The following is a 72,089-nucleotide window of genomic DNA, read 5'->3' on the forward strand; positions in this document are numbered from 1 at the left end:
AAACCTTTATCTTCTATGCAATATTTTCAAAAATTCCCTTGTGACGGACGTACAATTTTTTGTGACGGACGTACATTTGTGAAATTATATAGTAACTGTACGTCCGTCACAAACAAAAGCACTACTTGATATGCCTAAAAGTTCAATTTGTGACAGGGCTTCACCCAGGGTTTCTATTGCTGACAGCTGTACACATTAATGCAGCATTTAACTGTGCCTAATGGAACAACTTAGGTAAAAGTAATAGTGAAACGAAGGTATATATACCCTCTCGCAAAATTCCATTCCATTGGAAATATATATTTCACTTTAAGTTGTATGCAAAACATCACATGAAATAATAAGCTCAATTAAAATTGTGTGTGCATCATTTCAATCAATACAGATGTTAGACCCCTATAAGGTGTTGAAGTTCTCTAGTGGGTCAGAAGCATGGGTCTTTATTAACATTAGGATGGCATGAACACCAAAACCATTTTTCTTTCACTTTTCTTCACACGTGACCTTGTTATTTTACCTGACAATTTTTGTTATTAAAATATATGTATTGCAAGCTTCTGTATGCATGATATAACAGCACTTTTCAGCAAACAAGAATTTCAGAACTTCAGATGTGTGATACAGTGTGTTGCATTACTTCAGGAGCTCTTAGGCTGTGTTCACATTGGATTCCGTTTTTGGTCCTGTGTTGACAATTTAACCACATATATGTTATACCAAATCTCTTATAGTGTTCACACTTGAAGTCCTGCTCCAGCTCTGATTGCCCACTCTGGATCAATGGACAGGAAGTTAGAATATTTGTAGGGTTACTCGCATAAAAGTGCGAATGCACATAAAGTGTATTGTAAATTTTCTAATACAGATGAGTGTCACTAACTTCTTCATGCATGGATATTCAAGATTTGATGTGAAAGTGGAGAAAGAATGCAGTGTTGACCATGGTGTACATACTATGGAGTGCGAAAAGTTATTTAGAGGAGACTGCAATAACTGGCAATAGTTCTTATCTAATGTTAAGATACAGAGATACAGAGGCACACCCTTGGTTAGTACAGCAACTATGTATTAAAGTAATATACACAAACACTCTGAAGTTAAGGATGAACTTTCTGGTACCTCTGTCTACCAACACATAAGCTATGAGCACATGTGGTTTCAAAATAAACTTTTCTCCCACATAATTATCAAGAAACCAACACAGAAGGTAACAAACCTGAAGCAAATGTAGAACAAATTACATAACAACAATAACATGCATACTACAGCAGTAACAAAATACTAACAATTGCAATAACAGTTCTCGATGACTCTTTGACAATCTTCCATCCAAAACTGATTTATTACTTTGCTCAAAACTGGTTGAACACGGTGTAATAAATATGTTGAAATATCAAAAGGAAACCTTATGGACAGAAGGAAGAATAAATGGCAGAATTACAAAGAAACAATGTTGTACACAAACAAAGAATTTGTCGCTAATAGTTCCATATATGTTCATGGTTAATTTGACTAATAGTGCATGAAACAGGCATGGTGTTATGGAGTTCTTTTGCCTTGATCTCGGGGCAACCTTGGTCCCCGAGTGTTCACACTCTGGGACTGATAACGTTGTTGCCATTGCTGTTGTTGATGCTGTGTTTGCTGTTGTTGTTGTTGTTGATGTTGATGAGGGACGTGCACGGAGTCAGGAAGAGGACAAGATGGGTAAGACAGTCGATTAGAATCGGTTACAGCAATAAGGGCAACACCAGAGATTAGAGTTACTGTCGATTTATTAACCAAGGAAAGACAGCCTCTGAAACATGTGAAATAAAATATAAACGAGAACAGGATTAGAAACATGTACAACAATGTATTATGATATTATTAGTGTTTGTAATAAAGATCTGAGCACAGATACATGGTTATGTCACACAGTCAGAAGAATTGGTCACGAAAATAACTTTAGTTATTTGTTCATGCACTCCAAAACACGGGAGTAAAATAAAGGGAATAACACATGGGCGGCGATCATGGGGGGGACGGGGGGGGGGGGGGGACATGTCCCCCCCAATATTTTAGGTGGGGGGATATAGTATCTAATATCCCCCCCAATATTTGGTGGCATAAATTTTTTAAGCATATGATTTGTATGTTTCTATGATATCGCTAGTAATTTCAAAATAGAAAATGCTTAGATGCAACTTACAAGGCCTGGGAAGTGCCATTTCCAGCGATCTGGGAGGCATTTTCGGCCAAAATTTTCTTTTGCGCCTCGCGCCAACTTATGGTGGCGCTACGCTTAGAAAGTCTGTGTACAAGCTTTGCCCCTCCCTTGGCAAATTCCTTGCAAGGCCCCTATCTAAAGGTGTCACAATTTGTTACTATATATGACCGAAAGTACCGTAGTTTTTACTTTTTTTCTCGAAATGAATAGCTAGACGGTACGCATCCGTAATGAAATTTGGTTTGCATCTTGTGTATGAGTGTAAGTACGTACAATCATATATATGATCCACATCGATATGGGTGCACTGGGTTTCCATTTGGCCTGTTTCCTACAATATTTCTAAAACCGCAGGTGCGTAGCCAAGGGAGGGGGAGGGTGAAGGGTGGAGACCGCCCTCCCCCTCGAGCATATTTTTTTGGGTATTTTCTATGATATCGAAGTTTCAAAGTAGCCGTTATAAGAGGTTTGAATATTTGTACACCAATAATTTAACTGTGTCTGAATTTTCAAAAATTCCTTGACCAACATTTTTCATCATACTTCCCTCTACTCGTGCAATTTTGACCTGTCTGTTAGGGGGTGAGGGGGGGGGGGTTCTATATTGGTTGTCCATAGATGAAATTTTGTGCAACATTATGGGTATGTTTTGAAGTGAATTTATTATTCAAATTCTGAACAAATAATGGGCTTAAAACCTTGAAAAGTGGGGCTGACGGGTATTGTGGGGCGTTACGTAGAATTACCTACAAAAGCAATGATCCACAGGAGATGCAATGAGGTTGAACATGATGTGTAACTGGTGACAATCTTGAAAAAAGGTTATGAATGAAAAAAAAAATTGGGGGGAAAAACTTGGTTCTCAGGCAAAAGTGTTCATCTGGTTGGTCATTTTCAAGCCCGAGAAGTGCAATTTCCGGTGATCTGGGGGGCTATCAAAACCAGAAATTTTCTTGTACGCTGCGCGCCAACCAATGGTGGCGCTCCGCTTTGATAGTAATTCGCCAGCATCCAAGCAAATGTCCCCCCCAATATTTGAACAGATCGCCGCCCCTGGAATAACAGGTCGTGTTTTGGAACTGCCATTTAATTCTAACTATATATCATTTTCTTGTTATAACTCATACGAAATCATCGTTTATACTCACCAATCATAATCTTCTATATACTACTCGTTATCACTCGAAACGTAATAGTTTAATTCTGTTCAGGTTTATCAACTCCTCAGCATGTCTGTTCGGACAACCACGTTAACACGTGTTGGCTAGGATGCACCGCTCTAGCGTGCCTTCCATTCGGCTCAATGATACGATTCACATCACTATGTGAAACTGACGAAAACCTAATTATGTAACATGTATAGGCCTATATACCTATCATAGACTTCGCATTAACCACGACAAGAGAAAATTGAGTTTCAGTAAATATTTCGACTACCGTCACTACAGTACATTAACTGCGGTGCAATACTAACGGACACGGTCTAGAGGGTGTCCAGCAATTGGTCAATAGTGATAGGCCCTATCCCTGAGCATGGCAAGAGCACTGGTCATCATAAAGAAGTATATACCAACGCTGCATATTCAAGAGTTCACCTCACTACAATGATGATGATGTTGTTGTCGTTCATGATGATGTTGTTCTTGCTGTTTTAGTTCCTTATTCGTAAAAGTCCGCCGACGGTATAATTTCCTTTCTAATTTAAATTTGCATGGATATATATGATAGTTACATTACGGAAAAACAGAGATTCCCTAAAGCTCATGGTTTTATGTTCTAACATTGCTGTTCCCTGCATGAATCCAGCTAATAAAAAATAAGAAGAATATGAGTTTACAGAACAGGGCGTTGAAATGTTTTCTTTTCCAAGCCACACACCGTGGTCGTATACACGTCACCGCATCGTTTAGCAAACAGTCGCATACCATCCATTTTATGAAAACTTGACAGATAAATTGTTTTAACTATACTTCTTATCTTTTCGCAAGCGTACCAATTTGAAAGGTATACAGTTGTCCAGATACAAAACGAAGATGAAAAAGATAACAAGTCTTAAAGGCCTACCTATACACACATTCACACAGTTTATTGAAATGCCAATACTTACATGATTATTACACAAAATAAGATTCGTTTATATAGATATAAAGATATCGAAATAATTATTGTAGACTAAAATTACGCTAAAAGTCGAAATGTCCAAAAAAAAAATGCTTTATGACATCGATATCGTTATAATTTGTCTCTTATCCAGCCACCGTTAAGTCCAAAACATGTTTCTGAAGCTATAAGGAAGATAATTCTGCAAGTTACTGGCCGTATAAAGAAAAGTAGACTGCCAATAACTTCATCTATAAATATGAGATGTAATAGAGAGTTCACTTCCTCTATAACTATGTAACGACCTAAACATTGTCAAGTATAGATAGGTGTAACAGAGTTGTTAATTATCTTAATCGTATTGGTCAACTCAAAAAAAAAAACAATTAACGTTGCCTTTCAATCATAAGGTCCCGAGTTCGAGTCACTCCAAGATTAATGTATGTCGTCCAATTACAGAGTTGTTGACAATTGACAATTCATAATCATGGACGTTAAATATGAATCTAAGAGACTGACTTCGGTCAGCTTGCGGCATTGATAAGCCAATGAACATGGCTTCTTCGCGAGTTCCTGCTTGCAGGAGTATCTAAAATACATAAATACATACATACATACAAATAGCTCTATACGTAACAGGAAGCCAATTTAAACTTGTCAAGTACTGAGGGAGTATAGTATCACGCACCTTTCAGACCTAAAGTAAACCTGATCAATTTAATTTGAAAAGTTTGAAGTCAATGTTTACATTTTTTAGTGAGACCATGGTGCCAAAAACAGCACACATAACCAATATGACACTGGTTACCGCATATTACAGCAAAGGGAAAGTATTGGACTTCATGGTGAAGCTTGACCAGTCAAGATAATGGCGGTCGTTGTTAGGGTACTTTAGGTTCGAACAAGCCTCGAAGAATTTATCAAAAAAAAAAAGCTTACATCTCCTGATAATAACGCTTGAATATATTTCCAAAACGATTGTCGCGAAACATTCTTTAGATTAATTTCTCATATTTTCATGAAAGGCTTAATTTTTATATAGGCCTACAATACAAGAACAATAGTCATGTATAATAGATGGTCGATCGCATCACCATTCTTTCAAAACATGTTTGGATGTTGATGTCAATTTTCTCAACCTACACCCAGGGTTGCTTCTCAAACGGAAAAGCAAATATATGTTGACTTTTCTTCCTTCTTTTCTTCATTTTTCCACCATGTTTCCCCTCATGAGCCGTTCTATTATTTTGGTCACGGATTGGATCAAATTGCACTATATAGTAAATGATCACATTTGCATAGAGGAAGACAACAAATCAAATAAAAAAAATTGGAACGTTTAAGAAAAAAAAAGTTAAATTTACTCGAACATTTTATGTACCTAAGTGTTTCTCGTTAAAGAAAATATGGGCCTAAGGAGAATATGAAGTCTTGTTATCATAAGAAGAATAAGGGGGGGGGGAGAAGAAGTTTGATAAAGTGAATCATTTTTAAAATCTTTCATACCAACCGTGGTAGGCTGACATATATATATAGCACACTCTTTAAAGTAAATGCATATGGGTTGGCCTTTGGACTCCACCATGTGCTACCATGGATCTAACACGCCGGATTAACCCGTTAGTGTACTAGTATACATGCTACAGTGTATCGTTCAGTTCAATAACAATTCTGGTTATTAAAAATTCGCTTTTTAACGTTTGATCAGTTTTTGACAACATTACTAGTTGGATTTTTTAATTTCTGACTACATTTTGGAGTAAGGGGATGATGTGATCCCAGTCGGACAATTACTCATTACGTAATATGTCGTTTTGATTTGCATAATTAACAATATTGATCGGACTATTGCCATATATAATTGTTACATTATCTTATATAGGCTATATACTGTTGTTACGAAGGCGATGGCATGCTGAACTGTGCATAACATTGACAAGTGGTCGAGAAAATTTGAGGTAGGAAATCTGCCTGAAATATTTAGTGTTAATGAAATATTTTAAGTGGCGAACTATTCATACATGACGTCGCCGAACTTTAATTATTCATAACGTAGCGACTTTCTTTTTTGGCATCAGACGTTCTCATAGTTTTTTTTCCGCTGGTAGCTAGCCGTAACATCACAGGTAAGATTAAAACTTCCTATTTTTGATTTGTGTCGGTAATAATGGCTCATCTGAAAAACAAAGTTTGAATTTTTATTTTATTGAGCTAAGCCTACTCATTGCTCATGAATATGCATACGAAGGCAAATGACATGTAGCCTATAGTAATTATTCATTTATGTGACAAACACTTAAGTTTTAATGGCAACTCTGTCTTGATATATATGATAAAGTATAAAAGTGAACCTGCTTACAATTTAAAACAAGAAACAGAAACTTCTTGTTGAATTTTCCACATAGACCGTACAAACTTAATGTAGGATATTTTGAATGTCAAAAGTTTGGTCAATTTCGGAATTCCGGAGATTATCATTTAGATTCCTGGCACTGTTTTTGCTAATATACAAAGTATCCAGCTCAATGGTGTATCACGCCATGGAGTGTGTATCCCTTTTTCAAAACAAGGTTGTGCAAAATGGGGGTAGCTACCCATCTCACACCCCCCCCCCCCTGCAATGGAGTAAACAAATTTGACATCCCCTGGATGTTCCCATGTCAAGGCATTTCGTATATTATTATCACGTGGGTAATGGTCCGATTTTCTAAGTTGCGCCTCCACTTCGCGAATTCTTAACACGGGACCTATATAGTACTTGTAGTAACACAGTCATGATAAGATAGTCACAGTTTCAATATAACGGGACAGCATGGGGTTTGGGAATGGATCACAGTTTTCTTGGTTTTACATACCCTGGTTTTTCGCGCCCAGATATTTCGTGCCAACGGTAATATAATGCTTTATCTTATATGTTTTCAGAAGAACAGGTAATTCAGTAAACTAATCTGTAAAATCTATTCCTAGATTCGTCAGTATAGTTCTAATCGATTGAATTTTTAATAAATAAGACTAAATATTAAAATCGATCAAATTGAGAGAGAATGAGTTTGTTGGCATCAGTTTCTATTCAAGTCAGCTGTCAAAACGTATCTTTTCACCAAAGCATATATGTTATAGTTGTTATTATTATGTTAAGCGCTACGAGAATTATTTCATAGTTTGTTTGGCGCTATATAAAAATTATGTATTATTATTATTATTATTCTATATGCTCTGTCTCAGATGGCCCAGTAAACGATCATTCTTCATAAAAGCCAGACATGCACACACTTATACACACACACATAAAGGGTTACAAAATATTGTCATACTTTAACTCATCTCGAAGGAATCGCATTCTAGATTTATTTATAAACAGTAATTCCCTGAAGGGAAAAAAAATTCAATCAATTGACGAAGATAGGCAGCCGTTTAAGTTAAACCAACCGGATCATAACATCGATAATAGGCCGACATGCACCGTCCACGTAATAAGGCGAAATTGCGCGGAAGCCTCTCGCACCTTACGGCTGTCTAATCATATCAATATACGCACCGGTTTTCTTTGACTCAAAGGAATTTAAATATTAACTTGGACACAAATATGATATCTCTGCATCTCATTTTAGTGAGTATTCTTCTTTCTTGTCCTTTAATTATTCATTGTTTCAGTTTGAAAAAGACCTTTATTAATTAACTGCTATATATATATGCATTCATCTCTGATTAAAATATTAAGATCGTTATCACATCATCTTGTCATCTTCAATGAGCTATTAATAAATTAAAAACTTAGCTTCATTTTCCCTAGTCCATTTTAGTCCATTTTAATCCATTTAGTCCATTTTCCTTGATTAAATGGCAAAAATAATACCAAGGTTTTCTCACTTGGCATTAAAAAATATAATAACAGCAAACAATCAACAAAGATATAAATAATTCGACATTTGCAAAGTAACATTTTCAAACTTTATAGTCGAGCTCAATTTTATCACGTTTGCTCGCGACATCAAACAAGTTTTGGTTAATTTTAAAATGAAATTATGACTTTAATGTTATCAGAAACAATATCGTATCATAACCATACTTACGGTACAACATCAGTATAACAGCTGCACTCATTCTACGTTATACATGAATGGGAGAAAAGTTATCGGAAATTCTTGGAAATCTAGAAATGCTCATTTTTTTTTTTTTTTTAGATATATAAAAATGTCGAAATAATTGTAGATTAAAATGAGACTAAATGTAGTTTCTAGCCCATATATCGTATAGACAGGATGGTTTCCATTTTCAAGAAACATTTGATCTTTCTTTTACCGGTTCGATATCGTTATTTTGCCTCTTATCCAATCAGAGAATGGCGTCATACATCACACGGCGGACGGCATAACGGTTTTGCATAATGATATTTAAGAGGCCCAGCATTTCAACGTCATTTATACCACCAAGTCACTTTTTTTTCTACCACATTAAAACGTTTACACATAGCTTATAACACGTTTAACTTGCGGTCAACGTCATTTGGGGAATTCTTGTTTAACAGTTACATCTAAGTGATTGTAAAATTGGTGGGCAATAGACCCCCAATCAGGGAAACCCAGTTAAAAGGTACTCAGCATTTATTAGTTTGGAAAGGAGGTATAATCGAATTGACCCTGTTGTATCAAATTTTATTTGAAGGCATCTTCAACGGTATATATTCGATCGGGCAATACGAAACTCGTCGGTTATGTTGAACGAGGTTACAATGACCACTCGAGAGTCCGATAAGAAGCAGAAAACGGGTACAAGGTTATACTGAAATAGAGATGGTACCGCCAGAAAGTATTTTATTTGAGGAAACATTTCGTAAACTTTCTATTACCTGTCAACCCGTTTCAGAACACGAGGGCGCGTGACAGACCTGTTTAGTAAACGTTTCTACTCGTATATACTTGTTAGAACCTATAGCATACATCTATACTTCAGTATAATCGTACTCGTTCTTGTGGTGTTTTACTGGACTCGGAACATTTACAATATAGTTGTACAGGAACTAATGCAAAATTACATACTCCTACTCCTGCTAACAGCCTTGTACTCGTGTACTAGTACTCACACCAAGGGGATTGCTACTTGTTTTCGTACTTTTTTATTTTATTTAATAATAATGAAACACAGGGCCCCTGGCCGGGGTGGGGCAAGGAGGGGGTTAGGTTCAGCTATTTTACATTGGTCCATAAGAGGGAATATACCACTACAATGTGTCATAAGTTTCTTTTCGCTCAATTATAGCTACACTTAGACAGAAGTTATATGCCATACAAACTTGCATGCTCTATCTGTGCCACGGGGTCTAACGGCAGCCTGCTTCAAGTCTAGAACATATCTGTAGCAGAGATAACAATAGCCTTATAGACTGCTCGAAATATAAAATCATCGTAAGCTGACGCCCTTTTGCAACATTAAACATTTAGGCTATAACTAACTAATCGTTACAATGATTCTATATATTACTGTTAGAACGCAGACCGCTCAGAGAACACATTGCTCCAGTTTCAGCAGGAAATCTCCGTTTTCAAACTTCTTTCTCTGAGATGCAGTATGCCCTGACATGGTTAGGGGAGCCCCACGGGTTGAGATGTCTGTAACCTACAGCGACGTCTAGTCTTCCTGGCTTTAACCAGGGAGTTGTTATTCCATAACAACTCCCTGCTTTAACGGGCGTCTTTGATTCTATATAATAGAGGTTGGCACTAGAGAGTGTGTCGTAGATTCCTAACCATTGGTAACGTCAGAGGACCATGATTAATAATGAAAGTTGATCACGGTGTCCTATGGGAGGTTTTACTTAAATGCCCCACATACTTTTCCCGCCATAAACTGATGCGGTTGAGAACACATGCCCGATTCGTCAGGACCACAATCACATTAAAATATATTTATTTGTTTCGCCTTCAAGTAAATCAATTATACTCACTCTGTTTATTCAAATTCGTTATTCATCATGTTTGCGTCTATTGTGTTATTTTTTGTGTATGGAAACTTCAGCCACATTTAAATACGATTTCAGAAGATAATTTCGTAACGTTTGATACTGTCATACATGAGAAGCATTTCTACTACGCTTGACGCGTTTTACAACATAATATGGAAATTGATATCTATATATAGTACGCTGTGACGAACAAACGTTACGACGTAGTTATACTACGTAAGACAACAACGTCGCCTTGACGTGTATGCTTTCATTGTCTTTGTCAGAACCATGCTTGGAGTTACAATGACGAAAAACTGTTAATACTCAATTGGCAGGAGCAAGGACTACGCAGAAATGATTTCTTATTTTTTACATAAAAAATAAAAAACTACAAACCATACGTATTTTACATATACATACGTATTTCTAACATGATCGTGTATGGACTGTATAAGACACCGTACGAAAACTACAGAAAGTGACGGTAATTTTACAGCAGTTGCGGGACCAAAATTCCAACGTTAAGGACCTAATGTTATGTGTTACTGTGTGAGTAGAAAATTGACCTAACACCTTATATATATACAAATTAAAGCATTAAATTTCTCTTCACATAATGGTCAACGAAACGTGTTGTTGACAATATATCATGTTGAAATATCTCTCTTGAGATGTCAATCAATATATTCATCATAAATTTTTATTAAAATAGTACAATCATGTTAATTAAAATAGAATAGATACGGATGCTCATTAGCTCCATGTTACACAGATTCTGTTGTAATTTGTATAAAATGCAGGATTTTCAGAAGACAAATTAATTACCATTGGCATGGATTTGGCTTAGGTACGTTTAAGTGCGTGGGTACGAGGATTGGGGCGGTGGGCGGGTCTAAGGGAGGAGGGGTGGTTGAGGGGTATACGTATACGTAACACTGGATGACAGATGGGTTGGGGGTATACGTAACACTGGAGGACAGATGTGTTAGGGGTATACGTAACACTGGATGACAGATGGGTTGGGGATATATATAACTGGGGCACATATGGGTTGGGGTATATGTAACTGGGCATGTATGGGTTAGGGGTATACATAACACTTGAAGACAAACGGGGATGCGCCTAGTTAACACAGAGGGATGGATGGAGAGTATGGGTCCGTACAACGGAATGATATATATTCTGGGCAAGCGAGTACGCAACGCTTGGATGGATGGGTGGGGCCCGAAGGATTAACAATCCATTTCCCCCTTCCCCACCACTGTACTATTATCTAAGGACTCTCTCGACCGTTTTGCTAAGATGTAATTGTGACAACAAATTCGAAAATTTCAAGAAAAAAACCCAACAAATTTCTATTCATTTCTGTCTGGTTTCATAAACCATATTTTCTTTGGTGTCAAAGGAATAACCCTAGGACATGCAGGTGAAAGCCAGTCGGTGGTGACTTATTTGACTAGAAATGACCCGTGAATGATAAACAAAGAGGAATTTTCATCTCTCGTCACGCAAATACACATGAGCGGCGAAAAGTCTTTAGATCATTCGTGCCATGATCGATGTTAACAGACATTGTTCAAATACTGACGAAATTCAGGTGTGTTAGATTTCAAAATAAACATTTCCCTAAAAATAGATACTTGAAGATATAGCTATATAGGCCTATATGCCTGTCCTACTTTTGCTATAAGAATATAAGCCATCCAAGACAGTTATAATGGTTATTAACGGTTACTATAATAATACGCATGCGTGGATCCAGAGGGTGGGGTGCAGGGTGTACACCCATATACCCTTTACAACAAAAACTGTTAAGTAGTAATAAATTCAAGCTTGCGTATCAACCGATTTGTAAGCAATTATAAATTAACCTATATGCCTCAGAATGCGGCAACATTTCAAATCTCAAATTTTAATTCTCTCAGGGGAGGGGTGGGGGGGGAGGCGGAGTTAGCTTGAACGACCCCGGAGCCACGCCTCTTCCTTTTCAAATGATTGGATCCGCTTCTGATAAGTACCCATTAATGGCACCTTTTGGTAATGAAGATGTATAGGAATTAACTTTGAAATAAATGAACTTAGAAAACCATTACAGGTGCGTATCCAGGGGGGGGCGTTGGGGGCGCGCGCCCCCCGGGTAAGAAAAAGAGAAGAGAAAAAAAGAGAAGAAAAAAGGAAAAAAAGAGGGGAAAAAAGAGGAGGAGGAGAGGAAGGAAGGGAAAAGAAAAAGAAGAAAGAGAGAATAAGGAGAAAAAGAAGGAGTAAAAGCAAAACGCGAAGACACCGGGAAGAGAAAGAAGAACAGTGACATCATTACAGAGCTGAAGGGTAGCCAGTGACGGATCAATGATTTCGTAAAAGTGTGACTCACCCTACCCCTTACACCGACAACTCCATATTTTGACGTTTCCATTTTCCTCTCTCACTAATGATCTATATATATATACTATATATGGTCTATCATAACGCGTGTGTAGAATTGTGCTATGAAACCAACTGTGGCTGGTCTCGAACTCGACCGTATCGTCGGGGAACATGACGCATTTTGGGATGGGGGCGACCGCCCGCCCCCCCCCATTCAGCATTTTTTTTAAATGATATCGCAAAGTGATTTCAAAATAGAAAGTGATTAGAGGCAACTTACAAGGCCTGGGAAGTGTCATTTCCAGCGATCTGGGAGACATTTTCGGCCAAAATTTGCTTGTACGCTTCGCGCCAACCTATGGTGGTGCTACGCTTAGATAATTTGCCTACAGGCTTCGCCCCTCCCTTGGCAAATTCCTCGCTACGCGCCTGTTCGAATTTGTTACGCAAACAGCAGATATCACATCATATCAGTGAGCATGAAAATGGCGTTCCAGGATGAAAAGCCTCAAAACTGTCCGACTTGCCTGAAAAAAATAACCAAAAATTTTCGCGCGCGAAGCGCGCGTTCAACGTTTTCATGTCAATATCATATAAGCAAGCATCGGTTATTACATCGCATGCCATCATGTACCGTACGGTCCGTTCAAATTGCGCAGTATACCGCGGGATGCTAATGTAAACAACGACATGTCTCATGTAGATGTATAAAAAGCATGGAGGTCCAATTATGTCAAAACTCTCTTCTACATTAGTAATGGCGAATTAGGGCCTGCACCCCCGCCGCGCAGTGGCGGAGCGTCCATATGGTCAGGGGGCGGATGCCCCCCCTGACGGACTCAAATGGACTGCTGGCGCCTTTTTCAGCTCTTTACCACTTTTTACTTATTCTAGATTATTGACTTTTTTATTGCGCTCTCATCTACTTATTGACATTTGTCACATTTTGTTCGTGTAATTTGGCGATGACACCTTATTCTTCGTTTATCTGCAAAATTAGCCAGGCCCGGAAAGGGTCATTTCCGGCGATCTAGGGAGTATCTTTACTCAAAAATTTTCTGTACGCTACGCGCCAACCAGTGGTGGCGCTCCGCTTAGATAGTGTCGAAAGCGCCCCTTCAGACCATTCTCACCACTCCTGACCAATACCCCTAGCTCCGCCACTGCCGCCGCGCCTCCTACGCTATGTGTGTAGTGTTCGGTTTCGGAAATATCTGCTATTTTTTCATTTCCTTCAACCAAGTTTTATAATAGCCGTTAAAACAGGTTTTAATATTTGTACACCAATGTGTCTGAATTTTCGAAAATTTCTGACCAACATTCTACATCACACTTCCCTCTACTCGTGCAATTTTGACCGGTCTGTTAGGGGTTGAAGGAAGTTTTTTCTATATTGGTTGTCCATAGATGAAATTTTGTACAACATTATGGGTATGTTTTGAAGTGAGTTTATTCACGAGAAATGTGAATTTTCAAATTCTGAACAAATATGGGGCTTAAAACCTTGAAAAGTGGGGCTGACGGGTATTGTGGGCCGCGAAGTAGAATCACCTACAAAAGCAAAGACCCACAGGAGATGCGATCAGGTCGAACATGATGTGTGCCGGGTTGACAATCTTCAAAAAGGTTATGGATGGAAAAAAAAACTATTAGGAAATACTTGGTTCTCAGGCAAAAAGTGTACATCTGGTTGGTCATTTCAACCCCGAGAAGTGCCGTTTCCGGTGATCTGGGGGGTTTCAAAACAAGAAATTTTCTTGTACGCTGCGCGCCAACCGATGGTGGCGCTCCGCTTAGATAGTAATCAGAGCCGTATATAGAGAGAGTTTGGCCAACCATGTAACCGATTTGGATTGGTCGAGAGGGAAAACGCCCACACAGGGTGGTAAAATAGGTCCACTTGAAAACTTTATAGCAGACGACACGCATACCCACAGTGTATAGACTATCGTTTGTGTACACGAAAAAGTACGAAATTATGAAAGAAATGGTGCTTGGGATGCTGCAATCGGTCAGAACATGGATATTGTTGTTTGATTTTCCGACTGACCATAAAAGAAGAGGAATTTTTTGGAAGTAGAAAGAACAAGATGGAGATCTAATGAAAAAAAGTCTGTATAGCCTAGGCCCATACTAGCCATAGGCCCTAGTGTAATACGAGTAATGTACAAGCAATGCGAGAATTTTACGTTCAGACTGGTTTCTGTAACTACATTCATGGCTATTCTATCTCGTTTTACGATTCACAAATTCGATTTCATTATGCCAGCTCTCCTAATCATAGGCATGACAGTTTCAGTCGCACATAGTTATCCTAATTCCTAGTTATTGTATGCCTAGCCTAAAAAAGTATCACTTTTAGTTTAATGTAAAAGGGTGGGCTAGCCTCTAGGCATCACGTAAAGCCCTAATCCTTAGTTAAGCCCGAATCATAAGTTAAGCCTGGGCTTAGTTAGACCTGGACCATTCTTGCTATTACTACAACTGTTATAGCACATTACATAATATGCCACAGTATAAGGCCCAATTAAACTAGGCCTAAGGAAAACAAAGTAGCCTAGGCCTAAACTAGTTAGGCAAGGTCTATACTCATTGGCAACTTGTGGGTTGTGTACACATACAGGCCTAATTATATAGACCCTTTTAGTATGCCATAAACAAGTGCCCAAATGGTTAAATGATCTTGGTTTGTGTTAATTGTCAGCATTGGCCTAGCCTTTTTAGGCTAACATGAATTCAGCCTAATTTTTTCTTCTTCAAAAGTATAGCCTAGGCCTTGGTTTGATTTGGATGCAGTCAACTATCATTTTTCAAAGTAGCAGGGGCCTAGGCTACATTTCTAAGACCACTAGGCCAAGGCTAATTATGGTATGGTTTTGTGTCGCTAGAAAATGCAGACAGTAATGAAACCTGATACCTTGTTATCTTTTATCTAGACCTGAGACGTCCACGCTGCTATGTGCACTGTGTTGTGGGTATTGACCGTGATGTTTGTATTGACTGTACACTAATGTCTATTTACAGATGGTAGCAAGCTGTGTGTGTATTTTCTGGGATCAATGGTGGTGTCTAACACTTCTGTTACACCGCATTCCAAACTAGGTCAGATAACCGGCATGAGACGTTTCTTTGTGCGGGAGTCTTCACACCCTTTAAGGAGAAGTATTTATATCCCATTAATAGAGAAAGAATTATGTTTCAATTGGTAGCATGCAACTTAAAATTTTGGAAACATTAGATACAATCAAACAGTAACAAGGTTCATTTACAAGGTAATCTACTGCCCTTTATTTCACATTAGTCTGTCACATCAGAAGGTCACAGCTTTCAATAATTATACAAACAAATTCCCTTGATGGGTGCTTCGTTAGATTCCTGCAATTTTCAAGTTTATCAATGTAATAAGTTCTGAATGTGGCAATGTGGAGAAGCTTTGGGATAATCTGTGGATAAGACTGCCAGACTATCAACAAGATTCCACATCCATGCAACTCCAACTGCTTCCTTCACCTCCTTGCAGATGTACCACATGTCCAAAAAAAAGTCAGCATTGGTTAATGTAATTAAAATCTGGCTTCCTCCTGAGCTGGCAAATACACATGAATTGTCAAGTACAGAGGTCAGTGTGAAACCACTGAAAGATCTTCTCAGCTTTCAAGAAAACAAAGACTTGAAGCCAAATTGATAGAGGCCACACTGATACCATTGCACTCTCATAAGATGAAGGTATCACACACACTTCATTTTGCTTCTGCGGTGCAGTGCCTGGTAGACTGTGAGGGTCACCCAATGGATGTTTTAACAACTGCCTGGTTTATAGAGCTCTTGAACAGATAATTCATCCTGATGTCTAGTCGTCATCCTGTCATGGCCTTGAGCAAGTTGAACCCACTTCAACACAAAGCAGCTATTGAATTCTTGTCTAGGTACTGTCAAATCCACATCACCATCATTGCTGGTTCCAGTTACGCCGACCATAATAAAAGAGTACAATGAGGGTTTTTTAATTCACCCAACAGAGCTTGCATTCCAGTACCTTTGGGCAGCTGAAAAGATATTCAGAAATTGTTATATGAGTGTGTTTGTATGCATGCATATGTGTGATTTTCTTGCTTTACAGAACAGCTCCATTTTGATAAGCTATGTAACGTGGAAACCTGCCAATCATATGTTTGAAATAGGACAGGCTGAAATGATTCTTAAATGAAAAGCTTAACGACTTCTTGCGTTTTTATACATCACTGTTCAGGTAAGGCCAGTAAGGGCAGTATGAAGAATAAGTAACAATTAATAATTATCATTATGGCCATTTGCTGTCTGCATAATAACAAACTGAATGATGTCATCAGCCCTGTGCTCAGTTGACAACACTGATAAGTAGGCACACTATGTCAGTGTGATCCATGAAACCTTATTAAGGACATGACCGTATAGTATATATGTTAATGGAAAATACATAAGCTACAACATACACCAGTATTCAGTTGTTGCAGGTTTTTTTTTTCTCGACAGACCCATTCAATCTGTTGCACCTACTATAGCCTAGTACTACATTCCTGAGAAATTAACACCTTAATATCATTCTTAGGTTTGCCCACAGACTCCCAACTATTGCTAACTCCTACACTCAAGTATATAGCTTAGTTTAGTAGAAAAAAAGACCAGGACACTCAAGTCCCCATTAAGGACCCTAAGACTATATGAGAGGAATAAAACCGGGGACATCAAATGTCATACCCAATTACAATGCTTAATGTACTCATCCAAAGTATTCTTAAACCCATTCACACTACTTGCAATTCAACCTTCTCAGGCAAACCATTCCATCCATTCACAACCCTTGTATAAGTTGTATTAGACTTTAGAGAAAAAGTTATGCCGAATATTAATCCTACTATGTAACTTATGGAGTTTAATACAATGACCTCTGGTACAACTACTTTTGGCAAACCTGAAAAGATCAGTGAAGCATAAATTGTCATTTTATGTGTAGGCCTACTTTATTTAATTGAAGGATCTATTAATGTAGGCCTGATGCTATAGTTGTGCGTCTGTAATCTAGCCTAGCCAGGACTGTGATGTGTGCTTTTCGTTTGTATGACTAAAGTAGGACTAGTAGTATGAGGCGTAAAATAAAACAAGTGTAATGACAGGTTTTCAGCTAGTTTTCTATGCATTTCAGGTGTGAAGATAAACGTAAATGTCATTAACTAACGCATACTCTAATTCATTACCTGATATCCATTTTGTTCCTCGTATGCCTGTCAAAATCTGACATTCTGAGTCGCTTCGTTTGTTCGCAACGAGCACAGTGTGCAAAGCTGCTATATATTGTGTGTGGTGTTTTTCGTGTTTCGCGCAACTGGTAACGACAACTGGACCTATTTTGATGCCCATGGTTTGCGTGTGACGTCACAAATCGCCAGTTGGCCAAACTCTCTCTATATACGGCTCTGATAGTAATTCGCGCCCCCCGGGTTTGAAAATCCTGGATACGCGCCTGCATTAATAGTTGAAGTATTCTTGCTTTTTTAGACTTGCTCAAGTCTGCTGCCTAGTGAGTAAAGGAACCGTTGACATGTGATATCCCTCCAATGGAATAAGTCTTTTCTTAACTGTGTTAAGACGTTGTTCATGACATGATGCTGTCACATTTAGACTTACTCAAGTATGCGGCCTAGCGTGGGAAGGTACATTTAACTGACAATATCTCCCAAATACCCCCCCCCCCCAAAAAAAAAAAAAAAAAAATTCTCAGTTGTTGGGGGAAATTTTGATGACAATTACCTCTAGTATCACAGAGACCAATTGTAATGATTGGATTTCGCGTCTCCTCTAAGTCATTTCGATGTAATATTGTTGTTAACAGTGCCGTAGGATAATCTCAACATACATAGGCCTACCGCTGGACGCAGGGCAGTATATCTATGTTATAACTGACAACGGTATAGCCTACACCTGTTTATTCGGAAATGTGTGTAAACTATACGCTTATATGTGTTATGATGGTTATTAAATAGGTGAATGAACTCCGGTTTGCTGTTAATAAACACACAGTGGACAATAATGGCTCCAACGAGCCGTCCGACTTAGTTAAGAAAACGACCTTCGTGACATGTTGATACGGGGTTTATGCAACACGAAACCTATCGGCTTATCTTTAAATTAAGTTGGTACTGGATATATTGTTGGAGGTATATAGACCTACGTATATTGGAGTATCAGAAGTATACCACTTCAGATCCTAAGGAGCACTGGACTGTCCATTCACAGCTCCATATCAAATTACTTTCTCTCGAAATACAGGTAAGTCCTGATAAATAAACTTTGTACACACTTTTAAAAACCTATATTTTACACCTGCTGCTATGGACCTATTTTAATAAAAACAAATTAACTTACTTTTTTTTATTACTATAGTAATTAAAATTGATTATAAATTGATTATAAATGCCCATTTACTTATTTATTTCCCCTTCTTATTTTGTATTTACGGTGTATGCGTCATTGCAACTTAACTCCATTGTTACCTAGTGTTCATATAAAGTTTGAATAAAATTGATGAAAGTTATATACAATTTTATATATTGATACAACGTTTCACTGCTTAGATACTTAATTTTCATATTTTCATTTTTCATACCGGACAGACCGTTTTTGTCAAGATGCGTATATATTTAGTCGTTGCCTTAGAGTTAAGCACTCATAGATGTGTTTGTTATAGTATAACGGAAAATTCCAAAAATGTTAATATATCTTTAAAATAACCAGTTATATTTGGTATAACTTGCACACACATGAAAAGCAGTTTCTGGCATACTGTATAAGTTGAATTTTGAAAACAAAGGAAAATCTGATTGAGTTTGAGGTTTGAGTTTATTTTTTTGTCTTTTTATCCTCGTCTGAGGTACAAGGAAACTGACAGAAAGGAACAATACCATAAAATAACAATTTAATTAAGACAAACAGGTAAAGAAATCCATATTAAAGGCACAAAAGAACACGTCCTTGGTGATACTTCGCACATTACAAGTGTATTAAAATGTGTCTACCAAATTTACTGAGATTCTTTAGCACTCTACTATAACTGCTTTGGAAAAGTTGTTCCATTTTCAAAAAGGTGGGTCGTATCATCCTGAAATAAGGTTTGATATAATTTCTTTCCTGATTTAAAGTTAAGGACATTGACAAATATATATATAATGGAATATAATGAAATAATGAATAAGTTAGCGAATGGAAACAAGCGAGAATTATAATAAATATTATCGAACTTTCAAAATTGTTGAAAGTTGGAACAGAGAAGAAGAAAAGAGTCGTTGTCATGTGAAAACAATAAATGTGAAGAAATTAATGACGTATGTAACCGAGTACTCAACGTATAAGACATGTACATACAGATGCTAAGATTTACAACATCGCTTGGAAAACAGCGCCGAGGAGAAGATTTGAGAAGAAGGGGGGAGGGGTATTTCAAGACACATAACTGGGACACAGTCTGCATGGGGTGCACAAGGTTGTGTCAAGCGGGGGTAGAAAATGTGCGAAATCATGTGTTTCATTTAATAAACGCTCTCAAATAAGTGATATGAATACACGAAAAGTTTGTTAACGATATAAAGCAATATCCAATTTTGGTTGAATAAAAATTCGAAATAAACACCAGTTAATCTGTTATTGTAAGGTTAATGCTCTAATTAACCTTTGTTCACAGTTTTTCAAGATTATTAATTTAAATTGCATGATATAGACTGAACTAAAGGCGAACTAAAGAGGTTAATGAGGCTCTTGAGCCTATAAGACTAAAGCGATAAGAGAGTAAACGTATCCCACGAAGGGCTCTTATATCCAGGAATTATACGGGCATATGCCATCACCTCGATCTACGTCATTAAGTGATCCTCACCAATTCCATTTAAAAAAAAATACTAAGAATTATTTCTTTTAAGAATTACGTGTGGTTTCTATTCTCTGACCTTTATTCATATACAGCCTATTGAAGGTTTGAGTAATTCTAAAATGGTATCACTAAATGGTATCACGAAGAATCTATATTGCTAGAGGCATGCATTACCAATGTTTTTTTCAAAAAAACTTCTGACAAACATTTCGGGACAAATTTCCATTGAATTGCAAGCTTACTCTGTTGTGAGCAGAGTTCCTTTAGGAACTCTAGTTTCGAGATATGCATACTGCCCTCTATTTTCTAAAAGTTTTGCCGTTTAACCTTCAAAAGAAAGGTAATTTCTGGCATTGAAGATAATAATGTGGAATTACATAAAACAGCCGTAGGCGGACGGAGCCATCTGTTTTGTATAGCAAACAGGGGAATATAGATTCTGTGATACATTCGGTTCCCCCCCCCCCTCCCTCTCTCTCTCGTTCACACACACATATCATATAAGATTTCGAGTAAAAAGGGGAATAAGTTTATAGTTTTTTTTTTCACTTCCTGACTTGAAGTTGTTATTAATTTTTTACAGTACCTGGGTTTTTCAAATATTGTCTTTTCGATCCAGCTATTTTTCCAATTTTTATTTCTCCAGTCTTTAAAACTAGCACGAGGTAGAAAGGCCACTCATCAGATCATAAAATGTGTTTTTATTGATAGTTATTCCTTCTATGTTTACCGTTTACATCAAATGCTCAAATACTCAACCTCGACGGGCGTTCATGCTTCGAATTTTGTCCCAAGTGTACAATTCTGTTCAGGAAATTTTTTATGTGCAGAGTAACAAGTATATATCAATTCGCGAAACTGGTCCCCTGAGAATGTACACATTGGCTTGATGTTATATAAATTCATCTACTCTTAACTATGTCATTGTTCCATTTGTTTGCATATTTTTAGCATTTGGAGAAAGTAAATCAAATGTTGTTTATTTCTTCTGCCCTTTACAGCCTTTATTTTGCAGTTTTTCATTTTTAGATAATATAAAGGAATTAGTTAAAAAAATAAAATGACATTACCATATCGCCCCAGTTTGCTGTGGTCTGTTTGCTAACACATATATAGCTCATCATGTCGTCAACACGTGCGTTCTGATTATCATCTTGGGGTCATCAGGGTCATCAGTATTTGACCTTAAATATGCTAGAATGTTAACAAAGAATGGTCACATGTGGTCCAAACCCATTTACTGTCGTCCGTTGTGTTCCTCGCAGAAAAATATAAAGCTGCCTTTAGCGTCAGTGAATTTACTTGTAATGTAATATTTGTACATATTATTTAAGTCAGAATATACTACTTATTTCTAGATTATAACATTTTCTCAGTTTTGTTTACTCAATATCTTTCATCAGCCCTCCATATAGAAATTTAAAATTAAAATTTCACTCAGAAAAGTATAATCTTTCTAAAAAGGAGTTTGTTTGTGGCCTAATTCTGTACGATTAATATCTGTCGTCAAGTTACCAACTGTTCATTCAGACTCTTTTATTTATTTTTAGTTATATATTTATTTGATTTTACATTTCCTGACTGTGCACGAACTTATTACATGCAATGTTGGCGGGTTGTTGAACTGTGTAGCTTTCCGATTGAGTGATACCCCTTAAGGTTTCGACAGTTGGCATATAGTTAGAAACATGTAACAATATATGTCTCGTCTTAGTTCTAAGAACAAGAATCATTGGAAGAATTTGTTTTATTTACTACTTTTCTCTTTGTATTAAAATACATTATTCACATTAACACTGGAAGGCGAAATCTCAGATTTGAAACCGTAGCCTCTATTTAGCTTATGCTAAATCCCATAGCAATGACCTTTACCTTTTACAAATCCATATTTCAATGTATTTTGAATTTTTGGAAGGTTTACTCTAGGTTACAAACTTAAATATGGTTGATAATCTAGGAAAACTCCTGAGGGGTAAACAAGAGGGTTAGGGTTATGGGGTCTTAGAAATGTAACATATAATATATATATATTTCAGTGAGTTGTTACATTTTGACGTAAGTGTAACAGTTTCTGGTAATACGTTGGTAAAATGCAACTGGTCACAATAATGAACATGGCGGATCACAATGGTGAATATCAGTAATAATATTGCGAAAGAAGGCTAGAAATGACCCAAGGCAATTGATGTGCGATACGGAGCGGTTGTGGCAAAAATAGGATTCAGCAATTATGAGGATTGTGACAAGCTTGTTGATAAGTATGTGGTTTACAACAAATTTTCATTGCTCATAATTAGTAAATTTTTAATCAAACATTTACTAAAAGAGCTGCATTGATTCAATCTTAATTTAAAAAAATCACTGGATAAATATATATATATATATATATATATATATTGTATATATATATATATATATATATATATATATGTGTGTGTGTGTGTGTATATATGCATATATATATATAATTGAAAATCGTAATGAGTTGGAAAATCAAGAACAGTGAAAAAACTTCCAGGCTCCACCGGGATTCGAACTCGGGCCTCCCACTCTGTACGCGGACACCTTATAGCCAACTATGCTATGGACGCTGATTGTATGTCCAGAGGTTCGAAACCGGTAAGGAAGGTCGTAATTCCACTGTAGGCGTTTGTCACCTGTATCGAACAATACTAGTTTTGTGTTTGGTGACATATTTTGCCTTACTCTAGAGATCAAACATGATGCTAACCAACTCGAAAGTCATTTGTGATTCCTAAAGCCGGATCTCGAAAGAGATACTTTGAACAGACTTTATGTATACATGTATTTACCTTAAATTGTTAAATCATATATATCTAGTCTTACATTCAACATGTTTTCCCATTATTTCCTATCAGACTATCCAAATGGTCCTCGTTTCCTATCGGTCTAATTCCGTTTCCCATTGGCTCAATTAGTTGACCTCATTTATTTAAAACCGTTCATGAAAATACGTTCCCCGGCAGACATGGAATAGATAAATTTACTGATTCGGAAGCAATTATTGAAAAAAAACAAGGGCATGAAAAAAGAATTACATCCTTATTTCACATTAGATTCCCAAGATTTTAGAAAATAATTGGCAGAGATTTGAAAGGTTGAGGGTACTCGGTAATATGGGCCAGGTCCACTATCTTGCACAGGCCTGACGACGGTATAGGATGGGGACCGGGGGGAGGGGTCAGTTAGGGGACCAGAAAATATGGTGCGGCCCGGGAAAATGTGGTATAACCAATGGCGTATTCTCATTTTCTCAATATACTTTAATGAAAAATAAAGAGTGTAGAAAAGGGGCTTGGGCTATTCATTTTTCCGGGGCCAGACTTGGATCTTGACGCCTCTGTTCTATTGATAAAGATTAAAACAGATATTAAACGTAACCATCGATTAAATATGATTTTTTCTTTTTGTATTAACCGAAATCAACTTTTGTAGAAAAGGCTTCAAAAAGCGAAAAGTTCGACAATTTTGACGCACGATGTATTATATGCAGGACTGCACGTTGTGAAAATGACCATAGGGGAGCTAAGGGTATGCGTGGATGGGGTCGGAGGGTGAGTGGATGGGTGGATGGATGGAGGTCAAAGGGTGCGTGAGTTGATGTAATCGTATGAGTACTTGAACGCGTAAAGAAACTCTATAGCCTATATAATTACGTAAATACGTGATTCCATTACGCGTATAAAGAATTTTACCCTTGCTGTGAAGTGACCGAAACCGAATATTTTCTTATTAGTTGTTCTTTTAAGAGAGATTTAATTACCGTTAACGTTTGGACGTTTGTGATAATTTTGACTTTGTGATATATATATATATATATATATATATATGCGTTTGTTTGTGTGTGTAAACCACTTTCCTGTATATTATTTAGGTTTGACGTTTATATAATGCAATGTTCCAAATATTTCAGAAAAAAGGGTTCTTGTTATATTAATTTTTAAGAAGGGGTCCTATTAGGGTAGAGCATTATAGCCCTCTTTCCATTTAACCAAGTATCTAAAAAAAGAAATTAAATTTAAAAAAAAAATGAAAATGTATTGTAAACGATCCCTTCTCATTGTTATCCAACCAGTTCATCTCTAAATATGTCAATACCCTTTTATCATTACACATTTTCTCACCACAGTATTGTTTATACCGGACCAAAATGTTGGAATAGTATTCCTGATCATTTAAAACACCCTTGTAGCAAATCTACGTTGAAGAATAAGATAACTAAATGTTACTTTAATTAGTTAATATGCTCGCCATGAATGTTTTCAGATACCTTTTGTGTTGGTGTTGATCTATACTTCTTGCTTTGTTTTGTATTGATAACAACAGAAAATGCGAACTATTTGTTTTGCTTGAAAACGTAGCATTTACACCATCAATTCATTTATACAGTTTTATATGTTGCTTCCCGTCAATTTGGCTAAGATCATTTTGTAGTATCTTTTTCCAAGATTCCAAGAGACCCCGTGATTCACATAATGTTGACGTAACATCGTCATTATCACACGGTGACAGCCTGAACTGCATGGGTTTGAGAGCGGATCAGTTAATTCGTTTTCGTACCGGCAGGCTTATTTATCTTATATGTGACGTTTCTTATAAGAAGTACCGTTTGAATGTATTGTGTTTATCATTGGAATAATTATCTGTACGGTATCTCTGCCAGTACAGAGTTCATCAGTTAATGCGCAAACTCGTAAAGATTATTTAAGCTTTTATCATGAATAGCCGTTTCAACACTTGATAGCTCTAGTTCACACTTCGAGGTCTCTAGCAGCGGACCGGTTAAGTAAGTCATCACACGCGAAAAGAAATACCCAATTCGCTTTTACAGTACGTACTTATACTGAATTTACAAATATTTTGTTTTGTTTTGTCTTCTTTAAGAATTAATTTTAATTAAATTAATTAAATATTAATTATTTTTACACTTATTTAAAATAGCCTACATATATATATTTGTTAATATAAAATAATATTTGTTTTGTATTATAAATGTTTCTATAATTTTGTTTTAAAAACTAGGCCTATAAGATTTACAAAGAAAAAGTATATAATATCTATAGGTCAACTTGCGGATTTATATAAACTCCTTATTCAATTTTTGCAAAAAAAACATATGGAAAAATATTTTTTTTCCCATCTCATTAAGGAAAGAATTTTTTTATTCTACGTCGTAAATGCTAAATTAGCCAAACAAAGATATAGTTATCTTACCAACAGTCAGTTGGCAGAACTTAGTATTTTTTTTTTCTTTATCGGGAGCATTTCCCGTATTAATATATAAGTCGGATGTGAAATCATGATGTGAACATTTGTTGCAATAATTTAATCAAAGTTCATGAATACGCCTCTTAAATGCAGAAATTATAAAATGGTTTGTTTTTTCTTCATCTTCTTCTTTACAGAGAGATTACGACCGGATTTTGAAGTTTCTTGTTTAGGTGGAAAGGAATCCCACGAAGTTCTGCTGAGAACGGATTAAGCAGGCAGGTGCAAAAATCGCGGGGAGGACACAAAAAAAAAGAGAATAAAAAAGAAGAGTACTGAAATGAAAACTTGGTCATAATAATTAAACGGTGAAGATACATGACCCTACATGGACAGACTGACATATACAGTTCGCTACAGGTAGACATTATATATACAATAACATATACACAGTTATCATTACATTATAGCGCCGTGTCGGAGTGACGGAATTGGCCCAGAAAAAGTGAAGGCGAAAGGAGGCATATGGTATAGTGTTTATAAAACATTGATTTAGAGATAGATATATACGTACGAAGCAACCCGCTGTGTGTGCGCGTATTAACCGTGAACACGATGCAGCATGTGATACTGAGATTAACGTTATTGGCAGTAGTCATACTGACAAAATGTAACGCCTACGATATGACGATCCTTCACACAAACGACGTTCATGCTCGCTTCGAACAGTTTGACAGATACGGTGTCTCTTGTAGCGAGGAAGATGCCGCTGGCGGGTACTGTTTCGGAGGGGTAGCGAGAAGGTTTACTAAGATCCAACAAGTCAGAGATTCGGACGAAAATGTACTGCTGTTAGATGCTGGGGATCAGTTTCAAGGCACATTATGGTTTTATCATTTCCAAGGAACAGCTACGTCACATTTTATGAATGAATTGGGGTACGATGCGATGGTAAGTAAATAGTTCACTTTATAATCTTTCATTATCGCTGAATTATATACAGGATATATGCCTTAGAAGTAGCACTTTTCATCGATATAATATTGATAGCCGTTATAAATAGCAAAAGCGGGTGTTTGTTGCTTGTGTTGTTGTTTATGGGCCAACGGACAAGCACAATAAAGCTATACCTTTGTTTTGTTTTTATTTTTATTCTGCCTGTTAAAACAGGGTGAGCGAGGGGTGGGGAGGGGGGGGGAGAGGTGGGCAGAGGTGGAGCGAGAAAGGGAGAGAAAAGACAAGTTTGCTTTTCAGGACACTACCTGCAGTCTCGTCAATGGGACTCTTGCCATATATAAGTCTACAATATATAAGATAAATGCGCGAAGGTGAAGCTTAATTTGCATATAAGAATCAGAAGCGGAAATATATTCTTTTCTTCAATTCATGGTTAGATTAATTATCATTTGATTCGATACATTTTTGGAACAGGATAAAAAAGCTTTAAGAATATTTTTCTCGCCTTTTTTGTCAACAATTTTGTCAAACCTAACAATATGCTATTACTCATATTAATATTAAAGTTCAAAAAAATTAATATACATCCTGGTACATTTTGTCCATCGGTGATGGCTAAAAGGATAGTTCAGAGGAAAATATATTCTTGACAAAAAAAAAGAAGAATATATACAAGCATAAGGAGGTGCAGGGCCCTGGGGTCGTTGAGACCGTCTCCGATGTAAGGCGGGCGGAGCGGCGGTCTGTTGGTCCTCCCCAACCTCCGAAAAAAGTTAGACATTCAGAGGTAATACGTATAGGGTAAAAATTCGGTCACCATACAAGGTTGTAGTACTACTGATTCTATTTTTATGTGTGTGTGTGTGGGTGGGGGGAGTAGGAGGGGCTGTTTAAAAAAGTGTAACCCTCCCCCAGGATCCTCTCCTGAGAATCGAATAGCTAAGGACTAAAGGTTATGAAAATGACTTCAAAAAAAAAACTACTTTAAATAGATATTATATATATAGTGTCTGCATGTTGAGTTATATATATGGTAGCTGTCGATATTTCATAAATCTGTGATGTCATAGTGCCTCTATATAGGATCCGAAACCCATATTTCTCGTTCGTTTTCTTGATACATTATCACGGTAGGATGTTAACAGTGTCAACACTGAAACCATTGTCATCATTAGGTCATGTTAAGAGGTTCATTAATTTAGAGTCATCATTTGTTTTAAAAAAAACATCTCCATTACGGAAAAAAGTAAATATTTTGATAATTAAAAAATAAATAATTTGTAAAAGCCATCTCCATTACAGCAAAAATTGTAATAATTAAAACAATAATTATTCACATGTGGCTCGATGACGTCATATTTAGACTTGATCAAGTCTTCGGCCTTGTGTTTGAAGGAACATGAAATCTGTGGTATCCACTCAATGGAAAGAGAGTTATATCTAAGTTAGCTGTTTGGGAAAGCCTTTGTTCATGATAGCATATCTCTATCACATTATAAGACAATGATGGTGATTGGGTTTGTGCCTTCTTTAAAGTTTGGAAAATGCTGACAATTTTGATCTTCTTTATTTTTAGAATGTTTTGATTCCAATACAAATGACCTATAATTGAACAAAACAAAATAATCTATCTTTCCTGTTTGTTCTGAATTTGAACTGATATAACACATGATTATCTTTACGAACCTGTTTTCATCTTAACTATTCTCATATTCGTCTTCATAATCTTCATAATTTCCCACATGCCGCCATTATTAATATAGGACATCACACGTACTTTGATTTTTCCCGTTGCCAAACTAAGTCAAGCCCAAATAAAGACAAATTCATGCATTAGATATTTCACCACTTCCTGTGATAGTGACAATATACATGGAGGTAAACCACCTCACACGATAGTAGAGCCAAGCAGGCTCAATAGTTTGTGAACTGAATTCTATGGTCATTGAACTGTGTGTCATGATAAATTACAAGTAGATGCTGTATGTAGCAAAATAGATTAATGGGGCGGGCGGGGTGGGGGTGGGCGTGGGTCGGGTGGGAGGGATGGGACCTCAAACATATGGTAATCCTTATAGACACCACGGCTAGAGGGATGGGGGATGGGAGATGGGGAAGAGGTGGAGGGAGTGGTAAGGGCAGCGTTTTAGGTGTGGAAGATTATTATGACCATATGTAAAATGGTTCCGAAATAGAACCTTAAGAGGCACGATATGTAAATGAAGTGCTTCAGGAATAGCTCGCTATTTAGAGACCTTCATCTACTATGACGTTATAAAACAAAGTAAAACTTTCAATCGAAAGTAAGTTTGACTAAAAGTAATAAGAGTTGTTAAAGCGAAGGGTTCGTGATACAGTCTATTTATAGGCCTATACATACAGGTCAAGTATATCGGGATTTTTTTTTATAAACATGGTCATTAAAGGCTTCGGTCAGCTTGGTTTAATGTCACACTTGTCCAATATCAAGTATATGTATCATATATGTAATCCCGCATCAATAACTAAGTACCATGCACAAGTTCTACCACCCCTACCTCCCTCCCCATCACACCTCCAAGAAACAAATGACATTGTATGCTATCTTTGATTCCAAAACTCATTCCGTATGTCGACCTTGGTGATCTTAAAACACATATAGTCCTTGTCATGCCATGGCATTATTTTACCACTACCGGTACGTATGCCGGCAATGAATGTAAGGTTCATACAATAGTATGTAAGAAACAACCCACTATGTTGTAGCAACGAGACCCTCGTTGGCTTTTGCCCAGGATATCCATTTTAATAGTTTCATGTTGCTAATCGATTATTAACACGGATTTTAACGACAGCTTTTCCTACTTATGGCAATATCCCTGTCTGTTAATCTCATTTAAAACTGATTCTGGAGTGAATAATCGGTAAGAATACGACACTTGAAAGGAACTATTCAATACCTCCATCATATATTAACAATAATAATCATAAAGGTGTTAACAATTATGAAATGAGTTTTACATGATATGTCTGCGTGTATGATAAATGTTATAAGGTTAAATACATAGGCTACTACAATGAGAACCAAATATGCACTGCATTTCAAAGGATATTTACGTTGTATGTAATAATAATAATAATAATAATAATGTGTAATGATCTATTTTAAACAAGTCTGTCGGATACCCCTTATTGAAGTTGCTTTATAAGGAAAGATTATATAGAGTCAGTTACACTGTTTTGATGATGACAAAATGTTTGACTTAACTAGAGCGTCTTTTTTAAAAAACTATAAGTCAAGAACACTTGATTTTAACAAGCCAACGAAGCTCTCCTTGCTCGAAGAACAGCTGGCCGACGATGCTATAGTAACAACAGTAATAAGTGTGCAAAACATAGCCTATATGGTCACTCATAATACTATACACTTGGTATCACAGACCTTCGATCATGTTCACAATGTCTCTCTGATTATAAGCCTAATAGCGTTACTTTATCAGAACTAGGTCTCTGACTAGGCTAATGTTATACTAAGACCTAGGCTTCTACCTCTAGTACTAGTATGCAGTGGCGTAGGAAGGTACTTTTGAGTGGGGGGGGGGGCTGAAGACTGATGGCCGGCCTGGGGGAGGGGTCTAAGGGGAGGGGGTGTCCCCCTGGATTTTTTTTTTCATTTCCAGGTGGCCTCAGATGCAATTTGATGCAATATAGCACACTTCAACACCCACTCCATTTTGTAAATAATTTTGCATTTTCACCTGGCCTTAGATGCAATTTGGTGCTCCAAATGAGATTTTTTTTCTGCCAAAATGTTCTGAGTAAAATGACGAATTTTGTTATCATTTATTGAGAAATGAAAAAGGGGTTTTCTGACTTGCGAAGCGGGGGGGGGGGGGGGCGGAATGATACTTCCGCCCCCATATTTTTCACTGGGGGGATGGCGCCCCCCAGCCCCCCGGTTCCTACGCCCTTGCTAGTATGCCTATAAACTATAACAGTAACAGTTAGCTAAAGTTCTAACTGACGTTCAATGAAGCTGATCGAAGGAAAGCTGACTTATCATCTTTATTGTATATTTAATTCACAAAATTCTCACATAATTTACAAAAATCTCACTTCTAAAGTCCTATGATATGAAAATAGTTTGTCCGGTGATTAAACCTAACGCAGAGAGGAGAATATACAACTATACTATCTAACAGGATTAGCGTGTACTATATGTATGCAGTATGCATACCTTGTCAGTACGGAATACTGCTGACGGAGGTAAATAGATAAATACAGCCCACGGATGTGGGAGAAGCCCGCAAGGGCTTATGGATTACATCATCATGTCGGGTGGCCTTCCAATTTAACATTTTAACTCAAATTTTGAATCTAAAACTAAAACTTGAATATCATGTATGTGTTACACCGGTGACTCCGTCGCTGTTTAGTGTTGCATATTCATTACTAAACTCACATCTAGGCGTGGTCTAGCCCTTATCATGAAAATCATTTTTTTTATTTATTTTTTTATTTATATATGCTGTAAAAATGTTACCGATTTTACGCAGTTCCCGTTAGTTTTAACAGCTATCACTGTCATTTTCATCCATATATACTCATGCATGTGAGTGGTTAAAGTTATTTTAGCATCGTTAACAGTAGCAGAATACATTAGGGAAAAGATTTAGACCTACCTACAAATTGACCGGCGCATGGTAACCTACAATTTTACGCATTACTAATCACCGATATTCCTTGAATTGAGTTAATAATGTTATTATTATATATAATTGTTATATATATATATATATATATATATATATAAATGAAAATCGTAATGAGTTGGAAAATCAAGAACAGTGAAAAAACTTTCAGCCTCCACCGGGATTCGAACCACGGGCCTCCCGCTCTGTACGCGGACACCCTAACCACTAGGCTATGGACGCTGATTGTATGTCCAGAGGTTCGAAACCGGTAAGGAAGATCGTAATTCCACTGTAGGCATATATATATATATATATATATATATATATATATATATATATATATATATATATATATATATATATATATATATATATATATATATATATATATATATATATATATATATATATATATATATATATATATATATATATATATATATATATATATATATATATATATATATATATATATATATATATATATATATATATATATATATATATATATATATATATATATATATATATATATATATATATATATATATATATATATATATATATATATATATATATATATATAAAAGAATGGCAAAATAACGTGAAAACATTTTAGTATTATATTAAATCAAGAATTCGAAATCTGATATATTATTATGTGTTTTGGGTTACTAAAGTTTAACAAACACATTTTTATTTTATTTTCGAATCGTTTTAAAATATTATATCTCTGAAGTTAAATAAAAGGAATCATTGTTCAATTGTAAAGTTAAACAGGAGCAAAAACATGTCATGTTGTTGTCAATTTATTGTGGAACGCGTATCGTAAGCATGAACGTATAGTCCGACCGACCTACTTTCATAGTAGGTGTAACACCGCTTTCGTATCAAATTTTCGAGAAATGACAGATATATGTAAATGGCATATGACATGATATGCCCCCCCCCCCCTCCTCCTCTGTAAGAAACAGTGAAACGAACGTGAGAAAGACACATTTATCATTTTTATCAATTACTTTCATGTTGAAAATGTCATAACATGTTAAATAAAGGAACATCTAGATCTTTGTTTAAGCCCGGTTATAAATCATTCACTTGATAACCCTCATAAACATAAATTTGAAATATGAATATGTAGGTCGTGTTCATGACTGCTATACGTGTTTATAAGGAAACTTATCCAGTCAAAGTTTTGGGTAAAAATGAGTGGTTATATAGTTTTGTTCGATCATTGTCTGGGGTCGAAGTTCACGTGAATTAATGGTATCTATATCACTCAACTATTGCGCGCCAATGTAGCATTATATAGTTTCACACCTGATTATACCGTCTCGCCAGTACATCCGATCCTTAATGGTATTTTGTGAAAAACAAAGAATTTACTAAAATAACTTATAAACATTCAGCTCACTTTGTTGATATCATATCCTTAATTGTTTTATTGATTTATTGTTTTATTGTTTTTTTGATTGATTCTGTTTTTATCCTTGTTTATACCAACGCAGGCTCTAGGAAACCACGAATTTGACTTGGAAATAGAGGGCCTCCTTCCATTCCTTAGTAACGTCTCATTTCCCGTGTTAGCATCTAACATCGACGACTCCAAAGAACCAACACTAAAGGATACGTATTATAAATCGATAACGTTGGAATTAGGTGGAGAAACTGTTGGAATAGTGGGTTATATTTACAGTAAAACCGACAGAATTTCACCGACAGGTAAATGTCTCCTTGTTTGATTTGTCTGTTTGTATAATTGTCTGTTTGTCTGTTTGCTTGTTATGGGGACACCCCAGGTTGAGATGTAAATAAACCAAAGTAAACCCTCATCTCAACCCCTCCTATTGCTTTCAAAATATGTTGTCATTTTTTTGTGTGGAAATTATTACAATATGTGGTTTAACCTAAAGAAAACAGAAATATTATGGTGAGGTTAATTCCCAAATTACCCGATCCTTGCCGACATCTGTCGTTAAAACCGAAAGTCCGACACGATTCCGACTCTAAGCCTTGCCCTTCGACCAAATTTATTGCAAGTTTAGGCCATGAGAGTGTTGTACATAAATGCATATGAAAGTGTAAGCAATGTATGTGGTTTCCCTGGTTGTGTAATGCACCCGACCTGTAACCAATGCCTGGATCAGCATTTGGAGTGAATTTTGTTTATTCTTCACGTATATTGAGTTTTTGAAACTTCGACTATTAAAAACAAACAATTATTTATAAATATATGTATTTTTAAGAAACCCATAGTTACATCCGGTACACACAATATTATTCTTGTTATATACGCGTCGTCGAACTGAAACAACGTGATGAATGTGTTAATGATATCAATGTTTGTAGCCAGATATTGTTGTTGGATAAATTTAGTGATAATAGCAATTAGATACGAAGTGAAAGTATGTATTCTGAGGCATATCTAGGCTATAAAGTTATTATATAAATGGGCCTGCACGCACAAGGTTGTGCTAAAACCTATTTTTAATTTTTCTTGTGTAAGTTGACAAATTGGGGGTGAGGTGGGGGTGGTTACAACCCACACAATCACCCTGGATCCGCGTCTGTACTCCGTCTTTGTGTGGCCTTGTTTGAAGTGTAGGCTATTCCACCAAAAAGTGTATCGTAACCAAACTGACAGTCTGAGGTCATGTAGCAAGATGAAGTATCGCATTGAATATTGAGGGGACCGAATCTTTCTTTTTCTTGGTGTTTCTAAATCATTTCATCTCTACATTAGGTGACCTAATCTTCTTACCGGAAGTAGATGCGATCCAAGCGGAAGTGGATATTCTTCTAGCTAGTGACGTCACAATCATCATAGCATTGGGTCACTCTGGTATAGACATTGACCTAGAAATAGCTAGGAAAGTCCGGGGTGTGGATGTAGTAGTTGGTGGACACAGTGATACATTTCTATACACTGGTGAGTACTGGTATATATAAAGGAGGCCCGGGTTCGAATCCCGGTGGAGGTTGGAAGTTTTTTCACTGTTCCAATTCACTACGATTTCGATTATATATATATATATATATATATATATATATATCTATTTATATATGTATAAATAGATCTATATATATATATATATATATATATATATATATATATATTTACCCCGTCTCCACGCACTAAAAAGAACCCAACCCAGATCCATGCCAATAGTAATTAATTTGTCTTCTTCTAAAAATCCTGCATTTTAAACAAATTACAAACCAATTTATGTAACATGGAGCTAATACGCATCCGTAGCCATACCAAATTACTTAACACATTATTACCTCTTTGTTCTCAATTTATGACAAATATGTTGATTGATAGCTCAAGAAGAATATTTCATTATGATACATTTTCAACGACACGTTTCTTGGATGATTATATGAGGAGAAATTGAATGCTTTAATTTGTATATATATAAGCTGTTAGGTCAATTTTCTTTTCCAACAGTAACTCATAACATTAGGTCCTAAACGTTGGAATTTTTGTCCCGTAACTGGCTGTAAAATTCCCAAAACTTGCAGTAATTTGTATACGGTATCCTCTATGGTCCATATACGATAACTTTATAAACACATACACCTGTTTACCATATATATATATATATATACTTTGGTTTGCGTGCCCATGCGCTAGCATTTGGTGAATGGTTCCTACAAATAGTAAAATACTTCCAATTATGTACGGGTTGTTTGGTTTCTTTTGTCCTTAGGATTAATATAATATTTGCTTTCAGAATTAATATCATCCAAGAGAGAGACGTTATATATGTTTAAAAGCCTATAACTATTTCTGTATAGCAAAAAGATGAGCAAAATTGTTTTTATTAATAAATCACTATTAAAATATTAATTAAAGTGATATGTTGGTTAGAATATATGGAAACTTTTGACTTTAATGATTTTCATAAATTGCCAGGTGCTGTTCCCGAAGGAGAGACAACTCCTGTTTATGACGAATACCCCATCGTCATAAACCCCGATTACGACCCCTCCATAAACGTCTTGGTAGTTCAAGATGGCAGCCTCGGCAAATACTTGGGTCATTTAGTCGTAGAGTTTGACGAGAATGGACGGATTACTCGCTGGGATGGTAACCCGGATATTTTGGATGCGAAAGTCGAAGAAGGTAAAAACAAACGAGTAAAAAATATAAGTGAACAAGTTATAGTGCTGAGTGAGGTGATTCTGGCACGCTTAAAAAATGCGTATCATGCACAATGCATATATTTATTTACAGATTTTTTACAGAAATTTGGTAGGGCTTGAGCAGTGCATCCCTAGGGCCGTCATAGAAGTATTCGACGACCAGACGGAGATGGTGTTGGGGAGGGGAATGTGGGACCACAGACAAATGTTAAGTGGTGATGAATTAGCCGTAGCATACCGACTCTCTGCACGTGAAACTCACTAGCATGATTACATCAGCCTCCCCCCCCCCCACCACCACCCCCTTTTTGATATCAAGGCTCTAGTTAGTTACATTTGTTCAGTTATATGATCCAGTCTGAAACGACATGGCAAATATATAGCTTAAAAGTAGCTTTTAGAGTTCGGTCAACGATTCTATCAGACTTATACTAAATATACCCAAAATAAGACTGCAATTTGGTAAAAAATATAAGAACGCCCTCCCCTAGATTTTTTCCCCATCACGTGTGGATTGATTGATGATTACAGCATTTGATTACAGGGGCTACCATTCATAACCAAGACATTTTCATATCAATATTTAAAAATGTCATATGCAATGAAACAACTCATAAACGAAATGATTTTTTTTAATTTCATTAGTTGATGAATCAATCTTAATTAACTAGTCAAACCAATGAAGGTCATATCATATCTACAAATGTATATACTTTGTGCATGACGTAGTATAGGCATCTTAAGATGGCTTACTCCTTCTTTTACCCCCTTCTTTATATGTGTGTAGATTTATACATGATATTACACAGTCCTCGTGTAAGGGTTGGTAATAGGGGGTGCTGTTATAATTATAATGTTGAAGTTTCATCTCTCAAAGTAGGCCTATAGACACGTCCTGCCAATCAAAGTGCTTTTTAAAGTCTGTATTTGACGCTGATTCAACAAACTCAGAAGTTTTGGTTTACTTCTTTTTATACTCGTTTTTTTCTTCTTATCTCTCCTTGTTTTTACTCTTTCGCCACTGGTGAAGTAACAAATTGCGTTGTTAAGAATGTGATATAACAGACCGGGTGCAAATCACTTAAGTATACGTACTTATAGATATGGTCAAACTTAAGAATAAATTACATATTAAAATCGTATAAACCTACAGAAAGTTAACTATTGATTTTGTTAACACTAAAGTATAGTTGAGAATTTGATACGGTGAGATATGGCGTTCCTTGTTCTTATCAGTTTAAAATATAGAGTAAACAACTGCATGACATATTGGTTTAGTAAGACAGACTTTTGTTAAATATTTGTAACACAATTTAAAAAGTCTCTGTTGTCAACGCTATATCTGAAAGGTCATATCTATACAGACGGTTCAGTTCTCATAGGGATTTTATTCTTTGGATGAATTGACTGTCAAAACCTCTGTTTAATTCACAATGTCATCTGTTTACCTACTTTATTTGTTGTTGGCACTAGCTACTAATATATTACAGGTAGAAACCTATGAGGGTCAGCGTACAAACTGATTGGTGAATTGAGAGAAATTGATACTTCGAACCATATATACTAATAGGATCATTCGGCAAGATAAGGGGATGGGATTGGTTGTTAGGGGCATATAAGGATTGGGCACGGGGAAAGTGGAGGTCAGAAGTCATAGAGGATGATGTGGATAAAGGAGGAGGGGTGTGGTGTTCGTTTCTCAATGGTTAAAAATATATCCTCCGCAGGCTACCTATTCAGAAACCTGCCTGCAAATGCCTTATTGGACCTATCAATTGCGGCTGTAGGGGCAGGAGATCTCACGAATGGCCATAGAGGGGTCTGGGACTTGGATCTCATGTTAAAGCGATCATGATAATTAACATGTCTCAAATATGTTTTCGATTAAACTTTTGTCTTTGATCAGATCCTGGGATCCTGGCCCAGGTTGAAGAAATGGGTGAGGTTGTGAAAGATTCGTTTGAAGAGGTCGTAGGTCAAACGCACGTACTACTACAGGGAGACATCTTCACTTGCCGAGAGAGAGAATGTAACCTTGGTAACCTGGTGTGTGACGCCATGCTATGGGAGCACATCAAATACCAAGATGAAACTTCATGGAGTGACGTCAGTATAGCCATAATGCCCTCTGGAAGCATCCGTAGTACTATATCACAAGGTTAGTTATAGTTACATATAGGAGCAACATTGCAACTATACGTTCGATATGACGCGTAGTCAGTTTTATTTTCGTTAATTGAGGTAAAAGAGAGGAAGAGAGAGAAACAGAGAGGGAAACTGTAAACTAAAAATGTTACTACCGTCCCTACCCCCTCCTCTCTTTCCTCCTCTTCTACCATAGTTCTACCTTTAAATTGTGCATTGGGCTGTTATCATAGCTCTCTCTAACAATACCGTGTTGGGTTTTATAAGATATACATATATAGATGGTAATGGTAATTAATTTGTCTTCTTCTAAAGCGCATGTAATTTATACAAATTCAAAAGAATTTTTGTTACATGGAGCCAATACGCATCCGTAGCCATACCATTTTAATGAACACATTTTTACCTCTTTGTTCTTAATTTATGACAAATGTGTTGATTGATAGCTCAAGAAGGATATTTCAACATGATACATAGTCAGCGTCACGTTTCGTTAACGATTATATGAGGGGAAATTGAATGCTTAAATTTGTATATATATAACCTGTTAGGTCAATTTTCTATTCCAACAGTAACTCATAACATTAGGTCCCAACTGTGGGGCTTTTGTCCCGCAACTGGCTGTAAAATTACCGACACTTGCTGTAATTTGTGTACGGTATCCTCTATGGTCCATACACGATCACTTTAGAAACACTTACCCCTATTTACCATATATGTATATGTTTATGTATATATATATATAAATATATATATATATATATATATATATATATATATATATATATATATATATATATATATATATATATATATATATATATAAATGCCCCTCGTCTCCACGCACTCAATTGCACCCAAATCCATGCCAATGGTAATTAATTTGTATTCTTTTAAAGCTCCTGTACTTTATACAAATTCAAAGGAATTGATGTAACATGGAGCCAATAAGCATCCGTAGCTATACCTTTTTAATTAATATGTTTTAACCTGTTTGTTTTCAGTTTATGACAAATGTACTGATTGACCGCTCAAGAAAGATATTTCAACTTGATACATTGTCAACGTCCTGTATCGTTAACGGCTATATGAGGAAAATATTGAATGCTTAAATTTGTATATATATAACCTATTAGTTCAATTTTCTATTCCAACAGCAAACACTCATAACATTAGGTCCTAAACGTTGGGGTTTTTGTCCCGCAACTGGCGCTAAAATTACCGACACTTGCTGTAATTTTTGTACGGTATCCTCTATAGTCCATACACATATATATGTTTCCCATACATGAACTGTAATAAATACGCCGCTCATCGTTTTGTTATTCAATTAACCGATAGGACAAATTACCGTTGGTGACGTCATTCGTGTACTGCCGTTTGGAAATACTAACGACATCTTTGAGTTACAAGGGAGGTACCTACTGGAGGTTTTGGAGCATTCTGTGGCCCGGTATGACCCTGTGATACATCCAGGGGAGTTTTTACAATATGCTGGTAAGTCAGAAATATGAATAAACAAAAACATATAGAAACAAAAATAAACACATACCAAAAATAAGGAAATGAAAAGAACAGTTGTGGAATCTAGGATGAAAATAATTTGAATATTTATATTATCGAAATACCGGTCTATTAATAAACAGCAAAAAAGAAGAAGAAGAAATTTTGCACATTATTATAAAAATAAAAATATCATAAATAATAATAATAATATTATCGTCATCGTTATTATTTTTTTCTCTGCAAAATACTATAGAACCTAAAACAAGATGATTGGTTTCTTTCTGGTTTATTTCGTGTAGGTATTTCAGTAACTTACAACCTCGACAATGACCCAGGAAGTCGAGTGATTTCTGCTCAGGTTATCTGTACTACGTGTTCTATACCGGAGTACGAACCATTAGATCCGGATAAAACGTATAAAGTCATAACGACCAATTACGTCGCTGGCGGAGGAGACGGCTTCGAAGTCATAAATATGCATAAAGCAAACTATGTCACAGGTAAACAACCAATCGTTGTCACGCTTTATAACTGTCTGCGTTTTACAGGCAAGATGATAAATGGTTGTATGTTCTATGGGGTGTTAACAATATTGTATAATCGACAAAATTAACCTCTGAATTGCTTGGTATTTGACAGCCAATAGGGTAATATATATTCATTGATAAGGCTAAGTCAAATCAACAATGACCAATAATTGTTGCGTTTGCAACAATTTGCGTGTAATTAAGGATGGTAACTTAGTATGATAAATAGGCCTATGTGTGGTTATAGGATATTTTCAATTACATTTTCATGGTTTTTAACCCTATACCAAACCACGCACCACCTCGGCCTTTTGGCCAATGATTATTTGTATGTTTTTATGTCTTGTATATATTCCCTTTCCATGATCACATTGTTACAATCTCGATATAAAGTAGTTGGGGGGTGGGGAGGGGTGGGGGATGGGGTGGCTGGGGTTGAGAGTGGATCTAGTTGTTTGATTTTTGTGTCCAGGCTCTGTCTTGGGTGACGTTTCTTAAATGTACTTTAACAATACCCCTGCAATACTGTTAATCAAATGCATGCGGATGTTAAAATGTCAATTATTAATTTATCTAATAAGTAATTAATTATTGATCCTTTTTCTTTCCATTGCAGGAGATTTGGACACATCTACCATGAGCGATTATATAGCCAGTCATTCTCCTGTTTACGTGGGCTTGCAAAACCGTATAAACTTTGTAGATTCCAATGAGGAATGTTCATCGAGTAAACGGTTACCGGTGCCACATATCGTGATATTTACATGCCTTTCGCTCTTTCTTATTACTCGATATTCATGACGATAACCGAGTTTCAGGAAACAAATCGCCTGATGTCAATATTACTTAGTACTAAATTTACCAAAGTAGAAAGCAATATTTATACTTGGCACATGGCCTTGCTCTTACATATTGGACTGACGTGTCTTATACTTGTTGCCAACAGTACTAGCCTTAGAATCCGCTCATTACCAAGCAGAAGATTATTCTAAACAAAAAGTGAATAAAGTAACATCGTGGTCGTTTTGGGACCTCCATTACAGCGCCATGACAGAGCCTCACAAAAAAGATATCCATATAGTTCGTTGCATCATTATACCAGGGCGTATGTATTGTATTGTGCCTCAAAAAGTACGTAACCCTTCAAGACTAGATGATCAACAGTTAGCCTACCATGCTTTCATAGCGGATGTAACTAGGCCTGTCCTTCTTTACTTAACTCTGTAGGAAAGTTGCTGTAGTTATCACAGAGTTAGAAGAAAATACTAGTAAGAGGGTTGATTATCTTGAATACACGTGTTACCATTTTCCAAGGGAAATAATCAGCTAAACTATATACGGGTTACTTTTCAGAAAATTCTCAGGGATCGTGTTATTCTTAAAGGGATAAAACCAACTAATCAAATGTTCTGAACTTTAAAGTCATCCGCAGCTGAGACACTTTTGTAAACGTTCAATTAATTTTGAAAAATGTATTGGTGTGTAGAGAAACTACAGTGGCCGACAGTGGCCGACAGTGGCCGACAGTGGCCCGTGAATAGGTTTTCTATCAGCTGATTGTTTGCACGTAAGACTTACCTTTTATAACTGAGAGTTCATATCCACGTTAGCAATAGCCTAGACTTTACGAGGTTTTCTCAAGTTCCAAATTCTACCCCCCCCCCCTTACCCCAGCGACTCACCCCAGGTGGTCGGTTGACGCATTGCGGCCAGAGAATTTAAAACACCCGAATGTTTGGAATAGTTTAGAGGGCCAGAACATTTATCAGGCAAGTGACTGTGTACTTTTGAAAACCTTCAGAAATTTGACAGACGAAATTTTTGGTGACAAACTGACAACCTTCAAAATGGTCTATCACACAATAGCATCTTATTATCACAGGCATAATATTTATTATGAATATTAATTGCACCGAGGATAAGTTTGTTTTGACTGTAGCATCTATTATTCTTTTTACGTAACAGATTTTAATTTTTGTGGTTCTTGTTATAAGTTTCATCATCATCGTCGGTTTCCATGTTTGAATTTATTGTGTTTCGAATCACTTCTCAGGTATTATTCAGAAATATTTGTTATAATTTTTATATAGTATTTAGTATATATTTACTCCGAAATGCCCAGGCAGGGAATGTAATGAGGCGACCGTCCGCAAACTGTGGGCGGTATACTTAACAGTGGGTCGCACAAAACTTCGATGGTTCGCGAGGTTTTTTTGCAACCGTCAAAATAGTTAGCTACGAAAACAGGAGATTGATTAAATTAGTTTTTGAGCATCGATTCTGATGGGGTGGGTCGTGGTTCAGTCCTCATCATGGAAGATCCTCGGTCGTGAGCCTAAACGTTTTCGGATCGCTGTGTTAGAGTAAAAGTGAAATTTACCTCGCAACAAATCTCATAGGTTTAATCAAAGATTTTATTTTTGACCCCCCCCCCCCCTCCTTCGATCCCCTTCTCCCGTCCCGCTTCCCCATTTGTGGTTTTATCGGATATCGCTATTTGAAGTTCAACCTGGAAAAAAAATGTTTTGGAGAAAGGGGCGGGCGGAGAAAAAGGGTCGGGTAGTATAATTAATATGCGTTAAGTTCCTACAAAATCTTTAATTTAAATGTTTAAATGGGTACTTTGATTCCTATGGAATTGTTCTCTAATTGTATAGAAGATTTTGAAATCTTTTGTTTAATTGATGATAAAATTGATCAGAAGTTAACAGTTTATTATCAATATAGGACCTATGTTGGTTTGTTGTTTAGCGAGCGATAAAATATTGCGTTGAAATTTGCAGTCGTAAACTTAATAGAAACAAAGAATAAAATAAATAAACAAAGGAAACTGTTGGATAGATATATAATTAAAATTTCTTACCTCCACCTTATTGTTCGATAATCTCCATCAGGGTCGCTACACAATAATGGTCCGCATTCCGTGAGAGAAATCCAATTGAAAAGTAAATAAGTGGCTTGGTCCTGTTAACCTCGCTAAGCACGAAATCCTTCTTACGATTGATCAAATACAAGTCCAAATGGAAATCCACGCACACTCTTTGCCGTGCGTACACAAAAGTACCGAGAAATTTAGCTGGACGAGTATGCAATTAAAGTGCTGCTATTGTAAACTGAGTCGTATTTACGACAAGGTTTACCACAGCGTAAAGTTTATAATTAAACTAATGTAAAACAAAAACGTCAATTACGTAATATGTGGTTACTGGTAATACGGTAGTCCTCCTAACATATAATTCGCATGTCGGAAAAAAGTTTAGATTAATATAATGTTCCACCTTCACAATTTTATAAGGGTAATGAACCGCTATAAGCTTTCCTTGATAAATGGTTGAAAATATCTCGCCCGGATCCAGTGGATTTAGGGTAAGATTATGAACGATTTACTTAAGATTGTTAATCTTCCTCCTTGTCACTTACTGCCTACCTCTTGAGCTATCTCAAAAGTGTGACAGTGGTGGCGCACTATCAAAAAAGATAATAAGATTGCAGTTCTACAAGATATCTTTAAATAAATGCAGACATTATCTTTAATTAATTGTGGCGTCCGATTTCCATAGATTAAAACCATCTTACCATGAGTTAGAGATATCTTTGAATATGCATGACCTTATGTCGCTCTGTCATTGGATAATAAGAGCTGTCATATCATGAGTGTCAAATTAATAAATATAATTAATATTAAATTTAAAATAATTAATTTATATTAATAATATGAAAATATAACAATACGAGTCAGATGTTATTAGTAATGACGTCACAAATTTAGGTATAGAGATATCGAGAACCCTATATGCCTATATATTGAAGATATATATGTTAGGTATTTAAATGAGCGGTGTATGAAATTTTTAAACAAAATATCTAGAGATCATTATATTCATATCGATAATAATAAATTAAATTTATTTGTTGAGTAATCAAAACATTTCGCATTCAATAAAAAAAAACGGTATGTCTAACCAAGGATTATAAGTATTTTCACTTATTTGCAAAGACTTTTAACAACTTCACCCAATAAGGTACGAAACTACACTGCACCAATAGACTCTCAAACCCAGTCCCAGTCTGGCCTGACGTGACCGAGGAGTCAGTGACCTTTAGAAAGTGTCTGTGTGGAATTTTCTAAGTAATCAAATGGACTCAGTAATTGCCTGCAGGACTGACGAGGGGATGTGGGGATGGGGGGGGGGTGGGGGTCAGAGGGAGGTACAGCTCCGAAGCGTGGGGTCAATAAGGGGGCTGTCGACTACTCTGTTTATCTGCTCATGATGTATTCATTCTTTCGAAGAGTCTAAAGGAGGGTATATCATCCCCCCCCCCAAAAAAACAACAACAAACAAACAAACTCACCGAACATGCGGTCGTTAAAATTCACATAAGTACAATCGTGGTTACTGTTGAACATACATACCGTACATATATGCATACACACTGACCATGCATACTAAACATGCTTACTCACCATACATACAGTCGCAAATACTCACCACATACACAGTCGTACATATAATAGTGTGTTCACCCTCACCATAGGCATTCATACTAAACATACATACTCACCGAACATACAATGTGCATACACACTCACTATACATATTAAACATACGTACCCACCATACATACAGTATAGGCTAAACATACCTACCCACCATATATAAAATCGTATGCACACTCACTTTACATGCATACAATCTTGCATACAGTTATGCATATTCACCAAACATACTCAACATTTCATACTCATCAATTATACAGTCGCACGTACATATACCCACTCACGCATATCATTCACACAGTCGTACTTCCTCTACGTGTCCAGTCACCGTACATACAGTCATACACACACTAACTATACATGCATACTGTCTTGCATACAGTTGTGCATACTCACCAAACATGCTCAACATTCATACTCATCAATTATACAGTCGCACGTACATACCCACTCACGCATATCATTCACACAGTCGTACTTCCTCTACGTGTCCATTCACCGTACATACAGTCGTATGCACACTCCCTATACATGCATACTGTCTTGCATATAGTTGTGCATACTCACCAAACATACTCAACATTTCATACTCACCAATTCTACAGTCGCACATACCCACTCACGCATATCATTCATACGGTCGTACTTCCTCTACGTGTCCATTCACCGTATACAGTCGTATGCACACTCACTATACATGCATACTGTCTTGCATATAGTTGTGCATACTCACCAAACATACTCAACATTTCATACTCACCAATTCTACAGTCGCACATACCCACTCACGCATATCATTCATACAGTCGTACTTCCTCTACGTGTCCATTCACCGTACATATTATATTGTCGTTTTTAGGGATCGACATATCACAACAGATTTTTTTTCATTTCCATTTAAACCTTTGAATTGAAATTGGTATAATAATCACTATTACGTAATGGACAGATTAGCAGCTACGTTGTCGCAACTTTGGCGAGCAGAATTACCTGATAGAGATCAATATTAGAAAGAAGAACACTATGTAAGACAAAATGAAGGACATCTGTCCGACTATCGATGTGCCCGTCTAGAAATAAACAGCGATTTGTCGATAACTATAAGTTATTAAGTAATAATGTTAAGTTATTGATTGTACATAGCGCTAGGTTCTTTACTGTGTGGGCTTGCATTATACAGGAATAAAAACCAATTGGTCTTATGATCTTTTGCGAGATTTAATCGCTTAATTCCCTCACATTCCACAATCATAATTTTGTGATGGATTTATCCTATATGTGTGGGCCTATTTAATATAATATAGCACATATAGTGTGTGGGCCTATATAATATTATAGAAACTATAGTGCGTAAAAAGTATAAATAATATAATGGGATCACGAACGTGATAATATTTCACCTCATTAAATGCGATTATTGAGGTTAAACTATTTTGTTTTATTAATGTTCTTCGCGGTAAGTTCCATCGAATTTTAGAAGACGGTGTATATTGGCGTTCTTGTATATTAGTTGTGCACGAGGGAGGCTTTTTTTTCTTTTCAATTTTTTGATCTCACGTTGTTTTTCTGAAATGTTTCGCTTCATTTTAGGGTTAACTGTAGCTTATTCAAGTTCATGACTTGTATCACCATATTTATATGTGTTCACCGTTTTCATATATATTCCCACACACCTGTGTACATTTCAGGAACGAAGGACCATTACATCACTCAACACGTAAAAATATACAGTAAACAGACTAGTAGTGGTGTTTACAAACGCAATAAAAAGAGGACTGGATTATTAATGGACTTTAGAATGTTAACCCTCCCAAAATCATATTTGTTACTGCGAACTGGAGTGGTGATCTTCAAGTAGCCCATTGTTCCGTTAACCTTTTGTAAACCATGGTGTTATAAATTACGTACCCTTTTACACCACTAATGTGTCACAAACATATACTAGCCGTTTAAATACTACCTATATATATGTTACCAACATCTTGTATATGAATACAGATGTAATTGTATACATGCCCGCTACAATTTAGTCAAGTTATAAATCTTGAAATTTTATGATCATAATTTAAAGTGGTCGAATATTTTGCTAGACTATATGGTAAAACCGAAGGACTGTACCTCCAGAAGTTAAAACAACACAGCTCGTTCTTTGTGTTAGATTTTAGACTACTCCCTCCACGAATGAGGACCTATACCTCACCGATCGAAATACTTCTTTATCTTATCCCTAATTTAGTCCTGCACTGTTCAATTTAAGAGTAATTAGGAGTAGAACCATGTACCCGTACCCCAAAGAATCAATTTTTGAAAACTGCCGACATCCCTTTTTTCATCCTTTTAACATGGGGAACAGTTTACTAATGACCGATCTTGGAGCTTTATAGCAAAATGAAATTATCTCTGCATCATACGTTGTCAAACATGACTTCGGCGTTAATTAAAAAAAGCTAGAGATGTTAAACTGGGTACTACTTAGTAATATGCTAAGCAGCTAAATCGAACGCCAATTGGCCGTATTCAGACAAGTTTAAGGCTAGCCTGGAGTATTTCCAACTTTATTATGGGTTGTACAAGGAGTTAGAAAAGAAGATTTCGGCGGTTAATTGTATATAAGTTCGAATTTGCGATCTGCGTTATGTATAGTCATTGCCGACTTTGCAATCCGTGGTCCCCCTCACAAGTTTGCAAGGTCGGTAAAAGTGATTCTACGGTGTTTTGGGAAACCAACAAGGAAGGACACATGTGGTCCTGGGGCCGTTGAATATGACTCCCATGTAGGGGGGGGGGGTGGGGTAATCCCTCGTAATTCTTTAATTATCCATTTTATTGAAAAGTGAAGCAGTGATATATCATCCGAAGATCATCCACGATCTGCAGGTGAGTTGGGTTTAGCTGAACATTGGCTTACCGTCACCGTTCGCCGGGGTAATACTAAACTACGGTATCATGTGTTTCAACGTTCATCATATGACAATTTGCAGAATGTTGTAGACATTTCTGTGTTCCACGGTTTCTCTTCATTTCGAGTCCATATAACTCTATTTGAAAGGTCTTACAGATCACTTGCAAAAGAAGTATCGTTTTAGTCCAGCAGAACTTTGGAAAGCCAAAAGGGTCAGTAAGTTTACCTCCGCATAGGGTGTGTGAAGGTCACATGTTCTTAATCAGTGTTAGTCTAGTTATGAGCGCTTTTAAAAAGAAATCCCATTTACATTTTTCTTATCAGTTCTATATTACAAACAGCTGTTGGAAAATTCCCATTAAGCACACCCCTGTAGATTTCATGATCACTCCACAAGCAGTTGTTCAAATATCACAACGTATCACATTCGCCTACTTTATTTCTGTTTATATAAGAACATGTGACACAACATATTATGATCATTTGTAAAAAAAAAAACAGTTTTTTTCCCTTGAACATCACTGTTACATTAATATGAGAACCCCCTAGAGTCCCGTTCTCTTCAAACTTTGTTTTTGTGACCTCAAGTTAAACTTTCATCATCATATCGGATGAGACCCAAGTTGCGGACGTTGTTGTGCCCTGGGGAATGGTTTAACGGGGGGGGGGGGGGAGAGGTATACCCTCCTTTTTAAAAAAATGTGTTTTATGATTATGGCTGCTTAGTTGCAAGATGGTGTTATTTTTGCAACTTTTGAATTAATTAATGTTCAAGATTCTTCCACTTTTCCCTTCATATTTCAGCCAGTTTTATTCTCGATTTGTTTTTGGCGACCCTAAAAACGGTCGCGACACCCACTTTTGAATACGAGGGTTTTTAGATTAATGCGTATTTCTTAAATTTGTAAACTTCTCCACCCCCACCCCCCACACCCGTCCCCATCTTTTTCAGCTATTAATGAATGCGGGGGGAACTATTACTCTATATCGGAACTTGAAGTCCACGAAGTCCATATTATAGCCCAAAGATAACTGAAGTTAAACATATGTTCGTGTGTTGTTACAGTTTTATTCTTTGCAGAGCCAGCATAAAATATTATTGCTTGAGGTGTCGAATATTAATTCGAGAGATTGTTCCTTTTTTGCATATGGGGCTTCCTTTTTGTGACTCGTATAATGAACAGCATGAACAGAAGAATATGCCGGCTGCAAAAGAATGGGTTCAATTGAGGGAATTTACAGACCACTCAAGGGCTTTAAAATGTGTTTGTGTAAACACTTGACAAACACCCCTCGCCATACCTGAGAATGAAGCGGGAGGGTGTGGGAGGGGGGTGGTGGACTGATGGATCTCGAAAACCTTTTGAACGACCCCAAAAGTAAAACAATTACGGTAGAGTCAGGCACAAGATAAACACCGCAGAATCATTTGAATTTTGTTTTCCTTTTCTTTTTCTTCTCCTAATTTCACATTAAACGAGCATTAATGACTTGTATATGTACAGCGAAATGTGAGCACAACTAAAAAAAATAATAAGGATAATAATGATAATAGTAATAATAGCAATAAATATGCAGCTTTCTACAGCATACAGTTAGTTGAGCAAGAGCTTATGGCACTAGAGAGAACCAAGGAAGAAACAAAACTCTTCATTACAAACGAAACAGGAAAGCATGGTGATACCAGTGAAAAGTTTATGAAAAATTGATCTTTTCATAATATTATCATCGAGGTCAAATACCATTTTTAAGGTGCATGATGACAGGCAAAATGCCAAATATTAGACGAAGACCTCAAATAGTTTTTTTTTTTTTGTCACCTACATTGGGTTGAGTTTGGTTCTGACCTATTCAAAAGTGAGATGCTAAGGCCATGGTATCTCAATCAACGTTCTATCTAGGCCACAAAAAGGGTCGAAGAATGAACACAATGGAGAGGAGACCAGAAAATGGTGCTCATGTCTAGTAAGTTGTTCGTATTGTGGACTTATTTTGGCCCGTAGGACACCTATTAAGAACCCTTGTATGAGGAAGGAGATAAAAACAAACCTTCTGTTATGATTCATCAATCGTTCTACTGCAGTTTTCAAATAACAAAACGGCTCATTCTGCATATAAAAGTTCTACATATGCAGAATAAGCCATTTCGTTATTTCAAAACTGCGCGCATGCTCAGAGTGGATATTTCCGTCATAACAACAAGTTATATTTTTACCTTTTTTTTGTGGTGTGTCAAAGTTTGACGAATCTATGTCAAAATCATGACAATTTGACAAAAATAATCATACCTAAGTCACTTACTATATAAATACAAATATGACATATCCTCCGTAGTCAAATAAAACGTGATTCTGGAAGTTGGGCATTTGATGGGGCTTAGACAAAGACCAAACGGTAATACCGTGCCTGTTTGTGCTGGTGTTTATTCTCAAATAACCTTTGACATTCATATGACTACTACTACTCTCAATATCCAAGTTTCGTGCGAGTGTCTATTACCATTGGATAGAACCCACACATTGTAACAAGGATTATCACCTAATAACATACAAAGCTTACTTATTTCTATATATTATTAGAAGAAAAAAATGGTCTTTCTTCTTTTGTTGTCTCCTAATGTTTTTTTTTCCTCCTCATTTCACTCAAATTGACCGGAAGCTCAATCCACTCAGTGAGTTTTCAATTAACTGAAAAATTAACTATTAAAATATCCTACACATAGAATAAAAACAAACTTAAAATTGCTGAATAAGGGCAACTTCTACTGTCTTCTTTCAAATTTCATGTGACTGGATTAACTTTACTACATAAAAAAATATGGAATAAACATTTTTGTTCAAATAAATAAGAATCAAATTATAGAAAAGGATTAAACACTTTATGAAGATTATGTCAAAAACCTTCCCAAAATAATGCCAAATTCTGATAATTGTTCTAAGTGCAGGGAAGTTATGGGGGGGGGGGGGGGAAACAATGTCATAGAAAAACACAACACGAAAAGAAAACTGTAATTTCTCTTTCAATTAAGTAGTAACTAAATACTGATTTATCCTTCTGCGCCTAGAACTTGAATTTTAAAAGCCAATACCAAAACTTTCAAATCCCTTTTGAACTTCCCCGTCACAGTGAAGTTTATTTCTTCGCAGGATTCATTTAAGAATTGACGGAGTGGCTTCTTCAGACTTCTGACATATTTTAATGTAACCAAAGACACTCTCCTTGCTTAATCTCACCAGTATTTTGGACCTTTAGCACATATTAATGTCTTATGTTGAGTGTAAGGTAAACGAAGAAAAAAAACCCAATAAAACGAAGACAGTTCCTGTTAAGGTGAACTGTGATTGGCAACATGTTTTCGTAAAAAGATATTTTTGTGCATTTTTTCCAGGTGCGGATCCAGGATTTCAAAGACGAAGGGGTAAGGCTCTGGGGTGATGGACCCACCTCCCTTGTAGAGGGGTCTGTGGGTGCTCCTCCAGGAAAAGGAAAATAAGACTTAAAATGGTGCATTCTGAGATATATTAAGGCCATAAGTTAGGTATACACGCAAAATTGTGCTAATAATTCCTGTTCTTCTTTTGTGTGGGGCTGTAAAGGGTGTTGTTGACCCCACCCCTACCACCCCTACATTTGCACCTGTGTGTGATGACCAACATAACTGATGTCACTAGTAAAGTTCCTCATTTTTTTGTTTTGTGAGACTAAAACTGTAATATACAGATAGCCTGCATGGGCAACCAAATCGAATCGATTGATCACACGACCGATAACGTCTAATTTGCGACAAGTTAATCGGAACAATTGAAATCTCACTATTTTGAGTATAACTTCGGTGATAATTGTTGACTAAATACCACAAAACCTGCTTTACCTGGGAAAATGCAACCACCTAAAAAGTTGCTCAACTATCGACAAATAGATTTCGAATACATTGTAAATAAAACATCCCCACTATTTACCCCCTTTTTGTCCGTCCATGAGAGGGGTTCATCTCAATTTATTTTCTATGTGGGGCCAGGTGGGGGAAGGGGGGATCGGTTTTTGAAGCCAAGAGCCAGGCAGAATGACAACGTGTCTTTTTGAGGCTAAGGCCATACCCGATAACGAGGGCGGCAAGATTGCAGGGCTGATTATTTTTTTGCACAGGTCAGATTTGGCCCGGGCTGCAAACGATTTGGGGGGAAACCCTGGTCTATGAAAGACGATGTCAACCAATGTACCCTTTAGTATCTGATACGAAATAGCCAAAGGATGTCCTTTGCGAAACACATGAGAAAGTTTATGGTTAAACCTAACACTTTTATTTAACATACCACGTCAATTTGATCATGCCAGCAAGGGTAATACTTCCGTGGTTTGAACGCACAAGTTGTTTTTTTTCCCACTTAAATCACAACTGTAAGATACTCAACAGGAGCCGAGGGATCAATCCGATTCTGAATTCTCGATACATTTTCAAAATTCACAGACTAAAAATCGACCGATTTCCTGTCTGTTGTTTTTCTACTTTGATTATGATACTTAATAAACACAACAAGCTCATTAAAACATCACGGTCAGGTGATCCTCTGATTTACATTTAATCCTTCTCGACTGTTAACCACTTCCCTAAGGTTGAATCAATCTCTCATATTTATGTTTTAACCGAAAAACATCCTGACTGGATATTTGAAAAAAGCTTATTTTAGTCACTATTTCCAAGAAAAACAACCGTACAATCTTACCACTTGTGTGTGAGACCCAACCATTTGGGCTTTAAACTATAGTTTTCACTTTTTTTTTGTGGTAGAAGTATATTATGCTAAACAAATTTCCCTAAGATTTCCCTCTAAACAGAACTTAACATTTTTCAGAGAAGACAAGCAAATCATTTTTAGAGATATGACTTGAAAGAAGAAAAACAATTAAGTATGGCTTCTTTGTCATATTCCTTTCCCCACCAAACCCCCTCCCTCCCTTCCCCACCCCCCCCCCCCCTTACAAATTAAGCACAGGCTCTACACTTGCCATAACTAATGAATCAAACATACCCAGACATTTTCATGGATGAAAAAAAACTTTTTTATGTGAATCTTACAACATGCCATGAAAGTTGGAATTAAACCTTGATCGTGTTTCGTACTCTGACACGACGAGCATCCATTAGTCATGTGTGTCGTACCGTTGCTGAATTATATCATTCCGAGACAAGTTTTAACGACGCCCACAAAATGCACCCCTGCTTAGAATCGGCCGGCTTCCGACCTGTTCCCGTCATCCCTGGACTCGTAGCTTGCTCGATGAATTTCCGCAAAACGATAAATAATAGTTTTACAAAAAAAAACGAGAAAAAAAAAAAACATAACGCTCTCTTTACATGATTTCACTTCCACTCACAAAAATCTCTGTCACTAGACTCAAATGCTCAAACCCCAAAAAAGTTTTTCGGTCGTCTTTTGCTACGAGAGTCTGACCGTTAGCGGTTACAAGCTGTTTTGGCTACATGTTGCAAATAACGCAGTCTTGGCGACCGACGTACGCTTGCGTTCGATACGGGTCACCACGGCGACAACTGCCTTCTCTTTCTTTTTGGGGACTTTTTCTGAAGTTTCGTTTCATTTCAATCCAATGTCCTTGCCCTTGTTTACCAGCGTTTTTACAGAAGAGGGTTTCTTCGAGTGCTTCCGATAGTACTGGAATTTCTTGACGTAGCCTTCTACGAGGGACCTGATCCTGACCGGATTTATCTCCCCGCTCTTGCTGTGGCTTACCTAGAAAGATGAGAACGAGAAGAGAAGAGAATGTCAGAAGCGGTGTATTTTCAAGTTGCCATGGATACAATACAATTTTCCATTGAGGTTTATGTGGTCGACTAGAGGGCCCAGGGAGAGCATAGGATTTAGGAAAACTATACTCTATGTTTTCATAATATAGGCCTGCACTTAATCACAAGGAGACCAAAATGGGGGCGCTGTGACAGAACTGTTCCTGTCGGACTGATCTGGCTTTCCACAAGCCAGTATCCTGCAGGTCTGTTACTCAATGGTCTCATGTGAAATATTACTCCTCTATGCCACAAAACGTGCAACATACTCACAATTTATCCTAATTACTTTAATTACTGATTGATTGAATATAAAAAAGGGATAAAAAAGTTAAGCTTTTGCTGCTTTCAATGTAACGTCGGCCTGGCCTGGATGCAATCACCAATGGCAGTGCAGCAGGTTAAAAGTTAATTAAAATTGATGATAGGAATATTGAAAAGCAACAGATTTCTTTGCTAGAAATTTTCCATAATACACCAGTATATCAACATAATTGAACATACACAGACCTCAAATTTTGCACTATTAACTGTGTGATTTGGCATTTTTTGTTTGGGGGTGAGGGTAGAAGATAATAATGCTTGCATTCTTCTGCAAGTAGAAAATGAGGGAAACATACACTTTTATAAGTTGTTTATTAAAACCATTGACAATCAAAAGGAAGGTACAAACTTATTTAAAAACTTTTAAATTGTGAAGATGGTACACCCCTTCTTGCTGGTCTAAACGCCAGACAGCAAACCTCGCCCTCAGATGTACTGACAAAATGACAAAATTTAGAGCGAGGAACTCACCTGGTGGACAGCTTTCCTCATGATATCCTTGAACTCATCTTTGGTGACTTCTTTCTTCTGGTAGAAGGGTTTCAAAGCCAATTTCACCTCCTCGACAACTCTCTCTTGATGGTAAAGTTTCTTCAGGTACTGAATTAAGAAAAGAAAAAAAAAATTAAAGAAAAATGTATCAAAGGAAACACACGTGTTCTCATGAAATGATAGTAGAATGACATGTTGACATTAAAGTTTGGAGAGGAATATCAAATATATCAATATACAATATCAACTCATGTCATTTCAACAAAAAACAAACTATGGGGAAGTGGTTTTGCACGCTTCATGAGATGAAACCTTTCTGTCATCTTGATATTGATTGTTGAAAGTGAAACTGCAACTACCGAGTGTAGATGATGACAACTTCATAGAACACCTTTTCATTAGTTTTTTCCTCTTCTTTGGTGTATATTCTTCAAATCTACCACCATGGTAACCTGGAACCAACCGTACACTGAAGTCAATCCTTATCTTCACTAATCTCACAGACAATATCCTTGTAGGTTTTGTTTAGTTTGAAAGTTACTAACCTTCTCTCTGGAGTTTTTGTTGTACAGGTCGACCGCAGAGCTCTCAATGTCTTCCTCGTTGAGTTCTTTGGTGACCTCCTCTTCCATCGCATCCGCTGAGAATGACAGGTCCACGGAGCCCGACGAACTGACGGACTGCGTGGAATCTGCCACCGATGTGGTCGTGCTCCTCTTGGGAGGTGCGACCCCCTTGCTGGTCACGGTGGTGGAGGTGAACCGCTTCAAGAGTTGGGTTATCGTCTTGGTGGCCTCCGAGGTCAAGGACGAGAGGCTCTTCTCTTGTGAGTCCGTCTCCTGTTTGCTGCTACTGCTGCTGCTCGTCACTGAACTCTCCGCCTTCTTGGCCGCTTTTGGAGACTCGAGCAGAGGCGGGGTGGTGACGATGGACAGCTCTCCCTCTATGTCGCTGAAGTTACCCATGTGCGGAGACGGGCTCTCGCTGTAGTCTGAATCTTTCGTGAATTTGAACTGTGGCGATTCACCATCTTCCTGATCTTTTCCGGGCGATAGGTCAACTGGTATGACTTCATCCTCCTCCTTCACCTCCTCCTCTACCCTTCCATCTCTTTCTTCTTCTTCCTCTTCGACTACCGGCTCCATCTGCTCTGGAGCCATGACAAAGTCATCTGGAGTCGTGGACGACGGAGGCAAAGGTGGGGACGCGGTCGGCTCGAATGGGTCGTAGAGGGCACTGCTCACGATGTCGTCATCTTCGTCCTCTGGGTCTTGATTAGACGGAGGAGCCACGATTGGTGACGCTGTAGCCGGGTGATCGCCGACATCGTCCTCGTGTGGAGATTTCAACGGAGAATGGTAATCACTGACGAGCAACAGTTCCCCCGCCTCTTGCCCCTCGTTGCCGACTATCTCAGCCTGACTTGGAGACACTTCTGGAACATCTTCCGTCACCTTTGGTAAAACTGGAACGACTTTGGCCGTCTTGTTTGCGGACTTTTTGGTCTTCTTCTTGACCGGCCCTTCTGCGGCCAACTCCTCCACATCGAAAGAGAGAGGGCGTTTAACTACTTTCTTCTTCTTATCTTTGCCTCCTTTACCTTTGCCTTTCTTCCCCTTCTTACCCTTCACCCCTTTCTCTGCCTTCCCACCTTTCACTTTCTTCTTCTTCTTAGCCTTTTCCGTTGCTGCTGCAGGTTTGGCAGGAGTTGCGCTGGCAGTGACAGCCTCCTCTACCTTATCCACGACCTCTGATGGCGGCGGCTTTGAAGGGGTCGGCTGAATGCTTCTCTTCTTCTCCGGTTTCTTTTTGGTTTCTTCTTCGGAGTCGGAATCGAGGACGATCGTCTCTATGACTTTCTGCTGCCCTGACTTTGCCTTTACTGGCGGCTTCTTATCTCTCTTCTTAGGTTTGACCTCTTTTATCACTACTATCTTATCTTTGCTTGAAGCTGCGGGAATCTTGCGGGACGAGGAACGGTCCGAACGCCTCTTCGGGGAATCTCTCTTCTCGCTCCTTCTGGTCTTGCTTGACGATGATCTGTGTCTGGAGCTGCTCCTTGACCGAGATTTATTTTTCTTCTTCCCTCTACTAGATTTGTCTCGGCCCTTTTCGCGATCGCGATCCCTCTCCCGTTCCTTCTCCCTATCTCTCTCTCGCTCCCTATCACGTTCTTTCTCCCTTTGCCTCTCTTTCTCTCGTTCTCTCTCCTTCTCCACCTCCCGTTCTCGGTCTCTCTCCTTCTCCCTCTCTCGCTCGCGTTCTCGTACTCTCGCCCTTTCCTTTTCTCTTTCCCTCTCTTTCTCCCGTTCGCGCTCCTTCTCTCTTTCCCTCTCCTTCTGCTTCTGTTTTTCCTTCTCCTTCTCCTTTTCCTTTTCCAATTCCTTCAACCTGATCTTTTCACTCTCTTCGAATTCTCGCAGTTTCTGTTTCTCTCGCTCCTCTCTCTCGATCTCAGCCTTGAATTTCAGCCTTCTCGCTTCTATCTCTTTATCTAACTCCTTCCAGCTGTCCGGATCCCTCATTTTGGCTTCCCTCTTTCGAGCGGCTTCCACTTGAAGACGTTCTCTTCTTAATCGCTCCCTGGTCGTTTCTTTCCTCCCAAACCTAGAGTCCCTCGCCTCTCCCGCAGTCGCTGCTACTGGTGCTTCATCCGCCCGGGGGGGCCTGACTGGCTCGTCCGGGAGGTAGAACCTGTCGTCGTGTTCGAACCCCCTTTCCCTTGTGATCCTAAAGTTCTCCCAATACATTTCCCTCTCATAATAGTCCATGCTATTCCAATGTTCGTGAAACGCCTCGTAATCAAAGTCGGGGTACCTCTCCTCGTAGTACCTCAACTGGTCCCACTCTCGTTCGTTTCGGATGAGCCGTTCGTCCGACTCCAAGTCTTCGTCGCTAAAGTCATCTCCAAACCTTGAACTGCTGCTGCGCTCTCTTGTGGGTGAATCCCTTTTGATGCGGATGACTTGTCTCAAATCTACATGCTTACCAGAGTCTTTGCTCTTTTTCTCTTCACCGCTCTCTCGTTCCCCATCGTTGGTCTCCCCATCTAATTCTTCCTTACTATGTAACGATACCGTCTTGTCCTTTTCAATAATCACACGCCTTCTGTCTCTCTTTTTAACCTCCCCAGATTGTCTGGCTTTCTTTGATCTCTTCCTTGTCGATTTTTCTTCGTCGCTTTTTACCTCCCCTTCCTCCTCCGAATCTTCGCTGTGTTTCCTCTTTTCTGAAATTTTCTCCGTTGGCTTTTCCTCCCCGTCACGTTCAGACCTTCTGCTTTTCTCCGGAGGACTCTGTAACAAATCCCTCTCGGTTTGTTCGTGGTCTTCACCCTCGTCTATTGCGACCTTTTCTGCCTCTTTCGCAGTACTGTAAACCTTGCTTTTTACTCCCTCCTCTTCGACTGTGCCCTCCTCATCTTCATCCCTTTCGCCATCTGTGCTAATGGCTCCTTCGTCTTCCTGCACCAGGCCCTCCTCGTGATCGGAGTCTCTCCCTGGCTGGGAGACGGAACTACTCACGGTTGCATTTTGAGATTGTTCTCTCTTTACATCATCCTGATCACTTTCGACATCCTCGCCTTCTTCCCGCTCTACTTTCTCCTCGTCCAACATCACTTCGTCTTCAATACTTTGTCCCGGGTCTTCTTTATCGTCTGGTTCCTTCCTCTTGTCTTCAACTTCCAGAGGACCGTCCTGGCCCTTTGGACTAGAATGCCCAGTTACGCTAGCATGCCCTCTGGGACTAGCCCGATCCCTCAAACTAGAGTTTTCCTTGGCATTAGAGTCGACGTTTGGTTCCGTTTGCCGTCTCGTGTCAGACCTTCCAAGATTATTCGATCTCTCTTGTGACCCTGACCTTCTCCGCGAGTGAGATCGGCCCTTTCCATGAGATCTATTTCTAGAGTTTCCTTGCCTGTAGTTCCTCGATCGTGTATCGCCACAGAATTTGAATGTTTCAAGTTGATCTCGTTCATCCGAAGGTTCTGGTATCCTCTGGTCGGAAGTGCTGCTACCCACACGCTCTTCTCCTTCTTCTTCCTCCGTATCGTTGTCTTCCTCTCCTGTTTCTCCTTCTTCCGATCTTTCCCCCGAGTCTCGTCTCTTTCTGTCCTTCCCTCTGTCTCTCCTCCTGGACCGGGTGTCACCGTTTAGCAAATGCGTGGAATCGGCAGAGACTCCGTCACCGTGACCCTCCCCCCTCTCATAATTGTTAAATTCGGCCCCATTGTCTGGAGCCAGATCATGGGATACTTCATTAGCGCCGCCCCCATCACCGGCAGTTCTATTGGAAGGAGGGTCCTGCACATCGCCCTCCACAGCACCATGGTCCTTCCCTACTGCTGCTTCAGAGGTTCCATTTTCTCCGTTTAATGGTGTCTCTTTCACCCTGAATGTATTCCCTCTTGAATTTGTTCTACCGTTGTCCATATTCTTGAGGATAGCACTACATCCAGATGGGCTTCTGGTCACATCGCAGGATGCATTTTCTAGAAATATGGAGAGAGAGAGACCAAATGACAGCAATTCAAACGTGACTCATAAGATGCTATCAACATGACGGAGGATGCAAAAACGTGACACGACACATCTGCAATATGACCTTTGGAAGCAATTAAATTATTTATATTCCATTGTTTGGACATATTTCAATAAAAGCTTGCTGGTCCCAATAAGGGAACATCACTTTGGTAATCAATTTTGCATTGAAGAACTTGCATAGATAAAAGTTTGAGTGAGACCATTAGGAGCTTTGAAGGTAATAACAGGAAGTTTAAAATCAATACAAAAGGGAGTTAGGCAACCAGTGAAGCTCTTGTCAAACGTGGAAAGAAATGTTGTGACTTTCTTATTGTGTGTAAAAGTAAGTTGCCCTGACGTTTCGATCCTAGCAGGATCTTCTTCAGAGGCTAAATGACAATAAAAAAAAAATTGTCATTAAGCCTCTGAAAAAGATCCTGCCAGGATCAAAAAATCAGGCCAACTTACTTTAACACATTATCTTACACAGGCTCTCTAGTGGGTAAGCAGTTTGCTAACAGTTTTATTATATTTTGACTTTCTTATTGTGGCAGTGGAAATCCTGGCTGTTCAACCTGGGCGACGCTGCAGAAGTTTCAACTTAGTGTTGAGCAGACGGTACAACAGAGTTACAATTATTCCGCTACTTTTCATCTACGTGTAAAAGTAAGTTGGCCTGACGTTTTGATCCTAGCAGGATCTTCTTTAGAGGCTAAATGACAAGTAACAGTAACAGAAGGGACAAAAACAGCACAGTCCCTTCTGTTACTGTTACTTGTCATTTAGCCTCTGAAGAAGATCCTGCTAGGATCGAAACGTCAGGCCAACTTACTTTTACACATTCTATTACACAGGCTCTCTAGTGGATAAGCAGTTTGATAACAGTTTTATTTTATTTTGATTTTTACTTTTCATCTACAGTAGTTAATGAAACTCCACACCCAATGTCAGAGTTTGTGACACTCCCCTTAATAAACTTTTGCACTTGTAAAACACCCATCGTCACGTACACCCACAAAACAGAGATTCAAAATTTAACCAAACCTGGTGGTGGTGATTTGATTGCACTGAGGGTTCCGTCTCTATGAATTTTAACATCTGATCCAGGTAGGTGGAGAAGATTCTGACCGGCCATGATGCTACTGAGGAGGTCTACAGGACTTGATGCTGGCTCTACGGGCTTTACCAACCTAGGACTAGAGACCAAAAATGAATAATATTGTCATATACATGAAGCTTAAACAACATAGGACTAGAGACCAGAATAACTCTGTCAAATAAACGACAAACCTACCTTGACAAATGTTTTCTTTTATCAAATTAACTATCAGAGTAGGAATAAATTGAAGTGTATATCCGAAAGTTAATGCATTTCTATGAACACAAGACATTTTTTGGCTCACGTATATCCTTCACAAACAAAACCTTTACTACGGTCTTTGTGCAGCAAACGTGGGGAAAATTGAGGGCTTTAATAATGCCGCAAAAACTCACACTGGGTAAAACGGTCAGTTATCCAAGGTAACATATTTACTGACATCACATTTCAATCTTTTTTAGGTTGCAAAAAAGGGCTTCAACAAAGTTAATAGAAAGTCCAACTTGGTGCTGGGAACAATAAACAGCAAATAAAGCACACCAAACATGAAAAGAGACAGAACTTTACACGTTGATGCAAATTTAAGGAATCTCTCATGCTTCTTCGTGTATCTTTCTACTCGCATGTTTCAGCACATCTATTTTTAACAACAACATTTTGCAAGACTATCTTGTGACACAATACAGAAAATTACAGTCAAATAAATCAAAGTTAGATTCCCTCTGTTTTTTTTTGGGCTCCAGAATATTTCTCTCATTTCAGTATTTCACTTTATCACAATTTCTTGTGCTGATAAGTGCTGCTTTGAATATTAACACACAGGGCGTATGATCACTTAGCCAGTCCATAATTGACAAATATCATCCATATTGCAAATAGATATTTTGGTATGTTACACTTACCCTCTCAATACTGAAGAAATTCTGGGTACTGCAACAGGACCAGCCTCATCCCTGGAGAGAGAGAAGAAAATGGTTAACAAGGTTGTCAAAATTTGACACAGACACACAAAACATTCATAGTATCCAGAAAGAAAGCAAGTAAACAATACATGAAGCTTCCTTAAAAATTTTCCTCAAAATAATCTAGATATTTATTCTGCTCTCACATGAACCCCTTGATACCCATCCTGACAGCCCAAGATATTTTGCTCAATACTAGCACTATAAGGTCTATCCTTCCCCTTCATGAGATCTTATTTTCAAGAAATGAAAACCCCCCAAAAACAAAAAACTAAAATACTCACCCAATGTCCTCTAGAGCGTACTGGTCTCCTCGCAGGGAGAGCGGCGTCAGTCCTATGCGAGATCGGAGGGCACCCAGGGAGTTGTCGTACGATCCACCTTTGCGTGCAGGAATCACACTCCCGCCTCTTGGTTTGCAGAGACCTAATTTTCCTGCCAGTCTAGCTTTTGGCGTTATGGGCAAGACCGACTTGGCTGTTCGGGCTTTCTTCCTGCCGCCCTTTCGTCTCCTCGTTTTCCTCTTCCTCTTTCGAGTTGTTTTCCTCTTGCTCCCCTTTCCTTTGGTGGTTTTTGTGGTCTTCCTCTTTGTGGTTTTTCTTTTCTTCTTCGGCCCCGGTTTGCGTCTTCTCTTCCTGGTGACCTTTCTGACCGTCTTCTTGCGTGCGGGAGGAGCGACGTTTGGCATGGCCGAGGAACTGACCTGCAACGGTTCCAAGGAGAAACAATACAGTTGGTACAAAGCGATCAGTTGTGTCTAATTCAATACCACAGAATAAGTTTCATGAACAATCTCGGTTTTGTTATTCATGCACTTTAAAATGACGATACAAGAATGACAGTGGAATGAAAGAGTAACTCAAGCCCAAAACCTGGGAGCAGCATGGATGACATCATCTGTAAGCTAACAATTTTCTCATCTCCTAGAACTAGTATCAATAATTGCGATATATTGTAAGACCCAACTTCCCAAACAAGTTTCCTTGGCAACTCATGTTCTGGTTTCTCCAGACTCAGTCACAACACATAAATTTCTATAGGCTTAAAATCACCCAATAAACACTCCTTGGAGATTCATAATTGATTGCTGCACATTAGCATGAAAAAGTTTGTGAACAATGGCACCTTTGTGTGTCAATGAGGAAATTTACTGTCCGTTTGCCATTGGAAAGATTTACTGATCATATTATTTTTCTTTCCGCTGCACAGCTTGTGACCTAAAATAAAAACGTTTTTGGGGTTGCAAACCATTGTTTAAGAAGCGTGACTGTATGACGACATCTAGTCTCCTACGTATATGTAAATTTAAATTCCTAGATGAATCATGAAAAGTTCTTAGTTTTCACAGCCGAAGGAAGTACCTTCTCATGACTTCAAAATATTAATTAATAAACATAAACCATCAAGACCATGCTGTTGCCAACCTCCGTCATGCTGCTTTTTGTGAGCACTTACAGGTCTTACATAAGACTCACCGATGGTGTTTCTGTTAGCAGAATAGCTCTCCTAGCTTCATGCACCCTCCTGCGGACTCTTTCAGTGATGCTGGTACGAGCCACATAACGGGGGATGTCCCTCCTAAGGTTGCTAAAGTATTCTCCTTCATCGTCACTGCTCTCATCTGACACTGAAGCACAGAGATGATCATCAATCCATTAGTGTTGTTTTGTGATTCAAATTTTTCACGATTTTTATATCAGAATTTTGTAAGTTCTGATGGACACATGATAACTATTATCTTGTGCCTCTTGGCCAAGCACCATTTTACAGTAAATGACACTAACAATCCACTTATCCTGAGCTGTTTCTTTAATTCCATGTTTTCCCTCCGCTGCTGCTAATCAGTTTGAAACGTTCATCAAACAGAAAACGTTTTTCTTCATACTTTCATTACACAGCAAGCTTAATACAGGCTTTACCTCTGTCAGTGACTCTATTATATATTTGCTTACTTAGTTGATTAACACAGCAAATTAAAGCCCATGGTTGATTTCAGCATTTCGGTTGTTTTATTAAGAGTACCCAACATGTATGTTCTACTTCTCTGTAAATTCAATAATGTAATCAACAAAACATTTCAGTGCAAATGACTTGTAGTTACTTTCACAGCATTCCTTGCACTAGAAGTAGCAATCAGACTAATCTAGTTGACACATCTACCAAAACAGGCAAATCTTCAGGTATTAGCAGCTCGGAGGCAGTATGGATGCCAATACCTAGCAAATCACCAAGAACTTTATTCATCTCTCAAGACAAATTAAAATGTGGCAGTTGCATTGCCTCAAGAAGTACGGTATTGCATGATACTACATGTGATGCAGTATTTCTTGGGTTAGGGTTAGAATTTTCCCTAGGGGTTCCCGGTCCAGAAGATACGTCATTCAATTGGGCTGTATCATGCATGATGACATTGCTCGACATATTAAACTGTGTACAAAACGGTTCTCTTGAGAAATGCTGTCACGTAAGGATTGGCTGAAAATTATGGTGTACTCATGAATATTTATGAAGTGAAGTCATATGACACATCCAACCGATTTCAACTTTGTGTGGTGAAGTCAGACTTACCCTGGTGAGTGGGGGCGCAATTTGGACAGAACCATTCTTCGACGGGGATGGACTCCAGGGGAGGCTCAAGGCATTCGCAATGGTAGCCTTGGTTGCAACCATCACACAAGAGAAGGCGGTCTTCATGGTTACTGTGACCGCACATCTAAAAGTATAGATCAAGAGAGATGACTTGCATACATGTCTTTGAAAAGTTTAAATTTATTGATATGATGAGACCAGAGCATCTCTTCAAAGTACTATCTTCCTGCTGCAAGACAAGTTGACAAAATGTATCGTTTATAATAATAATAATAAAAATAATAAATGCAAATTTATATAGCGCCAATGTCCAGAGGAAAACTAAGACTCAGTGGCGCTAGTGCTCAGGGAAGGCAGACAAAAATAGATAAGTTTTGAGTCTGTTTTTGAAAATGTTAACGTTGGGTGCCGACTTGATGTGCAGTGGAAGTGAGTTCCAAAGAGTAGGAGCGGCATAAGAAAACGATCTGAAGCTGATTATCTGGTAAACCATATAGAAGCGAGTTGGCATAATCCATAATTCATTTATGATGTTTGGATTGAGTTATTCTCTACTCTCATCATCTCATCCTCTCTCCCTCTCCTCCTTCACCTAAGGTTATTACATCATTATTTCATTCTTTATGTTAACTCCTGTTCATACCAGATGCAGATCCAGGATTTTGAATAGGACTGAGGTTATTGAAGCAAACTGCCACTATCTGAGGATTCCTCCATGAATTCAAAATTAATGCCAAAATGGTACATTCCGAGGCATATCGAGGCTATGAACTTATGCATATAGTTAGTTCTACATGTGCTAACATCACTTACAATAATAAAATATGACCAAATGAGTCCTGACCTGCATTTGAGGTCTTCCATTATCTGAATTTTTGATTTTTGTTTCCAGTCAGAACAATTTTCCAGTGCTTACACTAGTACTGCCCTCTCATATCATGATGCATCAATGCACTCTTACTAACCATACTAGCAGTTCCTTACCTTTAAAAGATAGAAACATCATATTTATTCTGCTCAAAACTGTTATTGCAAGTGCTTTGAAGCATGACATGAAAGTACCTAATAGGAAAGAATTTGTCCGAATCAGGTGTTCTCATGCCTTTAGTCTTTCGTACAAATGCAAAATGGTTAAGTGCTGAGATACTGAAAGTTCATTTTATATTTAACTATACATGACATAGCAACTTAGAAAGTTTGCCCTTTAAGACCCAAACTGAAAACAGGAACTTTGCATTGATATTTTGCACAGTTTTTTGGTGCAAAAACTCCATATATCCATATTTTAAGAAGTTTGTATTTTATCGTTTTACCTCACAGAAGGTTAGATCATCTTCAGGTATGGGGTCTTCCGCTTTCTTCTTGTCCACTTTGATTGTCCTCACGACTTCACCGCCGACAGAGTTCTTTACGAGGATACATTCAAAGAAACTCCGATCGACCGGACACGTGGTTACGTTCTGGAAGTGAAGAGAGCAGAAATGGACAGAACTTACAAGTTTGTTCAGATAACACACTTAGTTGCAGAATATAAAGCAAGATTTCCTTTGCTTTCCGTACTAATAAAATGAAGTTTTGAGTACTAGCCCTTGTTTTCTTCATTCGCCAAAATATTTTGCATCTAGTGCATGTTCAAGACGATGAGATACTGACTATATTTGTCCGGACCCGAGGCCTGACCTTACAATTTTTTGATGATTCAGACCTAGAATTTCACAATTAAGCGACTGGCGACATAATGCAAGCCCTTAAAAAAAATTGACCGGCTAAAATAAAGTTCCCACTAGCATTATCCTAAATTACCGTACACATCAGTTACTTTACAGGCTATGGGAACTGCTCAATAAATATTTACTGATGATAAGTAGTAACACATAGCTCCTATAAGGTACCAAAACTCAAGCCATTTCTTTGACTGATAATTGTCAATACTTATCGTGTGGCCTGTGACTGCACCTAGACATGTATATCAAACTGGCATTGTTTTGTGTTGTCCACTGACTGTGCTACTTACCACCTCTGATGGCAATATTTGGGGGCGAAAGGGAAAAATGCTATGGATACTTTTTGCATACAGAATAAATTGCCAAAGTTACTAGAGGAATGAAACAACCAATTGATCTCAGAGAATAAATTATCTGGTATCACATCGCTAAATCCTATGCAAAATGCATGGAATAATTTACCCAGTATAGCACCAGAAAATGCTATGCAAAATGGAAATTGCTATTCAAGTCCAAAGATGTGTAGAAAGTTTTTTTTTTTATTAAACAGGAAGTGTGTAGAGAGCGTGGTGGCCAATTGGCTAAGGCGTCGGACTCGTGATCCAAGGATTGCTGGCTCGATTCCTGCGTAGTTCATTGCGTTGTGTCCCTGGGCAAGATGCTTTATCTCACTTGCATCTCTCCAACCAGGGGTTAAATGGGTACCTGTGAGGTAACTTGTCATTGGGCGCAGTATAGAACTGCTGCCGACTGAAGGGATTGTCTCTGGGACAGATTATCATTGACCAGGGGTAATATAACGTCCGTAAAGCGCTTTGAGACTTATCGCTGGTACAAAGCGCTATATAAAAAGCAAATATTAAAATATTATTAAAGAGTACTTTTTCGTTAAGGGACAAAATTCTGAGCCTTCAACAATACAAAATCTGAACACTAAATTATTCCCTGTGATCAGTTGGTTGAGGTTCTACGCTTGCATCATTTCAGCAAATGAAGATTCAACCAGCAAAATTTAACTTGTCTAATATCAATCCCGAGTCATTTTGTAAAATTAATATATACGACACATTAAAAATGAATCTTGTAAACAACTTCAGAAAAATTGTGAACTGAGAAGTATAATTTTGTCATCGATACAAGATGGATTTATTCCCGGATGATCCTGGGCATCTTTTAGAATGAGAGGAAATTCGGATATGCCACTTACCTTCGCCCATTCTTGGAGACAATCCAAGCAAAAAGTGTGATCGCAGCTCTCTGGGACACCAATGTCGTTATCTCTGAATTGTAACAAGCATATTGGACACTTGTCAGAGTCATCGTCAGACTCACTCTCCGAGACTTCTTCACCAACGTCACCATCTTTCCTGCCCTCCTCCTCCTCATCTTGACCCTCACTTTCCTCCTCATCATCCTCATCATCCTCATCCTCTTCTTCCTCATCTCCATCATCTTCACAACAAAATAAAAATTGAAATGACAAATGGATATTATTTCTTTGCCTGAAAAAAGTGCCTTAGAACCAACTGTTAATGTCATGCATTTCTCGATTACTGAATAAATTAGTGATCACATTTTGTATTTATAAAAGTTTATGGAGTTTTACTAAAATATATAAAGGAAAAAAAATAAATAAAAATAATATCCAAAAATAAAAGAAATAATAGCCAAAAAAATATTTTAAAAAAATAAAGAAATAATATCCAAAAAATATATATAAAGAACAGTGTTCAAATTACTTTGCAATTTGCTAAATCATTCTCTTATATAGCTGTTTGTTTTCTTTACTTTTGAAACATAGCAAAATCTTGTTGAAAAATTGATTTCCTTGTTTGATTGCAGATGTGACAAGATTAGTTGTCAAAACAAATTGATGCAAAATATATGATCTGACACAGAAAATACTATAGGAATTCAACAGGCAATTGCACCATTGATGGCATCTGAAAAGTTATTATTTGTGCCACTGTACTTTTAAGTTACTCCCATGCCTCCAACCTCCCCACGCCCCCATCCCCCACAGCCAAATTTGCTAACACCGCCGATAGCACATATGCTATGAACGGTTTAAAAGTAACCTCAAGCACCGTTGTCACATAGTGAAATATGTTAGTAATATAAATACATATATGAATACAAACCTTCATCAAAACCATCTTCGCTACTTGCTTCCTCTGATGAGTCCTGGTCATCCCCCCGCCCCCATCCCCCACAGCCAAATTTGCTAACACCGCCGATAGCACATATGCTATGAACGGTTTACAAGTAACCTCAAGCACCGTTGTTACATAGTGAAATATGTTAGTAATATAAATACATATATGAATACAAACCTTCATCAAAACCATCTTCGCTACTTGCTTCCTCTGATGAGTCCTGGTCATCTGTCTGGGCAATTTCTCCTTCTACCGGTTCGTTCTCTTCGTCAAAGATACTTTTTTCTCCCCCACCTCCATTTTCCATATTGGGAGGCATTAGCCCAATAAGGCTCTGTAGATTAAGTATATACACAAGTCAGACAGATGTTAAGATAATTTGCTTGCTCTTACATGTTACCATTAATTGGTATTCTACCAAAAAAAAAAAATGTTTCTGTAGATAAATAAAATTTCAATGCAGTTGCTGAATTTCACTCTGATGTTTTTAACTGAACATCTAGAAATCTTGAAAGTGTTTCTTTTCATACAGAATCCCAATTCCTCTATTTAAGGCTAAATCCTAAATGTGATAACAATATCAACAATAGTCCTACTTGTTACACTGATTTTAGGCCTAGGCTAGCCTAACAATAGGTCTAACTAAGCCTAGCCTTGTATAAACCCAACCTTGGCAGACCCGTACTTCAGCAACTGTATTAAATGTCAAATAAAAGTCGCTTGTTGCAAACAATTAACTTGATCACAAATTGCCCAATCGCATAGAAATACGATAGGGCTAGCCATAGCCTTTGGCCAGCATCATGAACAGATTCGATAACATTAGGCCGATAATTAATAAGTACACAACAGTAAAGATGTGAACGTTAGGCAGTCCAGTGGCAAACCCAGTGTAGAAAGAATTGCCCCAAAGGGAAAAGCGTCTTAAACAGTTATAGGCAACCAAACAAACATAAAGTCACAAAACCTAGAACAAAAATTGATCATGTTACTGAAAATTCTTCCTTACGTTACATTTCCCGACGGAACAGCAAAATCAGTTAGTCTTCGTAACTTTTCTACTAACGTATATCCTAATCCTATCCATAGGCCTAGGTACCTTTGAAGCAGTTTCTCTGACTGTCAATCCCATCAAACCTTGCGCAGTTCCTTTAAAAACTGATGGGGTAATCAGTTATCACAAATTGCGACAAGGCGATTATTTGAGGCCATTTTGTGTCCTATGCACGTTTCGGTGGTATATAATTTTGAGTAAAAGAAGAACGGAACACACTGAATAGGAAAGAGTTTGAAGTTATAAAAGAGGATCAAAATCCAAGAATTCTGTGGAAATTTTCATTCATTATCTAATTGCTATTTCAAAATATCTTCAGCTGAGTTTGTAAATTTTGAAACTTGAATCAAACAAGTGTGATGTCATACAAAATACACAACTACACAAATTGTTTGTTTTCTTCAAACTGTCAGTTTTCTAGTTTATGTTCTCTTGTACAATTATAACATATGGTGTTTTTTAATCTTGCATGAAACCATGTTTTAAGTTTGCAACTACTGTTTTAATTTTGTATGAAACCATATTTATTCAAAGGTGAAAACAATAACTTTAAAACAACAAAAATCAAAACAACTATGTTTTTGGGGTGCATCTGAGATCATATTTGCTTGTTCTACAAGAGTGATTCAAAACAATGTCACATTTCATTTGGAAAACCACGCCATGTAAGATTTAGTCACACCAATATGCATACGTATATGGCAAGCCATATGTGCAATAATTCAATAAACCGAGTTTATCGCCGTTAAACTCAGTTTATCGCTCGATAAACCGAGTTTATCGAATTGGAACTATGTTTTTCGATCGAAAAGCATAGTTCCTCAAGAAAATTTGATAAACTGAGTTTAAACTGACTCAAAAAACTTAGATTATCGATTAAGAGACCTCTGCTTTTCGCGCGATAAACTGAGTTTATCTCGAAAAACACTGTTATCCAGTCGATAAACTCAGTTTATCGATCGAAAAACAGAGTTTATCGGCGATAAACTCGGTTTATCGAATTATTGCACATGTGGCTTGCCATATACGTGCCACTGGCTTGTATATTAGCCCTGCCGCAGGCTGTCAGGCTGACAAGGGATAAGTGATTTTTGTGTGTGGCATGAGGTGGGGTGTGGAGAGGGTGACGGGTACGAACTAGTCTGTGCTGTACGGATTGGGTGAGACAGATTACACGTGTGGCTCGAATAACTCTTAGAAAAGTCAGCGAAAAAAAGTGTGCGTGGGGTATGCCGGTGTTCATCCCGGAAATTATAATATGAGAAAACCTGTTCAATGACCTTCTGTGTTTTGTTGACTTTATATAAACTTCGGAGTCTCTAAACTATTAAAAAATAATGTGCGTGTCGTTCTTTATGTAATACACTAAACTAATCTATGATTGTAAATGAATCGAACATATAACACAATCTGCCCAGTAGGTCGATCCACTTCTCTGGAATTTCGACAGCAACGAAAAAGATATAAAAAGACATATAACCGAAGTTCAATTAATTGTTTGATATAGTGAAGCCATCTATGGAACGCTTGCACATGCGCACAACCAAAACTTATTACACGTGATTAATATAACATATATGCATCACGATCGATAGGTACCCTTCGTGAAATTACATTGAGGCCCGCCTGCCAACTATATGGCCCTGAAAGATTCAGGTAACCCATTGTGGATTTGCGCGTAAACCACGTTACATGTGACTAACACGTTGGCCTTACGCTACAGCGCGTAACAAAGAAGATCCATTTAATCCTGTTTACAGCAGTACTAGTCATCTTATGTCTTCAATTGAGACTACTCATGCGTGACACTTATACATCATCAACCGGATGGTTTCCGGCCCTTTGAAAAGAACAAAGAACGGAATTCAAAGGATACTGTACATCGGTACCGTACCTTGGACCGCGAATTTACATTCTCATGTATGCATGCCTACGTGGTACTTTATGATGAAAGAAGAAGTAAGCAAATCGGAAATCACATGAACTACTCAGACTAAAGTTTATTGAATAGTCGATCAGTTTACATGAACACCACCACTAGATTGGACACAGTTAAATGTGCACATTATTTGAGACTACAAATGGTCAGGAGTACAAGTGCGCCCATAATCCATATTAAATTCTTTTTTAGTCCGGCTGTTTTCGGTTGAGTGTTACATTGATTTCAAATATTACTTTTGTCTTCGACATAAGTTATACCAGGCCTCTCTATACTAGGTCTGATTTTTTTATCGTAGAATTTCAGGCATAGCACGTTTGTGGCAGTCAAGGTGAACCTCCAATTCAATCCTTCACCTCTTTGTTTTCACTTTTGAGGAAAGAAACATATCTTTCTCTCTATTCACTTGATTCACGACTTTTCGTTTGTGCAATTTTTGGAAGGGGCGTGTCAAAGCGTATGTTGTTTGTTTACCTGTTTACGGACTTCGCGTTGCTACGAAAACCATCGTCTGCTGTCAATCAAAGTGCTAGTGATTTCGTGGAAATGGTTTTGCCTTACTACTACTACCATAGAATGTACTAGACGCAATATCATTAACATATAGGACTCGTTAGTACGTTACACGTACATATTTATCCTAAGCTTGAGTTGTGAAACGTATATTCTACACATTATGAAGCTTAAATCAGAAAACAACCATGAATTCAACGTAGACCAAATGGACGAGAAAGACGAACTGATGTACTTCAAAGTGGACAATTTGCGGATTAATGGTAATTCATAGTCTGAGCGTTTGTTCGGTTCTTTGAGGTTACGATCGTGAACAACATTTGTTTATATAACTATTACGTTAGCCTACGCCTAATGTTAGATTTTACTTGAAAGTCCTGTGTTACTGTTACTAGTGTTAGTCTAGTTAGAACCTACAGCAGGCCTAAGCAATAACTTAGTCAGACGTAGACAAGTTGTTAACTTCTAGCTGTGGCAGAGTGTTTCGCTACAGTAAGTGACTGGCAGAGTGTTTTGCTATGTCAGTAAGGGACTATTATCTTACATAATTAACATTATTTTATATGTATATTCATGGTGGTGGAACTGGGTGAAATCTGAAGTGTACAGCATCGATTTGATCTTCAAAGCACATGACAGTTCCTTGATTCAGTTACAAAGTTGAAAACTGTACGAGAAGAGTTAGGGATTTGATCAGTAAGAAGCATAACAGTTTGCATCCTCTAAAACTATAACTTTATTGAAACTGCATTTTTTGTTTCCTCTTGCTGTATTTTCTTCAAAAAGGTAGGAAACATTGTGGGTACCCCATTTTTTGTCTTAGTCAATACTATGTAATTAGTATGTGAGTGACACTTCAACTTCAACTGCACCCATCATTAGAAGGGAATGGCTGACCAGTTTTCATCCAGCTCATGTTTTCCCTTCCCTTTTTCCTTCCAACTGCAGATAATGTCAACTAAATACTCTCAAGATTGTATTTTGTTTTTCTTATCTCCCTTCTTTCTTCTTTTTCCTTCTGAACTCCTTAACCTCCATTGCCACCCTCTCATTTTCATAAGTCCTTTTCATTTCCAGTGGTCAAACCTTTAATTACTTGTTACACTTCAATCTCACTGACCATTGTCCTGTCTAATTGCAGCCTATTCACTGTTCAGTCTACACATTAACCTGTCTGTCCCCCGTGTCTTTTCCATTTTTGTGTTTCAGCCTGCCTCCAAAGAAGATCCTGCTAGGATTAAGCCCTCATCTTCATCTTTAATAACTTGTTTATAGTACTGATTATTGCAGTAGATAAGTGGTTTATTAACCGTTTATACTCTGCCCGAAAAAATGGTCAATGTGTCACATAACCAGTGCTTTTTTTAATCCAACCATCTAATATATGCCCATGTATTATTCAAACTGTAGGATTTACTGGTATTGGGAATTAAAGTTTTGTGAAGCTCAAATGTTAGGAAGCATACAAATGGTTCATTCAAATGCCCAGCCAAATGATTGGATTAAAACTAGCATGTTGTGAAGCCTTCATATAAGCAAGAGTGTAGCTCAACCAGTGTTCGACTTATGGCCAAAACATTGCATAGCAACAAATTTCGACAATTGCTATACAATATTTTTGTTGCATAGCAGTTCCCCAATATTGAATAGCAGTTTTGAAATTACCACAAAACGGACCAAATGTTGGCGATCAATGTATTAACTAGAAAATGTTTGTTTATTATTATTATTTATACTAGTGTTGCTACTATAAAAGTTTTCAATATCGGTATCGGCCGATATTTGCAATATCGGCAGCATATCGGTAT

General features: G+C 37.7%; 3 protein-coding genes and 1 long non-coding RNA gene across 4 annotated transcripts in view; 2 read left to right on the plus strand and 2 right to left on the minus strand.

Annotated features, from left to right (window-relative positions):
* Positions 1–15,877: 15,877 nt before the first annotated feature.
* LOC139969653 (uncharacterized) lies at positions 15,878–18,114 on the minus strand. Its single transcript, XR_011793781.1, has 2 exons — positions 17,852–18,114; positions 15,878–16,663 (listed from the first exon to the last, which is right to left on the minus strand). It is a non-coding gene; the product is annotated as an uncharacterized lncRNA (long non-coding RNA).
* Positions 18,115–25,214: 7,100 nt separating this feature from the next.
* On the plus strand, positions 25,215–41,625 carry LOC139969654 (5'-nucleotidase-like). Its single transcript, XM_071974792.1, has 9 exons — positions 25,215–25,368; positions 25,944–26,697; positions 32,885–33,098; positions 34,120–34,305; positions 35,296–35,505; positions 37,432–37,683; positions 39,012–39,167; positions 39,476–39,676; positions 40,320–41,625. The coding sequence occupies exons 2-9, from the start codon at positions 26,362–26,364 to the stop codon at positions 40,502–40,504; spliced, it is 1,740 nt and encodes a 579-aa protein (XP_071830893.1). The 5' UTR covers positions 25,215–25,368; positions 25,944–26,361; the 3' UTR covers positions 40,505–41,625.
* Positions 41,626–49,701: 8,076 nt separating this feature from the next.
* LOC139969655 (uncharacterized) lies at positions 49,702–67,930 on the minus strand. The gene is made up of 12 exons (XM_071974793.1): positions 67,785–67,930; positions 66,953–67,109; positions 65,827–66,071; positions 64,209–64,355; positions 62,875–63,019; positions 61,782–61,933; positions 60,591–61,009; positions 60,247–60,297; positions 59,290–59,441; positions 54,268–58,214; positions 53,702–53,830; positions 49,702–52,853 (listed from the first exon to the last, which is right to left on the minus strand). Exons 2-12 carry the CDS (start codon positions 67,092–67,094, stop codon positions 52,698–52,700), a joined length of 5,685 nt encoding a protein of 1,894 aa, XP_071830894.1. The 5' UTR covers positions 67,095–67,109; positions 67,785–67,930; the 3' UTR covers positions 49,702–52,697.
* Positions 67,931–68,960: 1,030 nt separating this feature from the next.
* The window catches only part of LOC139969657 (Rieske domain-containing protein-like), a 7,710-nt gene continuing 4,581 nt past the window's right edge, over positions 68,961–72,089 (plus strand). The window contains exon 1 of the mRNA XM_071974795.1: positions 68,961–70,544. Within this exon, the coding sequence (XP_071830896.1) occupies positions 70,445–70,544 (100 nt within the window). The 5' untranslated portion in view covers positions 68,961–70,444. The remainder of the gene's footprint in view (positions 70,545–72,089) is intronic.

This window comes from Apostichopus japonicus, chromosome 7, assembly GCF_037975245.1.
Source record: "Apostichopus japonicus isolate 1M-3 chromosome 7, ASM3797524v1, whole genome shotgun sequence".
NCBI lineage: Eukaryota > Metazoa > Echinodermata > Holothuroidea > Aspidochirotida > Stichopodidae > Apostichopus > Apostichopus japonicus.

Excerpts from the sequence above, each read along its gene's own strand:
- LOC139969654 (XM_071974792.1), top strand. The coding sequence starts at position 26,362 with ATGCAGCATGTGATACTGAGATTAACGTTATTGGCAGTAGTCATACTG. Across the intron at positions 33,099-34,119 it reads CGACAGAATTTCACCGACAG|GTGACCTAATCTTCTTACCG; the intron begins GTAAATGTCTCC and ends TCTCTACATTAG. Across the intron at positions 34,306-35,295 it reads TGATACATTTCTATACACTG|GTGCTGTTCCCGAAGGAGAG; the intron begins GTGAGTACTGGT and ends ATAAATTGCCAG.
- LOC139969655 (XM_071974793.1), bottom strand. The coding sequence starts at position 67,094 with ATGCCTCCCAATATGGAAAATGGAGGTGGGGGAGAAAAAAGTATCTTT. Across the intron at positions 59,442-60,246 it reads ATTTCTTCAGTATTGAGAGG|TCCTAGGTTGGTAAAGCCCG; the intron begins GTAAGTGTAACA and ends TTTGGTCTCTAG. Across the intron at positions 52,854-53,701 it reads TGAGGAAAGCTGTCCACCAG|GTAAGCCACAGCAAGAGCGG; the intron begins GTGAGTTCCTCG and ends TCATCTTTCTAG.